Here is a 72,089-nt window from a genome sequence, read left to right as displayed (position 1 = left end):
AGTCATTAGGATTCATCCTCTAGGGACCTTGAACATCTGTAGTTGCCAGATTTCTTGTCACTCAGTGTTTTTGCTTCATTAGCAGGTTATTTTCGTCTGCACCCAGCGAGCAAAGCAGAATTTAACCAGAATTTACTGCGTTGTCTCAAACACACACACGTGACCGCTCTGTATATCAGAAAAAAAAGAGCAAATGAGGTGAATACTATATATCTGCTCACAGAACCTATCCAGGTCTTGCAGTGATCGCACGGCCCATATGCGGTCTATGTACTGTATGTTGTTGAATACACTCATACCTGTGCGACAGATGATTTTCTTTGCCAGTGAACACACTGAATGCATAGAAAGGCTCCCATGAGCTGAAAATAGGTTGGATCACTGTTGCATAGCAATCGGTGGTAGTTGCATAACATTTTTGCATAGATAAGACACGTGGCAGATTTTTAAAGAGCCCAGTGGCATCTCTCAACAGCGTCGGTGTTAGGCTAGACCTGTGACAATGATGGGCTGTGCTCACTCACTTTTCTTCTCCTCTCAGTTCACCAGCTTCATTCTGCACTAATTCCACTGAAAGCTTGGGCTGTCAGACTCCAGTGTGTATCTTGTTCTCTCTCCCCGTAACCTGGCTGGATTGAAGTTACATGCAGTTTTTGTCTCCATGGTGTGTGTGTCTGCGCGTGTGTGTGTGTGTGCAGAGGGTGATTCATGAGTCTGATTGAAATGGACCATCACAACCCCCAGGAGGTGCTTTTAAGCCCCGCGTCTGGCGGGGAAAAGCCACAATCGGAGGGCTGTAGATCATAACCGCGATGATAGTGGTTTTTCTATGATAGCACAGGGGGGACATTGAAAGCCAGTCTATAAAGGCTTCATTCAAACCCCTGGCAAAGACCATTGATAGCCCCCCAAGTGCACCTGCCGCTGCCCTCGGGACCCATGGAGAACCAGAGAGGGAGTCATGGAGAGGGAAAGAGGACAAAATCACTAACAAGGCCAAGAGGGATGTATGGGGGCTTTGCGTCTGGCGCGTGGCAGAACCCATCCTTTGGGTTTTCTTTCCAGTAAATCCATAGAGTGATGTGGACAGTAATTGAAGAACTATGCTAGCACAGAATGCCTGCCCTTATTTGCATGAGGACAATATCTTGAAAGAATCAATGACCTGAAAACAGCACTCCCTGTCCTTCAGAAGCCAGGGCCCATATGCACATGACCAAAAATGTGTTCATATGTGGTCTACACAAACAAATGGCTATTTCACCTCCACTTCTCAAGCGTTTTTTTTCTGAAAGCTCAAACCGATAGAGCAATCCCTACTGCCAAAAGAAGTGCAAAGGATGGAGTGGAATTTGTGTAAAGATAAAAAAACACAAACTTTACCGCGGGGAAACTTGCAGCTGGGGGGGCTTCTGCAGCCAACCTTACAACAAGACACTCACGAATCGTATTCACGCTCAGCTGACCGTAAAATGATAAAAGGGAGAATCCAAACTCCAAAAATATTTTGGCAGCATTAAAACAGCTGCAGCATTTATTCCCATCAATAACTGGACCTGAATGTAAGATCACAATATTTCCAGTAGCTGATGTATCATAGAGTTTGAGAAAATAATAAGGAGGTATAATAAGCGTTAGTTCTTCTAACGAAGCGAAGCGATCCAAAAAATTCTGCTTCATGATTAGTACTAGTCAGCATGTGAAAACAGATTAATGTCATTTGTGGCTGCAGAGGAACTTGGTCTGAGAAAATTATGTAAAACGGTATTTTGCAGTTCAGCTGCCTTTTGCCCTGCACAGACCATGAGTATCAGCCCAAATGCATCTTCTGGTTTCTTTGAAAGTGTAAGCAATTCATGGCAACCTCTCCATTAAATGTCAATACGTACAAATGGAATGTTAGAGTAAAGGTCAGAAGGTCACCAAGAACGTCAGTATTTATCCTACATGTGACAGATGAAACTGATAAAGAAATGGCACCTTCCCAATTTTTTGTTGAATAGTAAATGTCAGGTTTGATGTCCGTCTCTCACAATCAAGAAGAGTAAATGTTTTAAACCACACGATCAGCTCTTTGAGTCTGCTACTATAACAACAACAGCAGCATGTTCACCATCGTTGTTTTTAGCATGTTAGCATTCTGTGATTAGCAGATGAGCCTTAAAGAACAAAAGAAAAGCTTATAGTGCATATACTATAGTTTTGCAGTTATGTCACCACAAAGCAAAGTATTGGACAAAACAACATTTTTGATTTGATGGTGCCTGAAAGAAAGGTTATGGGGACTGTGAATGTTTGAACCAAAGTTTATGGCAATCTATTCAATTGTTGTTGAGACATTCTACTCGAAACCACAGACGTTAATCTCCTGGCTGTGTTAGGGGAGCCTCAAACTCAGTAGGATACATTATATGGGATAACGGTAGTGAAAATAGACCAGACTGCATCGTCACACTTTGACATGTTGCATTCTAACAGGAAGGGTGATTCGGGAAGGGAGTCTTCTTCAGTTGAAAAAAGCTCCAGCAGCACAGTGGCATCCTCAACTAACATTGAACATTATTCATTCCAGCAAACTCTCTGGGGTTTGCCAAAGGGCATTCTGGGGAATGTAGGTCGGTGTAAGTTAAAGTTGAGTGAAAGTACACAGAAAGTAACTCATGACCAAACAAATGAGAAATTAGACGCAATAATATTTAGTATTTAGTTCTTGGGAAATTCAAATCTTGACTTTGGTTTTGAAATGGTCTTTCCATCTGTTGTCCGGTCACATATTTTGTATTACAGTGGAGGAGAGACATCTGTCAGCAGAGGGGATGAACTTGCAAACCTTTATCTTTGGGTTAGTAGCTTTTACCAAAATAATATCAAATTTAAAAACTCACACACTTAAACAAACAGCCCATAAACAATTAGAACGTCAAAATGTTGTCACCTGTCAATAGCCGACGGAGTAACACCATTGGCATTCAAGGTACTCATGAATAACTGACCGAGTACAAAGTGAGGAGCAATAATAGCTCCCTGATGTTTTGTCAGAGGTGCCAGGGTCAAATTAAGATGCAAATTAAAACTTAACTCAACTCAATAAATTGAGTTCACTCACAGCAGTACATCAGCGTGTCTGAACGACATGTACGCTCCAACTTTGTGTGTATTCTTGCCTCTTTGCACTATTACTGAAATTGACTTGTGTTAACCCCCCCGACAATTCATAGACATTCTTAGTTAACAAAAGGAGTTAGAAAGTTGAGTCAGTGATTTATCAGACAAAGATGTTTATTTGACTTTCTAATATGCATTGCAAAGCCATGTGGACACCTAAACATTACACACACACATTTTGACCATGTGATTTCAAAAACATGTGCACTAACATCCTAAGTTCCTCCTCCTCCACAGGAAGAATTCTCCCCATATATTTGGTACCATAATTGGTATGATAAATAACAACTACCACAGGACTAGATGACTACTGACATTGTTGTTTTTATATAGGCTTACAGATGAGTGGATACTGAGGGTGGTGTTTTAAACGCCATGATATAATACATTTTTACTTTGATTCTTGGGGGTGGCAGAGCCAGTTTGTCGGCATGACAATGACCTATAATCACCTTATGAAGTAGTAATGGCAAGCAGTTATTTTTGTTGTTATTATTATTATTATTACACGTCCTGCAGGAACACTGCTTAATATTTTATTAATTATATATTAATTAATATTCAAAGTTTGGCTTCATAGTGGCCATAAATGCTTCACTATGTTTGAAGTATAGTCACTTAATTTATCTTCTAACCTTTTGGTCATTCCTGAGTCAATAGCTCTGGCTTGAGACCATAATAAATAAAACATATTCATACACATTTTCATTTGTATTACTTTATTACTTTACATTTATTATTACAACAGGTAAAATTGGAGCTTGTAAGATATCAGACTGCTGCTGCTGCTGCCGCCTAAAACTAAAATGATGAGGGCTGGGAGAATGAACCAAAGGAGGCTGAAGACCGTTAAACCAACCCACCTAAAAACTGCAAACAAGCTTGGTAGAACTGAGGGGAACTGTAAAGCTTGGTGATATTCTGTTTACACATAGACTGTTTCTCCAGTGTTACTCTAAAATGATTGACTGCTGCAGCAATGAGTGAAGTAAACAGTGTATGCATTAGGTTGGTTTCTGGGTGGAGGACTATTTGCCTGCCTTGTTGTCGGAGAGATAGAAACTTACGGTCAACATGAGAAAAGTCACCAGGAATCTGAGCTAAATGGTTTTGACTTTAACCATTGTCACTTGTTCTTTTCAGTTGAGTTCATTAACTTCATAACGTCTGATGAACCAATCATAAAGTCTGTAATTCTCACTAAGTATTGTGAGAGATCATCTCACAGTGATTGTTATAGTGCTATTCAGAGCTGCTTTTCAGGCCGAGATGAGACAGTGAATTCGGCCCTGATTACTGGTGTGCCTATTAGTTTCCTCTGTAATGGCCGCCCCGAGGATTAGCAGACAGAGTGTCAGGCCGTATTTAACTGTAATAACCCTTCATTTTAGCTCTGTGGCTGAGACTCCTGCTCCCTACAATCTGCATATGGTCTTTATCTATTCCATTATAATGAAAAAGGAAGAGCTAGAGGGCACAGCGCTGTTCAAAGCAGATAAGGACAATGTGTCAGCATCAAATAACGGACAATGTCAAGGATTTGATTTGGATTTAAACCTTGATTCTTTCAGTGGGTATATATCTATCTCTATATCTATCTATCTATCTATCTATCTATCTATCTATCTACCCATCTATCTATAAATCTTTCTCTTTCTATCCATAGAATCAAATGTTTCCATATTGGTGAAGTTTAAGTTTTCCTTGAGTGTAACTCCGTCATGTCTCCTCAGCTTTGCATCAAATTTCCAACAGCTTTGCAGACGCTAGTGGCTCCATCATCCATTCATTAACAAACATAATATTTTTTAAATCATGCTGTAATATTGCTTATTACTATGTGGGGTTGGAACGGTATAACATAATTATTATTATGATTACTGTAGCTCTCTGCACAACAACACAGACACAGGTCGGTTCTTTGACACAGGCGTTTATTGCTTTGGCATGTCTTGCCTCTCTGATGCATCCTTGTCTTAACCACGCAGTCACATCATCACAAACGGGTTTTTTTTTGTATTTATGAATCGTCTTGCCAGACCGTATATGGCCCGGTGGTTCCCAACCCCTGTTTTAAACGGTGGGCTATCATCACACTAGCTTACACTAAGCAGCTTTATGCCACACTATGGCAATTTGAGCTAAATGCTAATATGAGCACGCTCATATACTCACAGCTATTATTGGGCACAGTTTAATAACTTCCTGGAAGGTGTTTGCAACCAGGTTGACCTAAATAATCCCGATGATTAATAGGTGGACACACAGGCACAGTGTAATCACATCACACAGCTGACTTCTCTTGGCGCCCGGGTTCAAAGCTCTCCCCGCCCCTGTGAGCACATGTCCAGTTGGCGGCCCGAACACATCCACCCCCAACCTTCACCCCTGCCTTCGCTGTGTAGACACACTCCACCCATCCCTTCCCATCCTTCGTGCTTGCATTCCCTGGCTCTCGCTCATAAAAGTAAAGTGCTATTCTAGGCGCAAGGTAACAATCAACATGGCCAAGATCGTTAGCTTCAGTTTTCCCCGTGGGCCAGACACAGAAAATAACTTTCCCTTTTCCCTGGCATCTGCAGATACTGGGGTAAATGAAGACATACAGCCCCCAGGTCCAACGGCCTGCTCAAGGTAACCTCTGCTGTCAGCACACATTTACTAATGCCGCCTGTCGGGGGTAGGGGAGGGGGGGCAATGGGAAAAGAGAAAATAATATGCCACTGAGGTAATGCCCCTCATTCGATATATTAATAAATAAATACCTCTGCCCAATCCCATTTCATTTCCATGATAACAAAGGAGAAATCCACCTTGAATTCGTTCATACCATGACAGATTTGTCTGCAGTGGAAAGCCCCAACTCTTCCACAAAGCCAAATCACAGGCCGTGTATTTTTTTCTTTTTTCTTCTTTTATTTGTCTTGTGTCACAGCTTTCCCTGAATTAATGTGGAATGAATTACAGTATTAAAGTATTTCAAATTTTGACTGTGTGTTTGGTCTCATGTCTTTGAGACCCAGACAGGGCTTAGGTAGAAAGTGATGGAAAACTGAAGCGCAGGTGACCTTATATGGCCCCAATCTAATGCCCCTGTCTCCCTGAAACTGGATGAGAAGGTATGGTGAAACAATGGGCTGATGAAATGTCACTCAGGTATGTGTTGGGGTTGTCAATGCAACTGAGATATAACCTAGTTTTACCTATAGAACACGTAAAGACCAAAACATTTTTCTGCACGTTTAACCTTTATCTAATACTCTAAACTGAAACCATCTGAAAACTACAAATTACCAAGAACTTTGAAGTTGTGTTGTGATGTACGACTGGTGGGACACTTGAAGCTCCCCGGTGTATTATAGTGCAAACTGGGAGAAGACGCTAGAGCAGAATGAATGTCGGCAAATCAAGGCAGGACTTCAGTAATTGCCAGAAAATGCAGTTCCTCTGATCTGCTTTAATAGCAGTAAAGAGGACCCCCCCAAATGAATATACAACACATGAATATACAGTGCCCCAACTTTAAGTACACTCAGTTCATTTTTAGTAGACACAAACATTCCTGACCATACATACATAGTAGAGTGAAGATGTATAAAAATGTTCAAAATGTACAGACTGTGCAGAGCGCAACAGGGCTTTAAGGTTACAGCTACAACAGGAAGGGAGGACATATTAGTCAAAAACTGTATGTTATTTTCTTTTATCGCAGAAAATAAATAAATAAATGAATCATTAATTTACAAAATTTGTTTCCTTCTTTGTTCTGGTATGTGTATTCATTTTTTTTTTCTTCCTTTGGCTCCCAACAAAGGCTTTACCAGGAAATGTTAATTTATTTACAAAGTGACAATGCCTGCATTTACTGTCAGCACATGTCCTTGGGGAAAGTTAAAAGAACTTTCAGAGCTAGATTTAAGAACGTAAACCATCACACACAAAGGCAGACGGCTGGAGTTTCTGACTGTAGGTTCTATTTTCGCTGTGCGCTGAGTGTGATTGGACCTCATACGAGTCACTGCAGGGATTTTCCATATATTTCAAAGGCGGTGTCTATACAGACACTTGAATTACTTTTCTTTTCAGCACCATGGACAGCTGCTTTAAGATGGCTCATAAGCAGTATCAGTATATTCAAGCAGGTGATAGCAACTGAGGTACTTTGGTCTTGATCACCAAAAATGATCCTGTCTGACTTTTGTGCAAAGGAATTCCTCAAACATAACTTACACTTTGCTTGCCCGGCCTCCATATAAAGCCTATCACAGTGGGGAATGTGTTTTAATATAGCCCTCTGAGGCCCTTATTTACACAGGACTGAAGCTGCGCAGGATCTCCTCTGATTTGTGATAACAGTAGAAGCTTTGTGATTTTAATCTTTTTGCGAGTCTGCAGTAGTTTTACCAAAATCAAGGATCAAATTGTGTATTGTTTAATAGAAGGAGGGGCCGCTACACTCCAAAGTTTAAGCATGTTTTTTTGTAGCTGAGGCTGTAATTAAATAAAAAACCTGGAGTTGCTCCAATAGTAATTGATTTAAGTGGAATGTGAAATGTATCAGGATTTCCATAAAACTACTCCGAATGCAGAGCGCTCTTTGTATAAAGAGTGGAGTCTGTTCTATAGTGGCCTCAATCCATTAACACAGAACTATATTCTTGACCTGGTTGCTGCAGTAACCTGGTTTTGGGTAAAAGCATGAAAGAACCAGATAACTTGGGCAAATTCATCTTCTGATCATGAGAAACGCGGCTTCTCCCATATTAAATTTGCTACTGTGGCACAGAAACAGTGTTTGCTTTTGCATTTTATTATCTGTCTCACACACTCAGAATATATTACAAGTGCAAGGTCAAAAGAAAGAAAGCAATATACTGGACTTGCCAGATTAATATAACTAAGACATTGGGTTCCAGTCAACTAACCAGAATGCGGACAATAAGCAGATTACTTGTACGTGAAAACAGTTTTTAGGATTTGCCTCCTGTCCTCTTATTGAGATTTTGTCACTAATCTTGAAAGCTTCAAGATCCTTAATACCAAACTGTTCCTGGCATTTTCCTTATAATTACTTTGGTGACAGGGTCAAGCTAAAAGTAGCATGTGAGATAGGCCTACATGTAAGCTTCAGTAGCAGACATGGGACAATCGTCTACTTGCAAATGAAAAGTTGAATTCATTTGCACAAGAATTCATCCGTCCTTAATTCAATACATTCAGGGAATTTTGCAGCTACAGCCTCACTTGGTCGTCTGTTATTTTGTACCTTATGGTTCCCTAGCTTATGTTAGCTCTAGATACATGTTTGCTGTGTAGACTGGACTTATTCTGTTAATTCACTATCTTTAAGACTCTAATGTGCTGTACTACATTTTAAAGTGTAAAAAGTTAAATTGATGAATTTAATCTGAAAGCTTTTTCAGAGGAAGATAACTTGTCATGTAGCGCAGAGTGTAATAACAATGTTATTTGACTTAAGGAGGATAATTGTTTGTTCTTCATTTAGGGGAAAATATACCGTCCAGTGAGTTCAATACTGTCTCCACAGTGTATCAACAAACCTCTCTCCACGTCAGCGGTAGCCATCTTGGTTGACCGTGAAAATGTTTCAGCGGCGCCCCCATTGGGCGCTCCCATGTCAGTCATTGTGTCAGACCTGCCCCCTCATAGATAAAAGGCTGTGATTGGGCTAACCTATTTTTATGATTGGTGGAAATTGATCTCAATGGGGGAGGGGTTAGAACTTCCGTGAATTTGCCCGTGGTAGAGAAAACGGACACAAAGATATGTCGGTGTTAAGCAATACATTTTGGGTTTTCCTTGGGGGTTTCATGTAGGGTTTTTATCTGCCTCATAAACACACGGGAGAGGGAAATGGACAGGGACTGGAGGAAAATGAAAGCTTGAAGTTTCTGGTGAGTTCCTGAGAGCCTGAGCTGAATGCAAACGCTCCCGGTAAACACAGCCCTGCAGGTGCAAACACTCCCAGCAACACTCCCAGCTGGTGCAAGGTTATAGCGAACGTCTTTACATTCAGTAAATTGACTGCACAGACTGCGTCGACTCCACAAACCTGCAGTCAAATTTGCACTAGTATCTGTGACAACATCGTTGAATCGATTGACACAGTAGGATCTTGAAACATGAAGGGAAATTCTGTGTTGCCACTCGTGGCCACAGCAGCAGCTGTTGAGAAACAATGACATGGTCTTACTTTAAGTGAGTGCAGTACGTGGGATGCGAGCGCATCATTGTCACTGCAGATCAGATCCTCATGAAGTCCTTTCTGCTGCTTTTTAGCGTTTAGCCTCCGGACATGTCAGGTTTAATATGACCAACGTGGGCATGGATGGTGCTATTCTCATGCTACTAATGTGCCATATTTGTACATCACACCAGCCCATCACTGTCATGAACTGCTCTACAAAATGAGAGGAAATTCTCACTCCCTCACGTAGCCTATTTTATAACTCTTCTAATTCATTTTCGGAGAGAGTGACTCCATGCATTTTTAAAAAGCCCATACCGGAGATGGAGGCGTTCTACATGTTTTCCAGAGCTGAGGTGACAGTCAGCACAGCAGAGTGAGGCTAAATGGAGGATCACGTGCAACCAACCCCCGCACCCCTAAAACTCATTTCTGTTTTCACTGTGTATTGCTGTCTACCTGTTGCCTGTCTCTCCTCCCATCTTACCCCCTACATTGTCTCCCCTCTTTTATCTTGCTCCTTCTCACCCTCCTCTCTTTCCATCTGACAGCAGTAGGGCTCCTTTGGGAGGTAATTAGGAAAATCTCAACAGAGACACAGACAAGCCACTGAAAACAAGGCTGTCAATACTTTCTACTCTCCCTCCCTGCATTATGATAGCAAAAGGCTGGGAGTCAGGGGGGGAGGAGGATAAGGGAGCGTACGCAGGGACTACCAGGACAGCTTTAGGGAATAATGCTGGGGGGAGAATGCGGCTTTGGTTGACCCAGACTTTTATCCACTCAGGTGCTTGACTCAAGTTCAAATTTCTTGTACATGCTTGTGAAACTCAGAGGCAAAAGGCCTGCTCCGTTCTTGTCTAGCGAATTGGCAGCCCTGCAAAAGTAGCACTGACATAAAAAACTGAGAATGAGGCTACTCAAAGGAGACACACTTATTTTTAAGTAATCTGGGCCAACCACAATGTTGCTTTTCTTCCTTCAAGCAATTGGTTCACGTTGTTGTGGCACAAAACTGCATGAGATTGGTTCCTTGCCTATTGCTCTGCAGGCTAGTAAAAAACAAGGATAAATGAACCCGGTGGTTCCTTTCCGTACAATGAACCTGCCTCCTTCCTCCACCTGCCTTTCATTCTTTTAGAATCTCCCGGTGGCCTCTAATTCTGGTTAAGTCTTTTCACTAAATGTATTTTTCCACTATTCCTTTTACAGCATGACAGTCCTGTTTACTGTTGTTTGCCACATTAATGCTTTCATTATCGGAGAGGATGTTTGTATTGAATTTCCAAATACATTAAAAACAAATGATTTGGAGAAACATAAAAATCTCAAACTAATATTAACAACAGGTAATGTTACCTTGATGGTGTTTTGTCAAAGCAACTCTCCATCACTGGCCTTATCCAGCAACACGGTCATCTTAAGGGACTGACATTTTCAGTGAATTCCTCACATTGTTTGCAAAAATGATACTTACATATATATAAGAGTCTGCAACTATGCCTGGGTATGTGATGAATGCAAAATCCAACATGTTATGCTCACAATGGCAATGCTCACATGCATATTATTATGCGTTGCAGCAGTAATGTTATGCGTGTCAGCAACAAGTCAGGGGATCACCAAAAGGCATTATCTTCAGCATCAGCTGTTAAGATTAAAAACCAAAAATGTCAACCTGCCGGTTGTCTTGGAGGAAAAATAAGAAGTAACTAGGGTTAATGCTTGGAAGTAAATGTCAGTGTGTAACTCCATGACAACCTATCCATCTATCTATTGTTTTGGATACAAATCGAAGACAGAAGGGGATTACCTCCAATCTCACTGACTGAGCTGTTCCGCTTGCAAGGTGCTCACTGTTGCCACTGGTGATGATACAATGAAAATACATAAAACAGGTTTTGATTCAAATATAGCTAAAATGTTGCCTTATTCTTTCTTTTAGCAGAGAGCTGAAAAATATGTTGCACGTCATTGAGGGTGCAACTACTATTTTAGATGGTAGACAATCAGAGGTCTGTTCACTGGTGTAAAATATTATTACAACTGGAGAGCAGTTTGAGATATCAATGAAACATTTAAGGCAGTGTTTAATTTTCTTCCCCTTTGCCTCTTGGTTTTATCCCTCTTACATAAAATGCCTGTTATTCTGCGAGTGTATAATAACACATCTGCACCACTCATTGTTGCCCTGCAGATGCAAAGTGTGTTATTACAGAGCTGAGGGCGTGACAACATTGCTGCAGCTTGGGGTAGTTACAGGAGAATGGTGTACCTACAAGCATTTCATATCATCTTTATTAACTTTTACATGTATCTGGAGTTAATCTTCTCTGCCACTAAGACACTTAAACATCGCTTGACACGTGCAACAGATACTGAGCAGTTCAGAAAATTCTAGGAGCAACTCTGTTATGTGCATCCGTCACATTTAGGTAGTGGAATATGACGAGACTGAATAAATGAGGTAACAGTCTTCTTAACAGAGTTGGAAACTGTAGATCCTACTTTACGTATACGTTGAGTCCATCAGAGATGTATGGTGCATTTGGTAGTGCTGTTTTGCAGGCTGCTTAAGATGGATGGACGGTGACGCTGAAGCATAGTGAGGATGAATGGATGGCTCTTCTGTGGTGTATAGAGAATGGATAGATGGTTAAGCATTAAGGAAAGGGCTGTGAATGGATGACTCACCTTCTCTGTCTTTTGTAGTCATTAGGACAGAGATTGACAGAAGGAGCAAGCATATTTGGATCGCTTCCAAAAGACTGGCACCTACTGCCTTTGGACTCAAACGCGAGTGACGACAACTACTGTATTTTACACCAGGCTTTGTAGCCTGTGGCCATGTGCCAGTCAGCTCTTTGAAAACACTTTTTCTGTTCATTGTTTGGTTTCTGATTAGCACTGGGTTGTTCATAAGAGCGAAAAGCAAACATGGCAGTTTAACAAAGCCATGGAGAAATGCTGTGAAGACGATAAAGATTAAAATGAAGTGCACGAGGGAGCGATTAAGAAAGGGAGAAAAGTCAATAAGAGGAGCAACAGAAAGTAACTCCCTTTTGGTCGTGTTCAGCTTTCAAACTCTGAGTGTGTTAGCTTGATTTGATTTTTAGTGATATCACAATTGCCTGAATATGACTCCTTCAGATGCATCAATAGAGAAATGTTGACAAAGTTATGAAACGGGCTGCCGCCCCTGCGCGACGAGTGGAGCCAGTTGAGGTGGTTTGGACGTTAGATCACGATGCCTTCCTCTGGACATTTGCCAGGCACTTCCAACTGGGAGCAGACCACAGGCTACAGTGGACCCTGAACACGCTGAAGGGATTATACAGTATATCCCATCTGGCCGGGAATACGTCAGAATCCTTCGGAAAAAAGGAATCAGCAGTACCCTGCTTAGCCTGCTGCCAACACTACCAAAATTATGACAAAATAGCCAGAGAATTTTTTTGTAGGGAAAACACTTATTTGCTTTTGTACAGAGAATTGAACCAAAGGATACCAGCAGCCAGCTAACTTAGCTTAGCATAAATACTACAAAATGATGAGAAACATTAAGCCTGGCTTTGACCAAAGAACAAAGCCTGCCTATTAACAACACAAATATTAAAATTGAATTGCATTATTGTGTCAACATATAAAGATTGAAACAATAAATTACATGTTTGAGTTTCATAAGTCATACATGATTTAGATGAGGCTGATTTGTGGCATCATTTTCATGGCTTTGATTTTATTCATGAAAGATTTTGTATATTCAATAATTCTTCAGTTAAATTCATCATAGTGCCATACCAGCCAATATGGGACACAATCATATGACCAGCTCTCAGAATCTTTGAAAATTGTCCGCCATGCCGCATTCGGGGGGCCATCAGAAATCCGACTTAAGACTCACTAGTCAAAGCAAAGCATTGGCCGCACAATTGTAGCTAATATTGAAATGATGTGGAAGAATGGAAAAACACCAGCATGGTCCTTTAATATGTGTGTAAATTCTGCATTCCCTTTCAGTCCAGGGTGGGATCAGAGAGATGTTTGAATGATTTATGGCCAAATGTTCATACATTTGCATTGAGTCACTGTTTGAGGAGATGAGGGCGCCCTGTAGACAAAGTGAGCTCTCTTTAGTGGGATGAAAGCTGTCCTCGGGCCCCCATGTGGATGGGAATGACATCTCTCCAGTGGCACCGACTTACTGCTGCCGCCTCTTACATGTCTTGAATAATACACAGCATTCCGTTTTCCACTTAGAAACTCTTAGAAAGAGCAGGTAGCAGCGGCGTGAAGCAGCAGCTGGGAGTTCTGCTGTAAGTGTTGACACAGCGGGTCAGGGCCGGCTCGATGGCAGTCATCTCATCACCAATCCATAAAGCCTGCAACATTCCTGTTCAATCTGGTGATACAGCACCTCTGGGGTTGGTGGCGGTTGAAAGGGGTGGCAGTGTAAAGGAGGCGAATTCGAAAGGCTCAGATTGTTACAAGCTCAGGGGATGGCGTCGAAGCCGGAGAAATAAATGACTTATGTGTTTTTAACGCCCTTTAAAGAGCAAATCTGGGATAACATTTTTTTTTTTCTGTAGTGTTTATGATCTCTGAGGTGCTAACATCGCCTCTGTGGTTCAAAGCAATGATATCACAATGTGTTTGGTGTGAGTACCGGAGCGTGAGGCTGATACACCTCCGCCGGCAGTCATTTGTATAATATGTGCTGGGGGGCCCGCTTCGCTGGATCCGAGCTGTTGGGGGGGGGAAAGTGCCAAATCATTAAGTTATTTAATAGTTCATTGAGTCTCTACAGTTGGGTGGTAATTAAACAACATTCGATCAATGTGAGGGGGTAGAGGCAGTGGATGACATTAAGTAGATGAGATGGTCTTAACCCCTGCAAACTGCTGGGATCAACTGATTGGCAATTAATTCTCTCACCAGCTGCCTCCGATGAAGCCTGCCGAAATGACTTTGAAAGCTCAAACTTTTCGACGACGCCGGCAACTGAGCTCTCAGCTTTTCAGGTAGAGGCGACGGTGCTGCTCCGTGGGTGTGTGTGCGCGCTCACATCGGGTCTACAGTGAGTTCTGGTCTTGGTCTTTTGTGAGTTGGACTCCCCGCGACAATTGGAAGTATTTATTATACTCGCCAGAGGAGGTTGTGTTTTCACCGGTGTTCATTGGTCTGCTTGCTAGTTAGCAGAATTATACAAAAACTACTAACGACTACTTTTTTCGACTAAAGTAGAAGTTTAACTTGTAGTCATGCTCTTCAAGTTTTTTATGTTCATACTTTTGCGGAGCCAATAAAAGCTACATGTGGTTTACGTTTTTTTATAGTCCAGGGCAAAACAAAGTAATTTGACTTCACACTAATAGTATTTCAGGTGTCAGATGTTTGGTGATATTAGACAGTATGATATTAGGGTATCATCATAACTGGTGACTGTGATGATTGACTATAACAACGAGGGTTAAATCTTGTGTAATGACGAATCGATCAGGTTTGATGCCCAGTCAGTAGGACTATCCACATGTTCATTTCAAAAAGCACAGCGCCACATGGAGCACAAAGTAAACCTAAGCGTAAGATCCAGTCTCACTGTAATGCCGACGCTGTAGGAGAATGTGACAGACATGGAGGATTCTGAGCACAGGCTCTGATCCTCAGCAGGGCAGCTGCAGTATTGATCACAAACAGGGCAGTCCCATGAAAACAGCTGAAAGGTCAGGCCGGCGGGACGCTGTCTGCAAAATATGAAAATCTCCCTCCAACTTATCTGTGATTATAATCACACTGTGCCACCTCGTCTGCTGCCTTCTGGAAAATTAGGATCTGTAATGGGAATATGTCAGATGGAGCAAAAACAATTTCGAAATGGAACACGATGTTGCATGTGGCAGAATGACAGACACGAGTGTGCATCTTGTTTGATTATTTAATGCATAGTCATATTGAACATGTAAAGCTGTGTGAAACATCGGCATCATTGACCATCAAGACGCCTCTAAACTGACATGTGATGTGTAATCTGAGCTCATTTCCCAAAGAAAACTTATTAGCATCAACTTCTGCTTCGCTCCTCCCGCCCACAAAATTCCTTCCATAGTCTTCCACATGCTTCCACTCACACGCAATGTTATAAAATGTCTTGCATCAAAGTGTGCACGTTCAGTTTCGCTTCTCCTCTGCAGCAAACATGACATGAAAGCGTTCGGCTCACAGCCCAAGTGCAACTTCTCTTCGCCTCTCTCCAAAATATTAACAGCAGAAGCAGCTTTGATCTCGTTTAACCCTCACAAGTTGAAACCAGGGTCAAGTGTGTCCTTTTAAGAAAATGACCTGCAAAGTTTGTCGGTGAGGAACGCGGCTTTGCTGATGTTAAAAGCTGATCCGCGCGAGGGTGCATTTCAAATCAGTAAAAATGTATCTTCCGACCGCTCTGAGCGAATGCCTGAAGATTCAGCTTCAATTTATGGATCAATGTGGAGAACAGAGGTAAAACAAGCAGACAGCAGGCAAATCTGCTGTCCTAACCTCTTTCTGCCTAAATCATGAGAGAGGAAATTAGGCAAGAAGAATAGACTCGGTTCAGTATTAACCTTTTCAATATCCGAACATGACTTTCGCTCTTGCCGTCGCTCCCCCCTGTTTGGTCTTCTCCCGAATGGTGGAATTACAAGTCAGCCGCAGAGAAAGAAGTCGTCCTCTATCAGCTGAAGAGAAAAACAAGTTGCAGATGGCGGACAGTGATTCTACCGCAGCTGGAGCTCTGGCAGTCGGCCCCGTTCTTTCCCCCGTGCTCCCCGTATATTGTGAGTCGGACTCCTGACCTGCCGCTCCTGCTGTTCAGAGCCGCTGGGAGAAGGAAATCAAAGTCCTGTGTGGAGAGACAGGAGATAGACGTGTGGGCTGGGGGGAGGCGGATCCTGTCTATCCTGAAGTCAATCTGTGTTCGCTCAAAGCCAGAGAATGAAGTTGTGGTGGGGGAGACGGAGGGAGTGGGGAGGCATATTCAGTGAGAGGAGAGGAGATCACCTCAGGGCACCCCGCCTCTCCCGCTGCTGCTGCTGAACTCTTTTAATAAACATTTAACATTCGCCGGGGAGAAAAATCAATACCCACAGGAGGTGACTTCCCCGTGCTCCCGCGAGTTGTCGCGAACTGCCGACGGTTTGTGTGAGCAGGTAGCAGAGTGCGATTGATACAGGAACTGCCCCCAAATGACAACTACAGATTTATTGCAGAGGGTTCACACGCACGTGCCTTTTATGTGCGAGAGAAAGAATAACTAACCTGTCCCTCAAGTTTACGTGTTATGAAGAAAACACGAGACACTGTACATTCAGGTGACCCGACACATCCCCTGGCAGCCATATTGGATCTCTGGCAACAACAGCTGCTCGTAAGAGCGAAATAAACCTCTGACCGTGACGATTGTGTTGTTAATGTCTCTGCTCCGTTTTGCAGTTTGACTAATGACAGAGCTCGGGGATAGTGATGTCATCACACACTTTGAATTTGATAACCACTGACCTGTCAGGCTTCTAAGACACGACTAGTATGTAGCACTTTGAGATTGCTTTTAGCAATGGAAAGTGCTCTATAAATGAAATGTAGTAGTAGTATTATTATTACTAGTAAATATACACTATATCGCATCCATTCGATGCGCATACATTATCAGAATGCCTACAAGGAAACTCATTTCACGTTTAATTCTATAATTACCTTTTCAAACCCCCTAGCTTGAGTAATTTCACTTATCTCAATAGTCAGAGGATGAGTATTGAACTGGGATACTGGAGATATTTGTATGGAATCCAGATGAACCTAAAGTAATAGTGTTTTAATGACCCCCTGACTTTTCCTTGGCTTCCACATCAGGCCAAAATGTCTATGTCATATGCAAGTACTGTCACATGGGCCTGGAGTGTTTCGCTTTTGCTAACCCTCTAATGATCTTCCTCTTTCACGACCTTCAGGACAAACCTTACATGTTTTTCCTTTCCTTCCTAATAGACACATTGTTATTAATGTGTTTGTTCCTATTATTTACTGTTTTCAACCCGGAACCATCTAGGGGTCACTACCTGGATTTTTAGACTGAACTTTCACCGCTAACATGTCTGACACTGATTGTGTCATGACAGTATGTTGCCTGTACATCTGTGAACATAAAGACTTCTATTTTTGAGGTATGTTTGATACATATAAGTCAAGTGGATCTTTTTTATGTTCTTGTCTGTGCTCTTTTGGTATTTTGGTGACTCAGCATGAACGTGACTGATCCTGACTGAGGTGGGACAACAGACGCAGTAGGGGTGTGCATCAGGAAAGATCAGGTAGTTCTGAGTCAAGCTACAGCTCTTCTTCAGTATAGAAAATAAGGATTTAGCTTTCTGCAGGATATGATGTGGAAACAGCCTGAGTGGTGAACAAAACAAGGTGTTAGGGTTTTTGCTTTTTCATTTCAGTGTGAATGAAATGTAGCATATTTTGCTTTTGGTAGAAAATAAAGATATTATCTGCCCTGTATTCTCTGCCCAGACTCAATGTCACATGGATGATCATTTCATGTCCCCTTCGCATCAAGTGGTCCAGACCCTTTTAAACATCATATATAGTATATGCCAAAGACATGTTTATTATCTGAGAATATCCAGTCAGTACCGTGCCTAATTGTTGACGGTCACTCTTAGCCGTCTCGTTACGACCACCTCTAAACCTCAGCGGATGCTCGGAAGATGTACAACGTTTTCAACGTCAGTGGGAACATTATTAGATGAGCTGTTTAGACCTCTTGTAAGTGGACGTTAAGAGCAGTGTCAAAGTAAAGACGCATTCACAGATCAACCTCAGGCTAAACATATAGCTCATAACTGGCTGAGGTAGCTGATCACAAGCAGTATGTCCGCACACTGTTCACATTTCAGGTGTGCCTCTCCTTTTGTGAGTGCCAGGATTACCAACTCCTGAATCCCCTTAGGTCGTCAGTGGAGCAGTATATGAACCTCCCACAACCTGTCCTCTCCCCTTTTTTAAAATTCTTTTTAATCTGTTTGGTTGACTGGTGCTGTTGCCGGGCTCGTTATATTTGTGTTTTTAGCGGCACTGGTAGGAGTCCTCTGTTGCCTCCATATTCTCCTGTTTTATGGTCAGACAGGGAGCTCAGTTTTGTTTTCATTTCACTTCAGTAGACGAGTTGAGTATCATTTTGAGTTGGTGTTGGGGTTTTGTTTGTTATTTTGGCCTTATATTCGGTCCTCCACCTGTGAGCAAATGTAGTTCTTCTGCCGTGTTAGAAGATTATCCCCCCAACATTTTCTAATTTGTCCAGCCTAATTAATTTAATTTCTCTGTTTCACTATAGCTTCATGTTTTTGTTCCACATTCCCTGACGCAGACCGACCACCTGTCAAACAGTAACTTTGAGTTCACTCGAAAACATCCAAAGGAACAGGGTCAACCGTGTCCCTTCCCTTAGCTTAGCAGTGAGCTGAGTGAAACAAGTTCACACAGTTTCAAAGTGAAGGCGGCGCTCAGCCGCTTGCTGGATCGGTCTTTAGAGAGAACTCAAAGTCAGAAACTTTTAGTATCATTTAGTACGAGCTCCCAATGGTAAATGAAGACACTTCTGAATAAAAAAACATGGCAACATGTGGCTGGACATAATGGTCATATGTATGTCTGTGTATCGTATTTATATATTCTTGCTGTGAGACAGTTTAATGCAGTTCAACAACAAAAATCAAATCAAAACCAAACTGAATTGAAACTAAGGCAAGAAAACGTCTGCACACGTAATGTGTTGTGTATCTCACGTCGGCTTGAATATGAAACCGAGATATGATGTTTATATGAACACAACATTTAATCATGATACTCCTGGGTACTATTTATACACTGGGTTTATTTCTGACACTAAACATTAAAAGATTGCACTGATTGATACATTTATTGATCCCTTCATTGATTTTTTCTACCAACATGTGACTTGAGGCATTTCTTCGGCAGCGTTGGCCACATTCTCAGCCAAGACCAGAGACACCTTCAAATAAGATGCTCTGGCAAGCAGGAGGCCCGGGCAGCTGCTGGGACGTGTTCTGTGTCAGCTACTATTACCAGCTGTAAACACACACACACACACACACACACACACACTTGCTCAATCAAATGGAAGTTACTAAATTTTGGTTGTATTTACTGTAAGATCCTTCCTGCAAAAAAAAACCCAAAACAACATTCATAGTCATTTTTCTCACTGTCTCTTGCTTAGCATTTGTGTTTTTGCACATTTCTTTGTGTGTTTGTATATTTCTTTGTTGTCTTTTGTGTGTGTGTGTGAGAGGGAAAATGCCACAAAGATAGAATACCCCAACTCCACAGCGCAAGTAGTGTGTGATAAAGCTATTCTATCAGCCAGCGAGTCGGCGGTTATTGCATCCGTTCCGCCTCTGTGAGCTCTCTCCTTAAACTCAGCAAAGATGCTCTTGGAAAAAGCTCATTTGCAAGGAATTGAACCGGTCTTTGGAACACAGAGGGGCCTGGCCCAACGAGGATAAAAAAACCACAAAAACCTGAATCCATTTCACTTCAGCTGGGAAACCTGTGCATTTACTGTCTCACTGTATCATATACAGGTAATGTTTTAGAGGCGGCCGCAAAGACAAAGATGCAGTGAGCTCATGAATGTTTAATCGTCATTTTTTCAACGTGCCGTCAAAACAAGCATTTATATTCCTGGAGTTGATATCCAGTGCGGACGTGTGGAGGCTGATCTATGTTTAGCCATGCAAATGTGGGGATTAAAACTTCAGGCTAGGCTGCAGAGAAGTGATCGCTGCTAAATTAGTCATTGCTTGAGAAATGCATTCACATGCATTCACATGCGTGCACACACACTCACCAGTTTGCTCAAACTTAGACCTTTTTTTCCATTGCTGTTCTCTGACAGAATGCAATGTCAACTCACGTCAGCAAAGTGTTTGATGTCAAGAATAAACTGAATCCTCTCACTTGCCACGTTTCGATGACAAGTCTCCCAGCATTCTGAGTGATGGGACAAAACACCGTCATCCTGGAGACGTCGCCCATCCACTTCAGCATCAATCAGCCGAAGGCACAAAAATTGCCCCAAAAAGGCCCATTTGGGTCTATTCATTGATGTGTTTCCCTCAAAGGTGAGTCATTTGTTCCACCCCCAGACACTCACTAATTGGATTGTAAATCTTTGGTGACGATTAATCATACGACCTGCTTCAGAGGTGCTAATGAGGAGCTATTTTAGCTGGATGACATCCCCCCCAATCACCCCTGGCAACTCCAAGCTCTGGATTAGAACCTGTTTTGGAGTCTTTCTTCCAGTTGCAAGGGAAATTAGATTGTCAATTTTTTTTGTGCTTTCCTGTGGCGGCCTCTGGTCAAAGGTTTGCTGGTGAAAGGGTCCTGCAAGTCCAAATCTGTGCTGGCTCCCTCCCTCTCTTTCTCTGGGGTTGCTCTCACCCTTTGGCATCTCATAGCTCCTCTGTGACAGACATTAAGTTATACCGAAAATATTTTGCCATTTTCAGGCTCAATGATGCATTACTAGGGGTTCTAAGGATGAGTGTGACTTTACTGCATGGCATTTGACCATAAGCACTGTCTAATAATTTGATTTTCCTTGTCCATTTTTTTTTAAAGCTCATTATCAGAGTTATAAAATATGTTATTGGTCTCAGCTGGAGGATGAACTCCATCAAACCTGGCAGGCAATCTGGAGGTTATAACTGACAGTCAATCTTCCCCTATAATTTTTCTACACTTGCTAGTGGAATATCAGTTTGACTGAATTTGAGCTTGCGGAAATATTGCTTGCAAATTCCTCCTCCTTGAGGGAAATGCACAAATCCTCTGTTGAGTATGTTGTATGCTGATGCTGTATTTGCCAACCTGGGTACCTGTGTGCTTCATCACAACTCCAAAAGACAAGTTGAGGAAGTTCCATTTGGGCCACACGCTGAGACACTCCTTTCTACATTCTGTCTGCATGTCCTCTGTATGGAGTTCAAAATTTGGATATGCCTGTTGATTTTATATGAGATTCTTGCTTGAATGTCTCCTCTGTGAAGGATACAGCATTCTGATGCTAAAAGAAGAATATTCTGAATCTCGAGGCAGACCGAGCACTCCTCGTCCTTATTTGTTCTTCGCAATTTCAAACAGACCTATAGCAAGCATTTCTTTCCACCTGCAACAACACAGAGACAAACAAACTTCTACACCTTTCACTTCTTACTAGAGTTCTCTTATAATTCTGCAATCGATAAAGCACCAGTTTGGACCAAAGGTTAGTGAGACCTGTAGCAAGTCCCCTCCTTTTAGTAGCAGTGCCATTGTTGAATAGTTGATACTCCAAGAGGACCAAGCACATGCAAGTAAGTTTATCATGCAGATACACTTTGAACCCCTGAATGATGCACTGCTAAAGAAGGACAGTCACACTAGGATGTGGGATTAGATTTGCAGGATGGCAGAAATCCTCCTCTGGCTCTCCATTGCTTTAGATGAAGGTAAGGCTGATACTCTTGTGAGGACATTTTTCCACCACACGGGGGAACAGCCTCTTTCCTTCAAGAAGCAGCAAGGTCTATTTGGTTCAAATTTGGAGAGGCACTAACACTTGTGTTTCCTAGACCTGGATAGAGACAACCAATCACCTTAATCATGGCTGTACAATTTCATGAGAAACAGAACTTGGAGAAAGATAGATAGTTAGTTTTCTTATCCCTGCCTCCACTTGTCTTAGCTGGTCCACTCCTTGCAAGATGACCGAGGCGCTAACCAACTTTCGAGTCTGATGTCTGGGCTTGGTGGTGAGTCTTTGAAAGGTGCAGGTCTGCAGCAGGGATTAATCTCACCACGCTGGAGTATCTCCCTGGCAGCTGTTGGCATTTTCCGTCCACCCCATTGATCGGGCCCGTCTGTGCAGGCAGGGCTGGATAATTCCGTTTAATGTATGAGGAGCGAAGGGGGCTCTGGGCTTGTCACAGGCAGTGCGGTCCGATCCAACCGACCTCATGCTAATGCGGCCTGGCAGGCCTCCCTGAGGACAGAGCCGGGCTTTAGGGAGCACAGAGGAGGACTCATTCTGCCTGTGCCGGTTCATCAAATGCGAGAGGAGAACTTTATCTCCAGGTGATCCCCAAAACACCCAGACAGCATGAGAAAGAAGGCAAGAGCGAAACAGAGAGACAACGAAAACCCAGAGACGAGAGAGAGGAGAAACGAGAAATTGGAAAAATATGCTTCTGATCAGTAGATGGCTGTTTTGGGAAAATTAATAACATCTTGACAATTGTATCAGCAGTGTGTGGGTTAGGAGCTGTCCCCGTCCATGTCTGTTTGTCTGTTTCAGACACCACTGAATGTTTTTTGCTAAAACTTGGGAAAATAGTTCCCCCCTGTTTCTACCATTCCAATGCATTTATCATAAAGGTCAGCATATGGATACATTCCAAATTCAGGGGTGGCTGATTTGACCACCAAGATGCAAATGACTGTTGGTGTGACCACAGTTTCTGTTTGCAGCTATAATTGTATTTATATTCATATCAATCTACACATTTTTGAATTAGTTCACATTTTCTCTACAAGCTCTTCAAACTCAGCTCCTGTGTGTAAATGTATTATACATGTGAAACTTGAAACATAAAAGCTCAGATTTTTGTTGTACAAGTCCTCACATTAAGTCTACAAGCTCCTGCATTTTCAAAACATATTTAACTTCACAGATTTTCCAGTCGGCCTGCAAAACTATTGTGAAGGGAATACTAAACACGGAGGGGTTGTGCTCACAAAGCTTTAATCAATGCTATTATGAATGGTTGACTGCTCTGGATAGGAAGAAAAGCTAGCTGAGGAGACATTGCACACTTTAATCAGCAAGAAAAATAGCTATCGCAGCACTTATGGCTCCCACTACAAATATGTCAATGCTCATTTTGAACAGTTTTACCCAGACGGACCATGGTGCCAGACTTATTTTTTCAGTTATCAAGGTAATAGTGCTTTGGAGCTAATATCTAGATCATAATGACCATAATAATATTGGCAATAACATCACATTATACAAAGTGTTTGGCATTTTTCTAAATTATCTTCCACTGTCAGTGACGGCTAGCTGATCAGAATTAGACCCATGAAGGGGTGGTCCTATAGCCAATTACAGATACGGTCCGATTAGATCAATCAGTACGGATAATGTGCTTTGTCACATTGCACCGCATACACCTCTGGTAGAGAACAATGGCATTTAATCATAATTATATTATTAGTAATAACCTAGACCTTTATTCAAAACATACTGTTTTGAACTGTACTGAACTTTGACCTTTTGTACTTGCTGTAGCTGCATCGTGTGTGCGCTCGTTTTCATCTTTACCTCCAAATTAGCCGGTTTTGATAATCTGTATCAGCCACACTCTCTGCTTGTTAACGACTTTCCAGTAGTGATTTCACTCTGTTGGTGCAGAACAGCTCCTTGATCCAGTATCGCACATAGTAAATGTCATCAGATGTTCCTTCTCCCTCTAGTGCTGGTCTCATGTGTTATCTGTAAAAAATAGTAATGCATCATATTTACCAAGACAGACAAGACAGCAAAAAATGTTTTGATTGAACTTTGGTTTACCTTGCCAATGTCTGGTATCCTTTTTTAGTACCACATTGCCTACATGACCAGACAAAGAATGTTTCACTTTGACATTATAAACAAACAGATTGAACCCAAAAACACAAGACACACCATGCGATTTGATCACGCCGGCGTGATTGTAGACTCCAGAGGGATAAGCTTTTTAAAGCTGCTAGTTCCGACAAACACATACAGAGCGTGGATTCATATTCAAATCTTTTATTTTGTGCTGTTTGCCCTGGTCACTGCCCTCCCCCTGGACTCCATCCAACAAACTCCCTAAAGCACAAGCCCATGTTGTTTTACATTTTATTAATAGCAACATCAGAGTACTAAATGTACAGAGGACGAATCCAATGAGAATCGCATTTACAGTGCTTGCAAATACAGAGCTTAGTAGTACAAGAGTAACCAAATCAAAGTCACCTGGAAATCGAAACGTTTACCAATAACTACAAAAGGAAGAGATGTGGTTCATAAGACACAAAATAAAAGTTATACAACATTTAGCCGTCACAGAGACAGACTGGAGTCCTTTTTGTGGAGGTGTGTATATATGTGTGTGCATGTGAGAGTGTGTGTGTGTGTGTGTGTGTCTGTATATACTATAGTCATAGGTCTTATACAAAAGTTAACAGAGGTACTCAGTGATATATTAAACACAAATATAAAAAGTTTAAGAGTCACAAAGTACAAACTCTTCATTTTTATGGCGACAACACAACTCGAGTCAGATTCCTTCAAGGTAGGTATGAATTGTGATTGTAAGTCGGCTTTAATGTACAAACAAAACACAGTGTTTGCATGTGAAAAGCCCCTTCACAAAAAATTTAACGTCAATGTATGATATTTATTGGTTTCTTTGTTGGTTTATTTTGGACCCCTCCGCTCATTCTAATGTTGATCAACTTTTAAAGAACAACCAGCCGTGGATCGATACTTCCCCATTATCCCAAATTCCCGAGCAGCGTCACTCATATCTTTGTCCTGGAGGCCTCGCACGGCATCAGAGGTCGTCATATGCAAATCAAATGCCGCTCCGGCAGATTTGGGTCACACAGCGAGTCAGAGGGATTATGGGAGCACTGAAATGCTGCCAACCAAGTGTTGTTTTTCCTTTTTCAAGTCGTTTGACTGTATTGATGAGCACTGACAGCGACAGTGCCTTAGCTCTTGTGAATAGAAAAGTAAAAACATGACCCGAGAGGAGAGTCAAAGCCCTCCGCTTTGGATACAGTAAGCGCACAGTATGTGATTTTTTTTCTTTTCTGAAAAGATGAGGACAAGCAGAGTGAAGAGCTACAGTTTTCTGATGGCAAAAAAATGGATTCAGTGAGATACATATCAGTCGTTGAAGATAAACTTTGTCCTTTCCTCTGAGTTTAACCTTTCATTGTCACATCCAATACTTTGTTCTTCCTGCCGAGTCATACCTCGCTGTTTCATCAACCTGCAGTAGACTTAACAAAAAATAATGATATCACCACTATGTTAGCATAGGTGCCAGCTGCGAAACATGTTTCTAGGTTAATCAGGCGCCCGAAAGCCATGATTAAACAGGTTCGACACAACGATTCCTCTCCCCTCGTGTGATTGCTTCCAGTTATGTGTATGTGGGGGACGGACGACGACACAAACCTTTGCCTTGGAGATGTTCAGCCAGCATCTAATTCAAACAACACATATGTCAATAAGTTTCACTCTATATGTCTGACATGCAAGCAGGAATCACGGCCCCTGCAAACGAGTGTGCAGCGCAAATCCCTCATCTTGACAGGAAAAGCCTCGCTGATTGATAGCTTGTTTGTGCCGAAGGGTGCACAGGTTTAGTGGGTTGCTGGAGAGACAGAAATGGCAGCCGAAAAAATATTCATTTGTTGTGAAAAAAGGCATATCGAGTCTTTGGTGTCTGTTTAAGACTTCCCTGCAAGCGCCCGGTTCCTCTTGCCTTCTCCTGCACTGCTCTCAGATAATGTTTCCTGAATCAAATCTGACCAGCCAAGTGGAACCATTTCCCTCCCTCTTAGCCATGATACACCACACTCATCAACTATCCTGAAATATAAACTGAAAAGGCAAGAAAGCAGTAAGGCATTTCCTTACATATCAGTTAGATTTCAGACAGAGGTAAAAGGAAGAAGGTTGATGTATGCCGATGTCTCCAAATATGTTCCATGGCTGCAAGTTACGTTTCCTTGTCTGAACGTCCATCAGGAACGCGAGGGTGAATTAGGAGCTGCTAGCTAAAGGCATGTCCACCTTCATGAGAAATGCTAACAATGCAAACTAGGCGAACTTAAGTAAAACTTTCGGAAACTTTCCCCTACAGTATGAAACAGAATGAAAGTTAAAAAATGTGATTTTGTAGGTTTCAAAGAGTCAATCACTCCCACACAGCTCAGTATAAAACCTCAACGATTTCAATAGGGTCACATTGACCTTTTACAATTATTGTGTTAAGTGTTATTAGTGCAGCAACCACCCAGGTAAGGTACCTGTGGTTACCCTCGATGAAACACTACAGAAATTAGCATGGTCACAAATGTCCGATAGCACAAATATCTGGAAGTTAGGGGTGTACTTGGAAAGCAGGATCATTCTGGTTTAGTGCAACTTGGGTCTTGTTCTGACGCTTTCAGTAACGCTAAAATCATACTAACCTAGTTAATTGCTGAGATCTTGGAACGCGGCAACATCAGTAAAAGGGAAGTCTGACAAGGCAGGGGGAAAAAAGGAGCAGAGAGAGTGAGGGCAAACAGTAAAATCATTACACAAAGTATCTGTTGTGTACAACCCTGCATCCAGTTTAAACTTGCTGTGGCTATGTGCACAAAGTTGTGCGCTTGTGTTTTACCCTGTCTGACGTCATTGGAGCCATGTACCTATACGTCTTTGTGGCTGCATGCTTACAATTACAATAATTATTCTTATGTTCTGTTTACCGTTCACCATCTCGCTTAAGCACGTTGGCATGACAGTCGGGGGCTCTAGTTATAATGAGTGAGATATTTCACTCGGCAACAAAGTGGCCAACAGAACATCTGACTACTGCTACTAGCATGGGCGAGAAAAAGGCCAATGTTGAAGTAAACCAGAATTATTCTTGAAATCCTTTGATGAGTGAAAAAAAAAATGTGAATACCTTCACTCCAATGTTTTAAATACGTCAATTTAGCATTTGCGTTTAAAAGGAAAATTTAGACAAGGAGCACTTCATACACCACCCTCCTTCCACACTTCTCTCTGTAGACGTCTTGCTCTGATTACCTCATATGCTGATAAATGCTAATGTGAGTCTTCACAGTCATTACAGTAAAGTATGAATGAAATATCATACATTTTCTGGGGCAGTTGTAGCAAAAATGAGATGGTTGACAAATTAATGCGACCAAGTATTGATCAAGTTTCGTAGGTTTCTTGGCAGCTACTGGATTCTCACTGTTTTGTTGTTTTTTTTAAGTAGTAATGTGATGGAGCACTGTCCATTAGAATCAATGTGGAAATGATGTTTAAGAACAGCGAGTCATTGGTTTCCCAGCCAACCATTAATACAGCAGAGCCCAAGATATGATCACAACACCACTGAGCACTGTTCCTTTCACACATACCACCTGGAAATCACCCTCCAGACTCTATTGCAGTGTCTACTGAAGTATTATACTGGTTAGCTAAAGATATAATACAGGTACTGCTTGAAAGTGCAGGTAGGAAGCTTGGCACAAGGTTAGTTTTGTGTTTTGAAAGAAATACCGTAGTTACACATGTAAACAAAGACACTATCCCCGACCTAGCTGAAACCCTCCCAAAAAATGGGACAGGTCTTGAAAAATAGAACACACCCGTACACAAATAGAAGCAAATATATAGAAAATACATTTACACGTGTATAATATACAGTAAGTTTTTGTAACCCTCTGACTAGTGAGATAACACTCTTCATTCAGAAAAATATATGTTATGTCAAAGAAGCAGCTCCGTAGCCTGGCGCACACGAGAGGCTGAACTGGTATGGGTCATTCATGGGAGTGGTTTTCATGTTGTGAACGGGCAAACGCGAGAGCTTTGCACCACAGTGTTTATCCCAGACCATTTTAGTGCCTCCTGAATGGCTCACATTTATAGACGCTGATCTCACTGGAACAGCATGTTTTATTTAATCCTTCGAGAAGGTGAGAACCAGCCTAAAAGTAACAACCCCATCTGGGCCAAATTCCTGGAGCTCCACGTCGACACACAACAAATCCCATCTTTTGTAATCTGTACATATTGCTGTCTGCAGCCAAAAAACATTTACAATTACATAATTGTATTTGTGCTTTGTACAAACTCACAGCACAACAAAAGGTAGATTCAGAGGCGGCTTCCTCAAAAGCTTCGTAGCACAAAGGTAATCCTTCTTTCAGAGATTGAGGTGGATAATAAAATTACTGGCGCTAGAAAGCTCTCAGGAGAGCTTTACTGTCCTTACTGACCACGGAGTTCACTCACCTTGACTTGAGAGATAGTTTAAACCAATTTGGCAGCAGCGGACTGACACAATCTCCTCACTTCCACAATGCACTGAGTGTTTACAGCTTTTGAAAAAAAAAAATTAAGCTTTCTCATAAGTATGTTTCGAATTTTTGAACTGCGTCATTCCGCACAAATAATCTATTTGTGCCCTGGCTGTGATAGCTCTGATATGCTATAAATATTGTCCTCAAGTATTGAGTGGATCTGGCTCTGAAGATAGCTAACTAACCTTTGACCTCACATTCGGTGAGGGAATTCCTTCCTGCCTATGTGCGCCATTCAAAACACTCGATGCCGTTCACTTTAAATCCAGATTAGACCCTGTCTTTTTGCAGCACCTCTCTCACAGCTTCCTGAAAAGCTGGGGATAATTTCATGCTCCGTCTTCAACAAATTGGTCCATGTTCTTCTTGACTTTCTAACTATAAATCAGACTTGAAGGTTTCAAAAATAATTTGTCTAAAGTGAACCAATCTGGGAGTTGGGAGGGGATATTAATATACTATCTGAGGAGGGATTAGTTTTTTTCAATCTCTTTCCTATTTATGCAAATTATCACATGAATGTGGAGCTCAAATTGAATCTATTCCACCCTTTTTTTAGCGTTGGAGCTCAGATATGAATCGTAAAAAGTCATTAGAATTCATCCCAAACAGCTGCTGGGGCTAAGACCGACATAGAGGGTGCAGAAGAGCTCGACAGACCTGAGGCAGTATGTGTGTCCTGTCCAGCTCCATGCATGTCTGTAGTGGTCGTCCTTGCTCCTTCGGTACATGAATTTGTTGCATTGGGATTCGTTGAAGCAATGAGCGTGCACTACAGAAACCTTGTGTGTGTTTTTCTATGAACCCCAAATCAGTAAACGATGAGCAGTTGGAGCAGGCGTCGGTTGGGCCTGCACCAGGTGTATTCAGATGGATTCTTTGTTATAATCTAAGCTGAGGGAGGGGGAGTGGGTGTTATCTAATTAACAGTGGTGAATCCCAAGTGCTTCAGACCTCCACTGTTAGGGCTGTGGCAGACTGTACTGTGTAAAAAAATAGACATAATAATTTTGTTCCTAAAATGGGACCTGTAGAAACAATGTTTTAAAATCAACAGTTCAATAAAGCGTATACCGTTTCTTTTTTCTTCTTCTTCCATCTTCTCTCTTCTCTCCAAGAAATATAATAGTGCTTCATATAAATATCTTTTACACATTTCTTTAAACTATTTTAAAACATATTCAAATACACTTTGTAGCATTTTTTTTTTTTTACTTTCACATTTCTTGAAAAAAATGAGCAAACAAACAAAAAGAAAAAACAATGCAGTTGGAGTCAATACAGGGTTAATATAGCGCTCTTTGTTTTGTCCATCAGTTGTTGTTGAAGTGTCTTTCCATCCAGGTTGTGGCACATAGTGGCATTATTGGCACATTGTTCATAAATACAGTTCATCCTCCACCCACAGCAGCTCCGTGTGTTCCTTTTCCAAATGTCCAATGTTTTTCCTCCAGACGCCTGTGTCTGACCACAGTCCTGTCCCGCACCTCCCGTAGATAGACCTACATGTAATCTATTATCTAAATGACTGTACGTTCCTGGAAATAATGGAGTGGCAGCGCTGTGGCTGCTCTGCTTGTCATCTCTAGAAAAATAAATATCTTCACCAGTGTCCAAAGAGTGATCACACTACTTTACAAAAGACGCTGTTTTTGTGTGTTCCTTGTTTCCAGCTGGATCCTGCGGAGACGCAGAGAACACAAAACACAATTATCCCTCATTGTGGGGCTCAGCTCGAAAGAAAAACAATCACTGCAACACAGACAGGATTTTCAAAGCTAACCTACTTTCTACTGATTTGAGGGGGGGGGGGGGGTGTACTGGTATCTAGATCTGGCCTGAAAAACATGCAACCCAGTGTCTTTTTTAAACCAGATGAAAGGGCGAGGCGGTATTGACAATGTGTGGTGTTAGGGTCTGCTGCAGCACACACTGCAGCCTTAGAAACACATCAGGTCTGGTGAGATAATAAGGGATCTTGTGTCTTTTAAGACGACAGCACTGGGAGCATGCCGTGGAAGGCTGTGCTGACTGAGACTAATGTGTGCCCAGACAACGGAGAGACGCTGTCCTCCCAGTACTCTACCTGCAGGCAATCTATTCCTTTTAAAATCTGGGTCAATAGCAGACGTTGCGCCTCCCTCCGGGCTTCCAGCAACACTGTGGGGCATGTGCTTAACTTTCACGCTTTGAATTTCAAATGCCGGCCGTTCTGGCATACATTAGCCATGCATAAAAATCTGTCACAAGTCAAGTGAAACCGCTCCTTTACTCCTTAAAATGGCCAAATCAATACGCTCTTGGTAGGACAGTGGCAAAATACATATGAATCTAAAATGTTTCAGACATGAGGAGTGAAATCATTAACTGTGAGCATGTAGTTTAAAAACACTTATATACACGTAATTAGTCTCTTATCTTAACTATGGCCCTCTGATACTGCACTGAAGCGGCCTTGTCAACCCTTTTTCATCAGCGCCCAGAAGATGGAAAGGGGCACAATGAAGTCACCAATGACAAAACATATGCCAAGTTCCCTTCTTTTCCCAAAGTGGGGCAGCATCACCACAGGGATCGAGGTGGCTACCGCTCAGATGATGATTTGCAAGTGGACAAAGTGGCACAGTACCCACCAGAGCGTGATTTCAGGGAGCCTCCTCCACCCACAAGAAAACGAACAAGGCCTCCGGCTCGTCAACATGAGATCTCAAACCATTTCTCGGACACAAAGGCCACAGGAATCAGCTGTCGTTCGGTGGGGGAGGGCCTGTAGGGTTGACATGCAAGAAGTTAGAGCATGAAGTAGACTAAGTTTGATGGACATGATGCGCTTTGATCATATGAAATTGTCTTTTCTTTTCTTTTTTCAACAGACCTTAGGCCTAATAAACTCCCTAGTTAGCCTTTAGTGGCACAGTCAACATTGTACCACTGGTCACAGAGAAACACAGACGGAGGTAATCACATACCGAGGGCCCCACTTCTTTTAGGAGTTCCTTCAATCCTCCCTCAACTTTGTGCAAAGACATCCAGACAGTATTTAACAGCTATTTATTGCCATGATCACAATGACTGTGTTAAAGGGTTTGGATACACAGAGTAAGTGTGATCATGCTGCGTGCTGGCCCCGCAGCTTAGATGACTGTTACTGTTATCCACTCAGACAGTAAACACTTTTATTTATTTATTAATGATTGTCACCACAATAATTAAAATGACAGTTTAACCCCATGATAGGCCAACTCATTATGTAAAACTCACCTGCCTTGTCAGCTGTAATGACTAAGCGTGAATTGTCCTCATCCTCAGACAGAATAAGTCAAACTCTTGAGGGCAGGGGGGTGTTGAAGTTAAGTTTGAAAAAAATAAGATAAAAAAATAAATAAAATAATAATAAAAAAAAAAAAAATAAAAATAATAAAAAAAAAAAATATATATATATATATATATATATATATATATATATATATATATATATATATATATACATACAGTATATTTACTGGCTCTACATGACATTTGCAAAGCCGTCAGTAAGTAGACAGAAAATGGCACTGTAGAGACCTCACATCTCATTGGCCTACATCTATAAACTGGCCCATTACACAACAACCAACATAAGGGATAAATTTCGATTTTTGTGTGCAGCTTGAGCTGCCCTTAAGACTCTAATAAATTGATAATAGCAGTTACGATAACGACTGTTGTGGACACCAACGGGCTGAAGGGCTTTTAAAGTTTGGATTTTGGTGTGAATGCACAAACATTCCTGGGGCCGGCGTACCTGTTTCCGTTGTACGCAGTCTTGTAGACAGGCGTCTGCTGGATCATCTCGTCAGTGTAGATGGGCACGGCAGTCCGGACGCACTCATGCGAGCACTGCAGGCTGTCATTGTAGGCAGTGAATATGTCCACCTTGCTGGGCACCCGGGCCGGGGTGAAGTCTGTCAGATTTTGGCAGCTTTCTTCCTGCTGGTGGATCTTGCGCTGATGGCTATTGTGGCGACCATTTCCCGACTGTGCACAGCTACAAAAACACGCACCAAAGACAAGAAAACAAACATAAAATCATACCTTGTGCCTCCGGTCGTCTTTGGGGAGTTGTGACAAGACAGCAAAGTGCGATAAAGTTATAATGTCTTCGTGGGTCAAAAGTAAAGGAATCTTTCCTACCAGTTTTTAAGGACGAGTGTTGTGATCAAGGCTGCGATAACCATAATGAGAGACACAGTGATTGTGATTATCTGGTGGACCGCCAAACCTGCACAAAGACACAAATAGACACAAGAGCAGAGAATTACAATCATTTTGTGGAGGAAATGTTTCCCCTCCTGTTGTTCACAGCAGCAAGCCCGGCACTTCACTCCTCTTTATATTCTCTGAACTGTACAAACCCACCTCACTCCGCAGAGTATCAAGGGCAGCTCACTTTAAAAAGCAGCGAGGATGACAACCCAGAACGGTTTTGCTCTTCAGTAAGTATTGATGACATTGTCATCCACCGCCAATCATCATTTTAGTGTGATATGGATTATTCCATTACAGTACAGCCAAAAGTAATGGATGACTAAGTTCATGTCCAAGTTTTCTCTAAGTACTTAAGTTACTATTCTAACGTCATTAAAAGAAGGGAATGAGCTGAAATCAACACTGTATATCATTATGTTTTGAATATATTACATATTTTTCTATTTATATATTTATACATTAGTTCATTCAGACCAAACGTGAAGCTAATATTCACGTCCACTTACTCGCGAAAGTTTGGCAGCAAATATTAGCCCATTCTCTTTCCGACGTTGACGTCGATAACGTCTCAACGGTAAATGGCTTTCGCTCCAGTTCAAATAGTCAAGCAAATGGCATGAATTTCACGTCTACTTGTGTATTTGCATCGACTTTATGTAATCTCATATGGCCGACCTTCACAGTTGGCTACCCCAAATCTCTTTTTTCTTAAGCTGGATAAATCCTCCATCAACAGCCCCTCACACTGAGAGCAGGTCTGCTTTTTAAAGCCTTTTGTCACCTCAATTGTTTATACTATCGCTGTCGATTTTTTCTTTGATTTTTTCTATTGAAATGTTAAATGACAGCAGATAATTCACATAAAATGTTTGATTTAAAGATGACCCTGATAGGTAGTTTGACTGCTTTGAAAATGGGGAATGTAAAGGCAGGACAGAGGAATTAATTAAAGAAAATCAGGACAATATCAGATTGAAGATCTTATGTTAATCAAACTTATATGTAACCAAACTATAATGCATAGTTGTACACAAAAGAAATGCAACAACGCTCCGAGCACAGGTCACATCTCGTTTTCAAAATGTGCCAATCACAGCATTTTCTGCCTTTGCATTACCTTGTGTCAGACATTTGCGTTGATATAGTACATTTCAAAATGTATCAACTTGATTTTGAACTGATTCAAACGGATATGGTGCACAGAACATGTGACAGATCTTGAGACCCTACTATGAAAAAATGAATACTGATTTAGGCTACAGCTAAAGCTGCATTAATTGAGTGTATTAAACTTCTTGGACCACCATGGCTAATTTGTTAGAAAACAGCTGTGAATATTGCACTGAATGACTACGTCAAACACTCACTCTCTTTTTGGCTCTGTTTTGATTTCCGCCAAACCCCTATGACAACTGTCTGTCTCTGTAGCTGATAAATGATCCACTACGTTCACCTGCTAGCTGCTCATTGAGTCTTTCCTCTGTTTGCTGCTTGACGTCCAATCGGTTTTCTGACTTTCTTTCTGGAAATAAGTGGCGATTGTGGGTAAGAAAACCAAAAAATAACGCGCTAAAGTGAGCTGAGCTGAGTGTGGCTTTAAATAGCTGTAGATGCCCCATTACATCCTGGGAAGGCTTATTTATTTACTTCAGTACTTCAGTGGTAATGCAATATTCTGCCTCTAAACCAAGTATCTGAACCACAGTAAACAATCAACAGCTCCAGTCAGAACATCTCCACAGGTCAGACTTTGTGAAGCACATACCCACCAACTGTTAACATTCACTGTTGAAGATCAGCTTGCTCTTAGAAAAATTATTATTGGAACATAATCAGGAGTGAGGCTCCCCGGAGAAATGACGACCGCATCCTCTGTATTTCATAAACACTGAGAATAATCTCTTGGAAGGTTTGGTGCACTTCACCGATTTGCCGTTCAATTCAGAGATTAGAAACCCACCCAACTCGGCACAATCACAGTCAAACCAGTGCAATTAAATGGATATAACCAAAATGTAGCGCTCCTTTGTGAAAATCTTCCAGGTATCTGGTTTGAATCCTTGTTTTGTTCAGATTCCGTGACAGTACAAAGCCATACAATTATGAGCGTTCATTGAATGCAGCCGTTTGCTTGAGCTCGGCATCTTAACCAGTTTACAGATATGAATGTGGACCAAATGTTCTCTGCCTGCGCCTTTTGTCCTCTATGACTCAAGTGCAAAAGCATTGTTCTTATCTAAACTCTTAAGACTCCCCCTGTGTGCTGATCTCTCACTTTTGCCAGAGAGGGGTAATCCACAAACAAAACTGTGCCGTACACGTCGAAAGTGAGGATTAGTGCAAATCTATTCCACTGTACTGAATGGTTAGTGCGCTGCGTATGTGTGGGCGAGTGATAGAGCGCGAGAGCGACTCCGACACAATGACACACTGCAGCAGGTGACATGCTGCAGCAGGGTGGAGGGACAAAAAAACCTAAAAAGAAAAGCCTTCGTGATGAAAATGCCCACGTGGGCCTTATACATCTCACCTCTCCATCAGCCCGCTGCCTAACTGCTGATCCAAGCCAATTTGTCCTCTGGAATGCTTAAAAGAAAGTGCCGCTCCGTCATTTTGGAAAGGCACACGGTCTCTCCTCTGGCTTCCTGCTGCCTGGACAGCCTCCTCTTGGATAATAAACTTCTTTGGGCAGGGCCTCGCTAAAGGCATGCCGGGTCAGCCTGGGATTAATGATACTGTATCTCAGGGAAGCCTTACCTCCCACACACATTTACTTCTCCGACAACTCATTTGCATTTCCCTCCTATCCCCTCCTATCCTCCCGTCTCCCTCTCTGCCCGTCTCGTGGCCGACATCAAAGCTCTTAAGTTGAAAGTGTTCAGTTAGAAGTTAACATCTGTCCAAGTTCAGGCATAATAGAGCTCGCCCCTGACCTTGATCAATAGCTGAAGTCTCTGCTGAGAATCGTTTCATTTTACACTACTGTCAAAGGCAAAGGGGGCAATTCGCAGTCAGTGGGATTTTTAAAAAAATCCAAAGCTGCTCTTTGTCCTCAAACACCACAAATGATTGAATCACATGACGAGGCTGCATTAGGTTGTGTTCTGTCCGACCCGCTTTGAGACGCTGTTCTGCCCAGGCAAAGGAGACAAGTGGAAATTAATGGAATGACAAACTGTCATTACGTGTTTGGAGACTGCAATGGCAGTCTGCAATTTCACACTAGAGGAATCCAACTGGCTCCTCTGGTGAGCATGAGCATGCTGTGTGTACGTTGCTGATGCCATGTTAAAAAACTGTGTTCGGTGAATTTAAGTGGAAAATAGCTCATTCGAATTTACTTCAGGCTGCCATTTGGACAAAAAGTATGCATAAATTCCAAGTGCAGCTCTTTAATGAAGCAACTGGGCCCAAGTACACGAGGTCCTGTAACACAAACACCAGCATTAAGTCCATTAGAACCTCATTTTCAGGGCAGAGCATTTAAGGGTGAAGGGCTAATAGAGCAGATAATGGCATGGGTGACAAATCGGAGTGCAGAGGCCAGTTCTATTTTCATCCACAGCTACCAGTTGGAGGGAGGGGAAATTTTGGCCTGTCCATCTAAAACTCATTGTGTCCTGGCAGCTATGTTGGAAAATCACCTTTGCGAGTCACCTTGCTTTAGAGATACCCGGTTACGTTTTGTTTGGTCAAATCCCTGCCAAACAAAAGGAAGCTGAGAGGTAGGGAGGTAGATAGATAGATAGATAGAGAGAGAGAGAGAGAGAGAGAGGGACAGAAAAAAAAGGAAGTGACAGAAAGGGATTAGGAGAGGAGGGACACCTAATTTGTGACCTCTCTGGCAGCAGGATTAGAGACCACATCAGTGCGCCCAGCAGGGAATAAATTAGATTTTTCACCTTCTCAGTCGTGACAGTTTGATGTCAAAGAAAAGCAAAGCAGATGGATAAAATCTCCCCTACCTAGCTACGCGTGATAAAATATTCCCAATTCAGACATAAACACTCACCGTGAGTTAATAAATGTGTCTGGCAGGTAATGCTTGGTTTGTAACAACTTAAAAACTGCTTAGTATGTTTTTTTACCATCATCATCTCGGTAATTTTCAGAAAGAACGCATGGAAAACATGTACTATTCATCTGTGGTAATATGTTTTCATAAACAGCAGGCAAGTGCTTTCAGTGAAAAAGCTCTGATGACGCTCCAGGATGCAACCTGTTAGAACAGCAGGCCAAAAGGTTAGCGGGTGGCTAGTGATGAGAGTGACGAATTAAGCATGAACGGCTGGACGTGTCAAAGGCGGACATTTAGCAAAGACGTTTGCCATTGAAGTTTACGGGGTGATAAAAATGTCAACATTGTATTTACAGCTCGTTCCACTGGCGGCAAGTGGTAAAGTAGTCTTAATGCTGCCCTGAGCTCAAACCTGAAACCTTCATAGCTACCGTCAGAGAAATGTGGATCATATTTACAGCGCAACACTCTCCGTGAGCTGTCAAGTGGTAATTAGAGTTGTGTCTATGGAACAAGATACACTGTTGCTGTGTTTATCTCTCTAACTGCTTCATTCGCTTTGTCCTTCAGTGGTTAAAATGGTCCTGTCAAAAATGCAGCCATGTTTTCCTCGTGTATGACTTTGGTTGAAGAAAAGGAATGCCGTGGTTGCAGGTGTTATTTTCGAATGTTGTTCATGTGGAATCATCAAGCCTCCAACATGCCGAACTCCGAAGTCGACCAGAGTCCATGTCAGGAGCTTTTGCGGGTTGTACTCACTGGCCTGATAGATCAGCAAAAGCTAGTGCTCTAATTTCCATTTCAAAAAACGCTGCCCATAAACCAGCAATATGTGAATTTCATTTCACTATAGTGATGAAGAGCATTTTGAACACTTTCAATTAGGGACATCGGTCCCTTTTTTCACATTAGACATTCCGACTTGTTAAAATGAACGATGGCTGTTGTATTCGAGTGTCCCAGTAAGACATTACAGTGCGATAGTGAGGCAGCATGCACAATACCAGGACCCTGAAGCCATCTTTCATTTTATTATTTACACCTATGCTTTGTGTACTGTGACATGTCTAGATTACTATTGCTCAGGGTGCGCCAATGTATTTTCTTACCCCGCCTGAATACGTACTGACTGCGTGAATAAACACCCTCGTAATAAAACAGACAACGTGACAGGCAGCATCCTGCAGTTTAAAAGGAATGAACCCTTTGCACCTATAAAAATAAAATCCACTCGAGGCCTACATTTTAATACATATTTCCAATCAAGTGCAGGCAGTTTGTGCTCTGAAAAATGCCCACAGTAACAATACCATGACCAGTGATGAGGAAAAGACAGTGACGCATTTTCATGCGTGTATGAGTTATTGTCATGTAACATGAGTTATTGTCAGCGGCAAGAGTCATTAGTAGTTTCTGTGTGTGTGTGTGTGTGTGTGTGTGTGTGTGTTTGTACGGAAGACCGTCTGTAGTGGGAAGCCATATCACACATCCGTTGCACACAGCCATTTAGGGCTAATGGCATCTACACCCACTCAGCGTTGGCTTAAAAGCCCCTGAAAAAATGTGCAGAAGGCCCCTCATTAGTGAAACAGAGTTACAGCACACAAAGGTTGAGCCATCTCACTACCACACACCACAAAGCACATTGTTACAGGCATATTCAATGCACGCTCATACGTCGCCTGACCCGTACGAGAGCATCTCCCCCACACCCAGACACCTGAGCAGGCCAGGTGGAGGGAAGACTTCCATCAAAGCCTGCTGATAGGCTGGAATTGCCAATTAACGCTGGTGTCAGAGTGTCAATCTGCGCTGATTTCCACTGAGTAACCAAGCAATCTGAAACACTTATTGAAGGGGAGCTTGCTGAGAGAGGGCGAGCGAAGAGCAGGACATAGAGAGAGAGAGAGAAAGAGAGGAGGGGAAACTTGAAGAGGGGGAGATCAGAAACAATTACTCCACATGCCTTTTCTCTCAATGTCAAAGGCATCACTGTATAATTCAGCCAGGCTGTGTGGCAAAAAGAGGGAACTGCTTCAATCTTCGGTTGTTTTCACATCAGCACTTTTTGAATCGGTTGAACTGGTTAAATTGGGCTCTGGTTCGCTTCCCGCCTGGAGCGATTCAGTTTCATTCAGGTGTGAACACAGTTATCACACACGGGTATGGACCAACACCGCCGCACCAAGACCCTTGAGAGGAAGGTGGTCACATCCATACTAAACAAATACAATACAATCTCCGTCCATACCTAGACACCTAAAAAAATCGTATATGACGTGATCATTCATGTACACTGAGCATGTGCGTGCCGGTGCAAACAGGAAGCAGACTGTCTACTCTGCAGCTTGTTACTTAGTTGCAGACACAACACAACGGACGAGAAACAACAGTGGTGACAATTAAGAGCAGGGATTTCATTCTCGTTCTCACACTTCTTCTCACGTTGCTCACACCAGTAAACACACATGATCCTGCGCGAATAACGCACGCGAGAATTTGCTTGGAGCACATAAATTGTGGCAGCCTGCAACGTGGTCGCGGCAGGCCCCATGTTAACTCGCACTAGCCCAGAACACAAGAGCCTCTTCCTGTGTCGAGTTTCTTGCCCCAGACATCCCTAAACAACGAGTGAAGTGAACGTTCTCCGGTGGTTTGAATGGACGCTTTTTGGTTTAGTTTTTCTCTTTGTCAAAAGAAACCAAACCAAGGGGAAAAAGCTCCAACTTTACCACCTCATTAAATCTGTACCAAATTCAGACAAAGTGGGATGTGCTTGTCCTGTGTCCCTGTCTGAGTTAGGACCAGCGGGGAACACACAGTAGCTTATCCAGGTGGGTGTAAGATGGCATCGCTACTGAGGCGGCTTCAATCATCCCTCATGAAATCTGTTCACTGTCACGTCGGTGAGAGGAAGTATGACTCTTCAGCAGACAAAAGCTTAGTCAAATTTTTTAGCAGGCGAACGGGCTCCGAAAACATTGTCTCCATGATACGTCATCCTCTGCCTTCCCTGCGGAGTCATTTGTCAACAAAAACGAAAATCTCTTGAACAGCAGAAGTTAATGAATAGTTTGAAAAAGGGGGGGGGGGGGGGTCGTATTAAAATTCAGCCCCATCGATTCTGACTGACGGAACAATCTCCTTGTATCCAAAATAGTGTCTCAGTCAACATCTGCACTCCCCTCCCTTAGGCAGATGTGTCAAGCCATGAAGAAAGAGCTGAGCAGCGGACAAACAGAAAGTGTAACAGCATCTGCTCAGTCTGGCCCCTTCATCTGCTCTTGGCTGGGATTTCTGTAAATCAGGGAAAGGGGGTTTGACTCTGCACGCCTGTCACCAGGCATCAGCATTTAAGCCCAGATTTAACGCTCGAGAAAAGGAGATTCCTTTTTACCCCCTTTATTGAGAGTCAATACGGAGAGTAATGGCAAATTTATTGGATCGCCATGGTAACCGTTGGGAAAAGTGGTTTCTCTCTGTCTCTGTGTGTGTCCCTTACTGTTGAAGAGGCTGTATCATACGCCTCCACAGGTCTACCGCAGGTCAAAACGATGCATTTCAATGTTCACTTCTTTAAAAATAGATTCGTGAGACACTTAACATACATTTTACATGTGCTCACTCTGCTCTACGGCGGATGTCGACTTACTTATTTACTCCATTCATTTAACCCTCCACTCCCTTCACAAACTGCAAGCTGCGTCACCATTCGCTGTCAGACGGATCTATTTTTTTTTTTTTTTAAATACCTGCTGGCTTCTACGCTGGATGTCAACTTTTATCCCAAACATCCGACACGGTGTCTGCTTCAGGAAGCCACATGACGCATTTTGAGGCCTCACTGCGTCTTTCAGAAACACTCTGCACCTTTTGCTTACTCCGAACAAACCTGCAACATTTGACCCTGTGATTCACGGGCCGTCTCACAAGAGCCAAATTAGCAGTTGAGGCTTTACTGACTGCAGTTTTAATCATCTCATATCCTTAATGGAGCTGACAGCTCCATCTGTGTGGAGTGGATGGGGGGTCACAGTTACCAGCAGCACAATCACCGGGAACAATCAGTGAGCATCTGGAGGCATCACAGCTATAACCCCCCCTCCTCCTCCTCCTCCTCCTCAGGCTCCTGTATGATGGCCAGAGCTTTTGTGAGAGCGGCATCGACAGAAGTCATCCAGTATCTAGAAAACCTCGTATCTAACCGGACTCAGACACGCACAGGATCAATTCTTATGTTGCACAGTACAATGGTGGCTCCAAACACAGGACACTACACATTAAAGTTGAAAAACTTTTTGGCTTAAACTTGTGCATGTGCTGTTAAACCGATTGCACAGTGTAATGACGATAGAAAAATGGCACCGCTTACTTCGGATCCCTATCAGTCTTGCTTTCACCATGTAATTCTCTTGGCCACAAATAATGACGATTAATGACATGATGACAAAGGAACTGCGTCACCTATTGCGTAGCCAAAACAACGAAGTGAATAGCATTCTCCAGGTATCAATCAACAGCGATGGATATAGCAGACTCACCATCTGGTATCTAAAAAGTGGTGTTGACATCTTTCTCAGGAGCTCTGAGGAAAAGCACCTGCGGACTTTTCGCCTACTATTAACCCCTTTATGCTGCGAAGGGAGTTGGATTTTCCACGCTACCCGAAAGCGCTTTTCATTTTGTTTTCCTGCAGTATCGCTGCGAGCAGTGAGTGGGAGGTAAGACACATAGCCCACAGTCAACACGTGCAACACAGACAAGCTGTGAATTTCTCTGTGTCACTATGCAGCTGGTTTCCAACCAAACCGAAGTGGTGGGCAAAATGTCACAGTACAAGAAAAACAAAATACAACAAGCCAAGAGCTGGACCAAGCCAAAGGCAGCCACGAGAACACAGTATGAGGTCAATGGCTCATTTCTGCACCTCACAATTATTTAACGAGACAATCTTTCCATCTTCATTGGGTCATTTTGATATTTACTGATTTGTTCGTTATTGATCCCAATCTGGGAAATTCCGTAATTTAAATAAAGGAACTCAAAATGATAAAAATCTGACTGTTGTTCCAAAGTGTGCATGTGTGTGTGTGTGTGTGTGTAATGTGCAGAGACAACATCTTGCTTAATGTGAGGGGACATTTCATTTTAGGAGGCAGGAAACTTTTCCAGTGTGCTCTGAAGCTTGCATTTCCACGTCTCTTTTCTATCTTCATGGGGAAACTGGCGCAACAGGCTGTCAAAGATGCATCGTGACTTCGCATATTCACAATCATTCTGGATCACAGTGAAGCTGGAACCTTGAAGATTCAGAAAACCGTTTGCTTCTCTCTTCTGTGTGAGAAGAAAGACATGTTTGAATCATTTCCTATCCTCCTCTCTTCCTCTTTCCGCCGCTTCCTCCAAACAAACATCCACTTGCATCCTAGTTTGACAGCACACACACACACACACACGCACACACACACACAAACGCGTGCACACACACACACACACACACACACACACACAAGATGATTACAGTCATGATACACACATGCCATATGGGGCTGAGACAGAGTACACTAATGGCCTGCATTTGTTTCGGGTGCCTACAGTATTCATGAGTCATAGTCAATTAATTTACACTGCCCATTTATTGCATGGGGTGAATGCACATACTCTAATCTCCTAGATAATGAGAGGATGACAAGCACTGAAAGATATATTTTCGGACCTGGCTGAAGCATTGATGCAAACATAATGCGTATTCTTTTCAAAAACACATATATTTTAATATGCAGAGGGTACATATTCAGGGCCCAGTGGATGGCCCCCTCCTCACAGGATAAGCAGATATAGACAAAAAGGTGAAGGACAGATGAAACAAACAGCCAAATATTTTATTAGCTAATAACTGAATTAGTAATCCATCAGATCCAAAAACAGTTTGTTGTCATTTGCTGATCCAACTGATTGCAAAATGTCAGCACATTAATTTGGGCTTTGGTAACTTGACAAGCACTCTTCATTATTTTTTTGGCCATTTTAGAGTCAAAACTGTTTTTTCCCCCCCAATTAACTAAAGCCACAATAACAAACAATAATAAATCATGGTCACGGCTCTATATTTAATAAAGCCGTTTTTTGAGCCAACTGTCATTTCTACATCAGCGCTTTGAGGCTACAATTAGCTGGGAGTGCTGCGAGTGTCAGTGTGGCTGGGTTCATTCATCCCTGGATGACAGAAACGGAGAGAACAGTTTAAAGGCAGACAGTCGCATACTGATTACGTGGAATTAATCAAATGGTGAGGAGTAACAAAAGCAGTGGATCCGTCTTTTAGTTGGGTAACATAATAAATTGTGTAAAGCTTAAAAACAGTTCTGCTAAAAGTCCCCCAGGTCGCACTGGACACAGATAACTTAGGTTTCATGGAGTATGATTTGCACCTTTCTCTGCTTGTATGTGAATGCTCAAATTGGTACGTGTCAGCACTGCCATGAAAGTAAGTAGAACTTACGTCATTCACCTGAAATAGGTTAATGTGTCACAGCAAGTGCCTGGAGGCCGACAACAGGCAACATTGGGAAAGAAGGGCCACATGCCTTTGCCGCTAAAGTAGCTGGGTGCCAAATGCACAGAATGAATACGTCAACGTACTGCAGATTCAGGACTGTACGTCTGTGTATGCACAAAAGCAAACATACGTAATGCAGACGCAGTCTTTGCACGTTTATGCATTTTTCAGTGTAATACATCTCAATTATCCTCACATTGTGTGCATGAGCGCAAACCTGGTGGTCTGGCATAAATGTAAAAGAAAGAAGAAAACTGAGCCAAAGGTGGCACCTTTGTGTAAACTTTTTATGCTTACTTCCTTTCAATGAGCAGAATTTTAATTGTAGTGGCCAAATGAGTTGACATCCAAATGTGCAACTCTGTTTGGAACAAACATGCTAAACTGATGTCCTGATGAAAGATAGGTACTAAATATGTCTCTTTGATCCTATTTACACAAAAGTTATACTGGGTGTATCAGAAAGACAATTCGTTATTAAAAAAAGAACTGCAAATATAACCAACAAGCATTCAAGAGGGACTGAAAGTCTATTGCTCAAACCCTGAAGTAGCTGTGTTCCCAGATCTCAGCACTTTCTTGAGCGCAATGCTTCCCTAGCCCTAACCCTCAAGTGAGAGACTTGAAACTTCTAAACGTTAAATAACAATTCCTTTAAAAAAACTGTTGACGTGCAGCCACAGTTAAGGAACATTAAACACCTTAAGTCTTTGTACAGTAATGGTATAAACCAACAATATGGTACATGTCACCGTTTTAATTGATGTTACAGCATGAAGTATTGGCAAATTGCTGACATTTTCGCAGGCTGTAGCTAACGCTTTACTACCAGAATCCACTTATTCTTCGTCACTCTGAAAACAGTACTTGCAACAGCCATTTACAGCGGCGAGGAATAAGTGATTTCCAGGAAAAGAAAATTGCAGTATTTTCTGGGTGAAACTACTCTAGAAACGTGGTATCGGATTGGTTCATACATCGGCACTCTCTGATGCCTGACCTGGCATTTTCAGCAGTACCGGAGGCATTTCCGATACTGGTGTGTATATCGGAACATCTCCAACAACTACAACAACTAAAAATGAAATGAAGATGTCATTTTTGAGATCAACTGAATTATGCGAGCTCTGAACATTACTTTGATAAAGATTATCACTTCAAGGCGCTTGCAGTTGTTTTTCCTAATCTAAGTTTGAAGTAATCAGACTAAGACTGAATGTACAGTGCTCTATGAACACGCTCAAAGACAAAGCAGGAGAGCTGAGAGTGAGAGGCAGAGACAAGGTGAAGCACCTCCTCTTAAGGAATAGCCTCATTTCATCAGCAATCCAATGCTGTGCCGTTATCGGGTAATTATATCTTGCCTTGGGGTCAGTGTGAGGCAGACATGAATTAATATGTTGTCAGGGGGCAAAGGAAAGTTTGAAAAGCTTTGATTCAGTTCATCTGCCCTGACGGGACACAGTCTGCTTCGGGATACAACAATGTGCATCCAGTGGGAGGGGGAATCGGACTCCATTTCCCCTCATCAGTTTTCAGTTCAGAGTAGTGACTGAATTCCCCCAGGATACAATGTCAAGTGATCATTTTGACTCGCAGGTGGTCTCCAAATTAATAACACATAATGAAGAGATCACAACAACACTGACAAGACAATTACACACTGCCATTTCGTTTCACAATCAATATGTTCACGTCAGTCACCATTATACATACCTATAATAATAATAATGCGGCTAATAATAATATATTTAATAAAATGATAAAGTTTTGTTTTTTTAAAGGAACTGAGATGATACAGTAATATCAGCAATCAGATCCTTGTACAGAATGATTGTGCTCCTAGTCCAGGACCTAGTGCTGCTTATATTTTAATAGGGGTATTATGGTATTACACTTTTATTAATGGGAATAATTTATATAATTACTATTCATTTCCCAGTTAAATTGTATGCATGTAAGAACACCAAACACAATCTCTCCCAGCATGATTAAATCATCCAGAGTAATATGATTCAGAAGTTCCGAAAACAGCACAAATTAAATTTCTAAAATAGATATTTTGTCCTGAACTACTTCACTTTCTCACATTCCTCTGTGCTTTAAGATATTTTACACTATAATTGAATAGGAGGTAGCCAAGGACTTTTGATCACCCGAACTGTTCGCTGCCTAATTTTATGACATTTATATTAATGCACCAAGTGGGAAAGCCTCAATTAGCATAGCACTTGTCCAGACGTTGTTAAACATGACTTATGTTTTATGGCTACCTGTATGGTCCATTTAAAAAGCCACGTCCCTCATGGACTTAATGAAATGGTAAATCTAATATGCCTGGCTCGGAGCTTTGAGTGTCTGCAGCACAGAGGGACTGTTCATAAAAATCACATATGCCCACATACAGTATTTCAGGCCACAGTATGCTCAAGGATATTCTCCCTGAACCAGATGAAAGTTTCCCAAGTTGCAAAGTCATATTAATGAGAAGATCACTCCTCTAGATCATTAGTCAATCACTCTAGTGAAAATGTGAAAATAATTAGAGGAAACACATAGGCAAAACATTCCCCCCCCCCCCATTTGATTTAATCTTAGCAATTTATCCCTATGTGGAAATGGTGTGCATTTTGCCACCTACATGACACATATGTTGCCTGATGTGTCTTCTGCCTGCCAGCATAAATGATAAAATGATAAAAAGTGGTCCCACACCAGCCTCCTACATATGAACACAAACCAACAGTGTTTGTTGGAACACACCACCAAGCAACAGGTACCGCTACTGGCAATCAAACCGTGGGTCTCTGTCATGGTGTGGGCGGATGAGAATTCCGCCTTTATGTGACTTTTAAAGTGATATTATCTCGTTCAGTTGATGTGTTTTTGGGGGTTGGTTTTGTTTTTTTGGTAAAATAGAACATTTCTAATCGTGTCCATTTGTTATGAGCTTGACAAAGTGTGTGTGCATTACTCTGCGGGCCCATATGGGCCGTTGGCATACATAGATGTCAGGTGCATTTCTGAATTAGTTACACATCTTATATATATTTATTTACAAGTGTTGGTATAGCCTTAGATTATAGCCTTAGATCTAATATTATATAATATAAAATTAGATATTAACAATGAAATTCACACTGAATGAACAGCTGTACGCCTGTTTTCTGTCTTACCTGTTGTGTCCCCATATGGCTTTGGTGGTTTGACAGTCTCCGAACTGATAGGGGCCTTGGTGGTGCTTGGCCTCTTGGACTCTGTTGTGGTAACTACAGTGAACGTCCTTTGGGGGGGCCTGGTTGTCGTGCTAGTGGTTGTGGCCACTGTGGTAGATGAGGCCCTGGCGAACAGCGTTACATTCGGCTCTGGTTTGTCATCACCATCTATGCTATCTGTACCTGTGGGTCCCCAGTCGATAAATCCGGCCACCGTGGTAGTCCGGCCCTCCTGAGACTTGTCAAAGCTGTCCCATTTGAGCTGCCTTCTGGCTCTAAGTAACAACCTCACTGTTTCTCGTCTGCTCCCACTGGATAAAGCTGCTGGAACGTCTGCTATAACAGCCAAAGGACCACCCGTCTTCATTTGAGAGTATCTCAACTGGCATTCCTTACACACTGCTTTTCCTTTATGTACCGGCTTCCGATGCTGGTGACCCTTGACTTTTGGCGCTATCCCTGCCCTGTGGTCTTTGGGTGGAGGGATAGGGTTGAAGAGCCGGTGGGCCAGCGGGCTAACTGTTCTCCAGTGTAGCTTATTGGGTGTGTCCCAGAGGGGCTGCAAGCGAGGCCGTGAGCGTGGCACCGATTTGGGCGTCAGTTTGATCCCCAGACCCTGACTGAGGGGGCTGCACACTGAGAAGTCCAGGGTGAGGTGGGTCATGGCCAACAGGATCCACACCCGGTGCCCCACACAGCTGCCTGGCCTCAAAGCAGATGGACTGCAGAGAAAGGAGAGAGAGTAAATGTGGGGAAACTGTTTTAGATTCAAACACAGTGAGGTACATGTTCAAACCATACAAATCAGGTTCCCTCCGTCTCCCACCTTCAAGTTAATGGCCTATTGTACAGATTCACATCTGTATTCACCGTCCATTTGCACTCTTGGCAAAGTTCTTCTCCACAGCTTCTCAAACTCCTTCTTAATTAAGCTTCGATAATAATTATCTTTGCAGAGTGCCTTTTGAGTTAAAGTACAAAGGTCAGACACAAAGTAAATGTTGTAAAACATGTGCAAGATTATGGATTTACACTCTTTGCTCTCAGCTGTCAAAAGCAGTGAGGACTTATCCTTGATGTAACAGATTCATATCAATTCAGGGATGATTGCGCTGACACACAAGGTCAGACCTGGTTTAGCTGATCATCATATTCTGCATTATCTCCCGCAGACACAAAGTCATCTGATTCCCAAAGGGCAATTTGATTATGCAGTGCAATGATCAGGAAGGTAACACGCTAAGCCAGAAGAAGACACAGCATGACAAGTTTTTGGAAGAAAATTTCACCTACACGTCTATGGCGTAAATTCATTCAATACCATTGTTTCCCAAAATGTCCTTTGCTACTGTAGGAGCCTCACATCTGCCCATCCACAAGATGGCACATTGATAGATAGGCTTGCTGTTCAGGCCAGGACCCTGCAGTAGACAGATTTTACAGACAACCTTCAGGGACAAAGCTACACATTGATTCCTGAGGAAGAAAGCTCATTATGGGCTATCTTTCATCTCTGCCGTCCTTGGCCAATTTAAGCCCACACCGAGGACTCATTCTTGAAGCATCACAGAGGTGATGATAAATGGAAAAGTGTGAATGGGTTCATCGACTGACAGAGGCAACACCAAGATGTCTGTCGATCTTATAATCACCAAGTTATGTTTTTACAAGTATCTTAAATATCAAATAGCTAAAGTGTATTGACAGTTGACAAGACAAACTGTACTTTTGTTGGTAATGTCTGTACTTTATGGTCACTCAAGTAATAAGTCACATTCAAATCTATATGAATGTTCAGGATATGACCCATAGACTTAGACTACACTATTCCAAGTGAATTTACTCTAAGTAATCTGATGAATTATAATGACTCTGCTACGGATTTTACATAATCTAGTTAACTGGGATGTCATCTTTAATTTAAATGTTGATCTATCTTTTAAATAGGCCATGCTGTGCACATCCAAATCAAAAACAAACCTATGATTTAAGTTTTAAAGTCCAAATAAAGATAAAAGGTATGGCTGTTTGTAGAGTTCATAAAATGCAACTGGCTGACAGTAATGTTTGCTTGTGACTTTAGTGAAGTAGCAACGTATCTACGGATTCGTGAGTTGAATTTGAATTAATCCAACAGCACTACAAGACTAACAGCACTTTAGACTCTACAATTGAGGTGATATTCATTAACCCACTTTGTAGACACTTCAACTGGTTATGAACTATGTTTTTATTATTCCCCCCACATTTATTTTTAGTTGTTTGCAACAGCAAAACCACTAACTGAGAAATAATTTAGGGATGGCATGTTAATTGAGCCATTAATAGTGACTAATGTGGTCATGAAAGAGCAGTGACAAGGTCAGTTCATTATTGGCAGTTAAAAATATGGGTTACAATTTGTCTTGTGAGTGTGAGGGCCCTGTTAGGCCACTTCCCCTATCAGCACACCCGAGGTAATTCCATTTTAACTCCTCTGACATATTAATGCTGATAAGAAAAGTTTGTTACTCATCATGAATAATATGATCTGAAGAGGGACGAAAAACAACAGACAATGTTCATCACCATGTTTGTTAAGCCCCTTGCTTTTGACATTGATTGATGTCTGATCAAGTCAAGTCCAACATTTTTAGAGAGTTTTTAGTGTATTTTCTCACGAGTCAAAAAATGAAAATTACTATTAGGTGTAACACTGTACACATCCCTTGAAGACATCATAGGAAACGTTTCGGTGCCAAGGAATTCCAAATTAAAAACTAAAACTTCACTTTTTGCCCAGTAAGCAGCAATATAAACTGTTTTATGGTAGTTTTTACTGCTGCGCCAACTTATTCTTTAGTGTCACAATCAGGAGCAAAGCTCTCAAGTGGCTTTACCATTAAAAGATGAGGAATGTGTCCAAAACCATTACAGCTGTTGGCCAGCACAGAGCCAGTTTGTAAATAGAACAGCCCCTGGTTCGCTCTTCAGGCCAAACATCATTGTTTTATAAATCTTTACCGACGAAACTGGTCTTCACTATGTATACTCTGCTGAATAAGATCCCCCATTCCTCTGTGAACAAACTGTTCACTAATTTAGTTTAAAACTTATTGCTCACCTTGCACTGGTAGCATTTACACATTGAGATTAACTCATATTCTGCCAGAAGTAAAACCCAATAAGTCAAACCAAGAGAGGGGTAAATGAGCCTTTACTGTCCACCTGTTAAGTGCATTGTGGAAAGCTGAGTGGTGGGTTTGATTTAGAGGAGAAGAACATCGCACATCACAGTCCCCAACATGCCTGTTGATTGCTATTTCCAATGACCATCAAGTGGCAATTCATAGCATCTAAATTAACAACACATTTAATTATCGGTGTAAAAAGTATATCTAATGTAATTACTTTGTTAATAGTGTAATTTGAGTTTACAGACCTAAACCTATACTGTGGATGCAAAAGTTTGGAAAGAAACTACATATTCAGTTTTATTGAAACAACCACCCTCCTATGATTTTAATAATTCTAAACTAATCTTACATTCTTGAAATTGATAAACCTGCTGTGGATAAAATAGACGGAGATATCAGCTTTAGACCAATGGCTGTATATAATGATGGACGATATGACAGCTCCAGAATAATGAACAAAAAAAAAAAATCTTGGTAACCCCCTGTTGCCTGGCTGCAGTATAGATCGATGGGAAATGTGTACATATATAAGCAGAATACATATTTTCCTAAAGCTGTTTCCTGTCATTTTAGGTTGATCTTAAGGTAGTTGTGATGTACAGTATATTCAAGTGGTCATTTTTTTAACAAGTTTGGTTTTAACTAGTTATTTATGATAAAAACGGTGTACAACGTCATCAATCCACTTCAAATTTGGCTTCAAGTGGTGTCACCAGCTCAAGATGGCAACACTCATTTCGGGCATATTTTGCCTTAATTTTTATGCAGTGGGAGGAGCATTATTACAGGAACAGTATGTCATTGGTAACGTGGTAAAATGTGTTCTGCATAGTTTTAACCACCCAGTAGCAAATAAACAGCAATAACAGAAATCCCAAATTTAACCTAGTTTCACATTTCCAGCTGCTCTCCGCCATGTTGTGCCAATCCCCAGTCCAATGTTTTAAATCTTGGCTACACAGCGCTCCCTCGCCTGCATGTCGCTTGCTGTCAGTCCAGATTTCCATACGTCTGGTGCCAGTAACATAGACGGCAGTTATTATCTGTAAGTCTGTTAAAATAAGAAGCTCAACCCTAATCATTTTCTCTTTAGTCATTTAATCAATTATCCATTCTTTTTTTTCAAAATAGTGATATATATCTATAAATCATTAATTGCCAATTATTATTACTTTTATTTAATTTTTTTATTAAATCCAGCCATCACACGGCATAGCAAAACACGTTTTTCTCTTGTATTGTCCAGTCTGCATAGTAACATACTCTCTAAGTCATGGTGGTTACATGTTCGAAATCCTAACCCTATCCCAAACACTCAGAGTAGTGACATAATTCCAGCTCCAACAGCTCATGCTTCGGATAAAATGAACTGCAAATAATATTTTCCAAGATGTGCAGTTTCATAATTTAAGAATTACTCTCTAATACCCGTTGACATCCCACATAATGAAAGTATAACTTGGAAATATACGGCACAGATGGCAGATAAGGTGCAGCATTCACAGCACAGTAGATTGCTTTCTGGTGGGAATGTGAGTCTGGTGTCCTATTTTATGAGCACATGCCGCATCATACCTTCATTTATAACTTCAGAATATAGTTAAGCCCTAATAATATGGCAGGAAATCCCTTTAGTGGAGATTTTGACATCTCCTGATTCTGAACTGGATCCCCCCCCCCCACACATACACACACACACACACACACACACACACATTTATACCATCACAAAGCATTGTGATTGTGCATTCAGTCCCTGCGAAGCATCCAGGCTGATGGTTATTCATGGAAGAACCATATTTAGCTGAAAAACTGGTATGTTGTGGTTGGGGGAATATTCCTGTGCATGTTTAATGGAGACCTGAGGGGAGTTAAAGTTGAGTCTAAGCTCTATATGCGTTATATGGGCAGTATGCAGTGGTCAGACTGGCTACATTCAAGTCCTGGATCTCAGTATGCCAAGCCCATTCTAGAGCCTGACGTGCAGGGAATGAAATTACTTTGTGAAGTTGCGGAGCGAACCGTTAATTTGCGCGTCTGTTGGCCTGCAGGACCCAGGTTTGAAGGTCAGCTGACGACTAGCTGGAGTGATGTGTTTGACCATCAGTTGACAGCCAGCAGATGAAAGACACTGTATGTCTGTAAACTCCAGCAATGTAGAGTTTCAACAGAAACACAGTGATGTAACAGTATATGTAAGATGTGATATTTCGGAGCAATATATTTGGATTATGCTTCTCAGTCCAAATACGAAAAAAGCGCTGGAGGAGGGTTCACCAAGCTTGACTTCTCTCTCTCTCTCTTCCTCAGTGCCAGTTTAAGCTGTACTATATTCAGTAAATCTACTTCCGACTTATTCTGCCGCTTCCTACAAATGCCACTGTCAGGGGGGTTAGGATTAGTCCTTGACAGGCACTCCAAGTTAAACACATGAACTTCACGGTTGAGAAGCGCAGACTGCTGCACATAATTAGGGTTTCCCGTTTTATGAAAATATCATTGGCATATGACTCAAGCTTTGATTTATACAGCTAAATTGCATTTTAGAGTTATAGTCGAAGATAAATAAACAACATTCTGCAAATATGCTTAAAACATGCCTATGGCCAAAAAAGCAGCTGCAGATTTGCACACGAAAATAAAAACTTTGAAAGTTTATATAAGATTTATAGCGCAATTACAGCACAGTGTCCGTCACGCTAACGCTGCGGTGGAGCAGACATTTTTCAGATTTCCTGTCACTTTCCTCTTCAAATCCTGTGCTGCTGGGCAAACAGGGCAAAAAATTGCTAAGTAATCCATTGCACACAGTACTCAATACCATTTACTGTACTTGCCCTCAAATTGGAGGACTCATATAACCAACATGAAGCCATTAAAAGACCGAAATGAAAAGTAGCTTCTTGTGATAATCTCGAATTAAACGCTTGAGCAAAGGGTGATAGAGGTTACTGGGAAAAAAGGCCATTCATTCACACAGACTCGTATGCCGTGAAGATTGTGCCTCTCTGCATTAGAGAGATGTTGTCGACACCTCACTTCTCAGATTGTTGACAGGTGGGGTGCTCTACTGTGGTTCGCACTGTTGTAGTTCATCTGTTTTCCAACGTCATGATATGTGAATTCAGCCAGACCAGTAGCTGAGTGTTCTTCTTCCCAGACCCACAATGACTAAGGCACTCTAGATGAAATAATCAGCCCCCACCCATAACCCTCTGCTATGCTATATTGCTCAGTGACGGCAAAGGCGGTCTATAATGTGCAGTTGGAGGATTGCTGTGTCGGCACAAAGTGACCTCGCTGTTATGAATATCACATGATGACCAGGACTCATTCACCATCTTACTCACTGAGTCAACACTGGTTTCTGTATGCAGTGTCACTTCGCACTTAACACAGTAAAACGGTATTCTCTTTGTATCATCTCAGTCACTGTATGACTCATATCATGTGTATACATGAAGTCAGCAGTGATCTGAGGAAAAGCTGGCTAACCTTTATATGTGGAAATGCTAATTAATAAAGAATCAGACATGTCAATCATTCTCTATAGATCTATTGTATATGGAGGAGCGTGCATGGACATAAACACAGACTGAATAAGAAGCACCATTGTAGCATTGCTGGTACTAATGAATAATTTATGCTATGCTGAATACTTTATATGGTACGGCTGCAATTAACAATTATTTTCCTCATAGATTAATCTGCTGCTGCTGATATTTCCTGGAATAGTCCTTTGGTCTAAAAAGTAATGTCTTCTGATTGTTTTTCTTTTATCCGTCCATCCAACCAACTGTCCAAAAACCAAAGATAATCACTTCACTAAGGCGAGACAAATAAAACCAACAAAATTGGAATATTTTGGTTGAAAAATGAGTCGCTGATTATCTTTCTGACAAATTATAATTCATTCACTCACGATCTGAGTTTTGATACTTTCTTATATTGAGAGAAAAATGGAGGCAGCACTGAAAAACACATGGATTAGCCTTTGAGCCATATCTCAAAGTCTCCGTCAACTAATGAAACTGGCTCAGTTAATATCACTTGACCAGTCAATATGGTTTTTTTTGGACCATAAACCCTGTCTCCATTCATAGATGGTGATTGGTGTCAGATGTGCATGGCCTATTCTTTCACTGACTATACTATATTGTGACCAGTTTTGGACTGGTGTTCAGAGTCACATACATCCCAGTTTTTGATTTTCTCCATTATTTAATCCATAATTTTTGGTAGTGGGATGGACAGACTCGTAATCACAACTGCTAAGTCTAACTTGCTTCACGTTTATTGAACATTAAGTCTAAGTCGGCTCGAAAGTAATTGACACCATGTCAAAGTCATCGTCGGTGTGGCTTCATCTTATTGTAAGGCATGACCAAAAAAAACTGCACACAGCAGTTTGCATATCTACCTGCTCCACTAAACTACCAACAATGCATATCATCTAAAATCGGTAGGCTAACTCGGCTGCAGTAGGATACTGAGCGTTACATTTTTGTGAGGCGTTTAGTGTGAACATCTCTGAATTGCCATATTTCTGTCTGATTTACTGATTGGGTTAAAAATTGTCACTGCAAACACTAGTTTTTTTATAATTCATTCACTTTTCGCTTGCAACATGTCAAGCATCTTGAAAAAGATCAGCAACGCCCAGTGCCTGATGATTCTGCTCTTCCCCCAGAAAAGATGAAAGTGGTTGAATGCTGCGTAGGCTATTATGCACAGCAATTCTGCAATCCATGTGCCAATGGGGCATAGATAAGCAAAGAAACAAAGGGCAAGATATAGTATGTGCGTGTGAACGAGGTCAACTTTAAAGGCTCTTCTGAAGCATTAAAAAGCTTCAGAGGAGCCTCAATGTCTTAGTAATCATAAGATGTCATGCTTAACAAAAAGTGGCACAGCAGTTACGAATACATTAAAGCAGCACTAAACATGGGAATAACAAAAAGGGCTAAATTTAGAGCCAAATTCCATTCTTCTAGTCTGTAGATTATTGCCTTGAGAGTACAAGCGGCTGATGAAGGATTATCTGACTCCTTGAACTCCTCCGCATCATGTTAGACCCAGTAGGACAAAACTATTATCTCTGCAACTAATCAGATATTGCACCTTATAATTGTCTTCTGCACTGTATCCCTGGCCCACTTCTTGTGTCATCATCACACTGTGATCACTTGTGCGAAGTAGGCCTTAATTAGAACTTCTCGGGAGCTTTGCAGAAGTGAAGCCTCAGCAGATGGGCTTCCCACCTGAGGGAGGTGAATAAGGCATGCCTTCCTCAATCCCCACGCCCTGCGTCCCCGGGCTGCCACACACAGACATTGTATCAGCATGGATCTCGACAGCGCTGCCACGGAGTACACATGATTTTCCAGCCAACACAGCCATTGAGAGGTGCCTTGCTCAAGGTGACTCCACCTCTGCTGAAAAGCTGCGTGTGATGGCAGACGCTATCTGCCAGGCAGGATTTAGGCTGAATCAGTGTTTGGCTCTTCCCCCCCCCCCCCCCCCCCCACTAACCTCTCGGTGGGGTTTTCCCTGCCCTGGAAGAGGTGCTGCGATTCAGCCTCATGTTAACAATTTGAGAGCACAAAAAGACTGACCAGCGTTTTTTATTCAGGGTCGCACTAGCAATTGATGGCGCACTTACACGTTGAACCGCGGTATCCACGTCTCACCCACACACTTCTAAAAACGGCACTTGGTAAAAATAAATAAATAAATAAAGATCCATTGGGGAAAAGATTCGCCAACTATAGTTCATGAACTCTCGAGCTGCGGTGGGTGGAATTCTCTGGTGGGTCCAAACAGCAAGAGGTTAAAACAAGCAGATCACATCGGAACAACAAACTTGTTTTTACTTTAAACACCAGCTTTCTGGAGTCTCAATAATAAATTGCATGGAAGAATTTGTGATATAATGTTATTGCCTGTATTTTTTTAAAGTTGCTGTTTTTTAATTGCAATCAGTTTTATGGTTTTTAAGATACTGAGTTTTGGCAAAGAAAGTCTGAAACATTTCGAGGTACTCTTTAGCCGTAGGGAATACTATAACCTTATTCATTTTTCAAACTGACACGAGGACGCAAACAGACACACGCATTAAATACTATTCCATTACTTCATTTGAGCACAAGAGGGGTGTTTGTGAGTCAGGTAATGTGTCCTGCAACATAAACACAATGTCACTATGTTGCGAATGCACAAACGGTAATGAGCCAACAAATCTAGTCACGGCTGCAGATCACATCCACAGGTACAGCCAGGGGACAGGGATACACTGAGAGTGTGTGTGTGTGTGTGTGTGTGTGTGTGTGTGTGTGTGTGTGTGTGTGTGTGCTTGTGTGTGTGTGTGTGTGCGTGCTGGGGTGATACTGAAGTTGTACTGTACTGTTTAGTTGCAGCAGTCAGTCCACAACGACAAGTTGCCAGTGGTCGTGTTGAATATTTTCTTTGAGGCAAGAGGAGCTTTTCCTTTATGTGATTTTTCATGAAAAACCCGCTCGAGAACGAACCATAAAGGAATTCTCCACCTACCCGTGATTCATGCTTCTGTGTTGGGCTGTTGTATCATAACCACTTTTCAGAAGCTGAAGCCTCTAGGCTTAACCAAACACTTGAACTGAGCCAAACAGACCCTACTGCCGGTTTCAGCACAGTGAGGATTACCTAATCAGCGGCTCCAGTGTGTACACAATGGCTCCGCTTACAGTGTAGATCGTTTAAAGGTTTTAATTCAGGTTTCAATGGGGCTAACTGTGAACCCCCAGTTTCATGCGAATTCGTGCTCCCTCAATGAACAATTGTGGTTTATTTTAATAGAGCCGGGCATGAGAAAAATTACCAATATGATCCCATGCCACGATGGGAAAGGTGCTGAATAACTGAATTAATATTTCTTATTTATCAAGCTTCTTTTCACATATACAGTGGATATACGGTGTCTGGCATGGACACGCTACTCTGGTATCCAGTGCCTGTGCGGATCATTGTATGAGATGTTATTTATAGCCCGGTTGTCTGTAAAGCATGACTGTCATTGCCTACTAGCCACGTTGCTAGACTGAACAACTTAAATGGATTATCGGTTGAAAATACACGAAAGACATTGGTTCACTGGTGAGAGCTCACAACAATGTGTTTCCATTCAGTCCACCTTCCCTGATTCGGCCAGCCCTGAGCACAGCCGGTTCACACTGGGGAGAAGACTCTTTATATAGAGATGGGGGTGGGGGGAGGTATGGAGCATGCATTTGCATTTGCATTACCTTAAGAGAGCGACAGAGATGGAGAAAGAAAAGAGAGAACAGGGAAGAAGCTGTGTGTAGTCGTACCCCTCTGGGGCGTAAGAACTCTCTGATAACATCCAGGCCACAGAACAAGGACACTTCTCCTTTCAGATGACTCACTGTGAGGGCAGTGCATACAGGAGTGCAGATTGGACCCCACTGGCAAAGCAAGCTGCATTTAGCAGCTTCATCATATACTGTGTGTGTGTGTGTGTGTGTGTGTGTGTGTGTGTGTGTGTGAACACACATTTTCTTCTTCCGATTTTCTCACTATGCCACTTAGGAAACAATCTTGTAGCTGTAACAATTGATGGAAGTTGAGTTACTTGAATGAGCCTCTCCTGAGTAGATCAAATCATGTGTCATCTGAACACAAGCTTCAATGAAGGAGAGATGGAACTCAATGAAATCTGACCCTTTTGTACGAGCCAATATTGATTCTCGGTGGCCGACGCCAATTTTAGTGAGTAAAAAGTAAAAAAAAGAAAAAAAAGTAAAAAAGGATTCATAAGATGTTATCCAACCTTTATGAGAAGGAAATGAAGAAGAAACAACCAACCAAATATATAGAACTTGAATTGAGACGATAAACATGGTTTTTTCTGAGTTCTTTATCTGACCCAGAAATTCAGCAGAATCTTAAATAGTTCTTCGTTTTTACATGAAATAACTTTGTTGTGTTTCAAATGTTTTTGAAAGGCGACACTTTCTGAATATTTCATGGTTGAGATGAAAAGATTTCCGATGTGGTCTCAGACCCCACTGCAGAATACATGTGTGGTAAAGGGCAACTAAACTGGAAAAAAAGAAAAAGAAATTCTCTTTCTAGACAAAAAATTTAAATGAAAGAACTGCACTGTTGACAGACATGCTCCAGTGCAGGATTTTATTAAAATGTTTGACATTTGGCCTGCTTATTTTGAAACTTGAACCTTTCTATATAATCAAACAGTGGGTTTTACAAATCAATAGATACAAAAAACAAATCTTAAAAAACATCATATTCTTATGAATCCTTAAGGACAGCAAATTCTATAAAACGAGAACAAGTTACAGTATCATCATGTGATTTCACATTTCAAAAGTTTAATCAGTAAAGGATTTTCAACCTCACATGTTATTGCTGATACCACAAAATAATACCCATGTCTCAGTGACCTCTCTGTGTCTACAGGAGGAAACCCGCACGTCTTCTGCTCTGCAGATCACTGCTTGCTCAGCTGAGACTGAGGGATATACAGTACATCAATGACATCATGCGCCGTCACGCTGTGGTAACTGACCCAAGCTTTCATTGGCAGAGCAGGGTTCACGATGTATTTGCATCACAGTCAAATCACAAGTGCTTGAAGTCTTAGTGAGCTTAAAATGCTGTCCAAAGTCCAAAGACCAAACTGACCTCTAAAAAACAAGCTGATCCACAGCCCTGACGCACAGTAAATACTTGCTTCACTCTCACTTTTTGGCAACGCCTTTAATATACTGGTAATTGCCTTGCTTTTCTTATAGAAACCATGAATTCACATCTCATGGAAATTACTCTGACCCCTCACGGATTAGTGTGGGAAAACTGTTTTTATTTATTTATTTTTGGCCTCTGCTGCAGCATATTGAGAAAATGAGGGCATGATAACGGTCCTTCTCTGTCCTTCCCAGTTCCATTAATTCCAGCATGTAGCTTTAAGAGGGTTTGACCCAGAATAATCACAGTTTTCTGGTCAGGAGGTCGGCAGAGATGTGCTGTAAAGCCGAGACAGACTCTCAAGTAGTAGTGCTCTAAACAACTGAACTAAACTACTGCTCTTTTTTGTAGAAGTGAAGCACTACGACCAACGCTACTATCACCAATAATCAGCCTAGCCGGTATGTTTTGATGATATGGGGTTAAAGTGATACTTAAGTTTACAAAAGAGGAACATATTGTCATTCAGTCAGGAAGCGGTTCTGTTGAATGAGTATAGGATTTTTTCTTCATGAAATTCACATTTGCAGCACATTTCTTGTCAATATCTTCTTCAAATACTGTTTCGGTGGATCGAGTTCTCCCTGTTGAATGAGCAGAAAAGAGAGCATGTCGAATGTTGTTCGTACAATGACAACATTCGACAAGAGATTTTCTTTGCGAACCCTTCGCTTCTTTAGAGTTTGGAGGAGGGACTGACATATTCACTGGTCAGGAATCACAAAGAAACTGAGTTGAAACCAAAGGTTGTCGCAATGGTCTCACCCGAGTGGGGTTTGGATGCAACTGCGAATCCCTTCCCCAAAGCCTTCGCCGTGAGCCAAATGTCAACCCCTGGAGGAAAACCTAGCAGCGCCACCATACAGAGACAAACAACCTTTTCACTCTCTCGTTCACACCTATGGTCAATTTAGGGTGTCCAATTACCCTAACCCCGGTCTGCATGTCTTTGGACTGTGGGAGGAAGACGGCGTACTCGGAGAGAACCCACGCAGACACGGGGAGAACATGCAAACTCAGAAAGGCCTTGGTTGGTTGGTTGCTGCTAACCACTGCGCCGCCATGAAAGGCTCATGTTGACCAATATTATCGGCCAAATGATGGATCGGTCAGGCTCCAATTTTTGCATTGCTCTATTGTTACTTTTACTTATGTAAAGGATCTAAAAAATTCAAACTCAGATTAATTTATCCATTATTAACATCCAACCATTTCTGCATGCTATTGTTAGAGTCTGTGCCTATTCGGTGCACCCTCTGTTCGCCGCTGTCAGTATATAACAAAGTGGCTCTGGACACGGTGACTGACTTGAAGCATAATAAGTCTGTAGTGGCCTCGACTAAGATTGATGGGATACTGGCTAAGAGAGTTTCAACCTCTGAATAGCCAGGGAATGAGTTTGAGAACAATAACAATAGCACAGCCTCTAAAGCCGAAACACTGAAAACGGAGAATTAGTTTATTGCAACGGTCAGATTGTCAGGTTTTTACTTAGGACGTCATAAAGACAGAGATTGCGGTCACTTGAACTGAGCAGGCATCAGAGAAACAGGTTTACAATGATAATGGATATTATCATGAATATGATACAAACTAGATTTAAACAGCACCAGAGGAGCTAAATACTGCATTAAATCCAACCAATATACTCTATATGATTGTTTTCACTGTGTACTGTGCACTGTACATTGGAGACTATGTGGAATTGAGCATCACCAGGTTGTTCATTGTATGGAAATACACGGGTGGCCTTGTAATGCATGAGACAATTCATTTATCACATACTGAATTTGCTCATGTATGAGCACTGCCACTTTCTCGTCTCTGTGTACACGTGTGGGGTAAAGCAGATGATGGTGCTGGGGACTTTGGCTACGTTTAGATTACAGAGCCAAAGTGAAGCTCTTATGTTGCACGATCCGTGCACAGTGCAAAAACTCTCAAAGGGAGCGAAGGATTGTGGAGAAGTTCAACAAGCTGCAGTGCAGAGACACATTCGCTCAAACACATTAGTCTGCTCCTCTTAATCCACCTGTCTCTCGTGCGCTCCTTCTCCTTTCCCATCAACTCACTTGGGACGGCAAACTAATACAACCACGGGGAGAGACAAATGAAAAGAAAGCTCTGCGTTGTTTGTAGCACATCCATTCCTTTAAACACTATTCATGTGCTGCCAGTTTATTAAAAAAATAAAATACCATTCCATGTCTGCGTGCGTTACATGTCTCTGTTTTACTCGTAGGACTTTCGAGTGTGAAGTATTGCCAAAATGCTGAGATTTTCACCAGCTCTGGCTAACACTACCCGAAACGACTCTTTGTCGCTCTAAAAACAGTTCTTGCCAGTGGAAGTACAAGCGCCACTGCTGTTTTGGAGCAGCGCAGAAGAAGAGAGTTCTGGGAAAAGATTTAGTTTTATCTGGGTTAAACTACTTTAAAGACTTGGTATCGGATAGGTAAAAAGATCTACCCACTCGCTGATGGCACCCGGCATTTTCAGTTACTTTTGGTCTTCTCTACTACCGTCCAGTGTATTATATAACCTCGGAGCCTCTTGAGAGATAATCCTAAATTGACTGGAATCATGTCCGGCTCACTTTGGTAACATCGAGGTAAGGGAGTGTACTCATGCATCGAGTTTGAAAGAAACACCAAACTGTCATTTAAGGAAACAAGCAGCCACCACAAAGGCAGAACTCCTCAGAGGAATGTGATATTCATATGAAGAATATGCCAGTGCTGCCTTTCCAGTTCAATAAACTCAATAAACTGTTAATGATAAAGCAAATTGGAAATGTCAGAAAGTATACAAAATGCTGAAAGCAATTCTCCGCAACCTTGATGAATGGTGCTGCATATTGGATATTTATGAATCATGAGGCTACATGGCCAGTCCCTTTATTCCATTTAAAACTCATTTTAACTGCCACCTGGCCCACAGTCCTGCACACAATGGAGTCTGTTACGACACCGAAAGCAAACTTTAGTGCGATGTTGAAGCAGCGCTTCACATTCTGCTCGACTCAAAGTGAATTATTCTCTAAAGGAAATCAAGGCCTAATTCATCACAACTGTCTGCAGGCCTTAATGTTTGTTAATAAGTTTGAGGGGGAAAAAAAGACTGCCTCTCTTATGGAATATGAACGTTTCTCACAGTGCACCACGCAAAGCATTTGGACTTCTACAGAGACGTCAGCACCTCTCTTATCCACGATAACTCTCACAGACAGTATCATATTGTGGCAGAAAAAAGGGCCATTAGCAAAATGCCCTTTTGTTATTTTAATCCAGTTCTCCTTATTTTTTCCTTTGCTTGGCACTTTATTCGTCAGACCTCTCCTCGCAGGGCTCCTACGGCCTTCTTAAATTCTGAGGGAAGATCACGGGGGTGACAGATTGTGGAGGTTAAGGTCCTGAAGTCTGAACACTATACCGTACTGATTTTTGTTCCACAGATGATGAACATCATGTTTCGTGTGTCTGTTCTTCAGAAGCGTGTGTTACTTTGGCAGCACTTTATATGGTATAGTATATGGTTAATATTATACCTATATTAATAAATCCAGACACAAAAGCAACAATACGTTGGTCCATCTCTCAATGTTGGCCATCGGCCTCAGGCATATTTGCGCATGCCTAAATCAGATTGTTGCAAATCAGCATAAAATACGAATTCAGTGATTTCCTATAACGACTTGGCACTATATTTTCTAGAAAACATTAAGCAAACAGAACTGGGACTGTGTTCTGGTTTGGATTAATATACATTTTACTCAAAATAAGTCCAGTCCCTATTTAATTGCATGAAGTCAATCCCTAATGATGGGGTTCAATAGCGTTTATATATATATAAAAACTCTAAGTCAGAATCCTTTCAAATCCATCAGCTTTACATTTGCCAGTTGTGGAAGTGGCTGCGATTCTCGCGGAGAAGCGAAGCGGGCGTTTGTCGTCCGTCCACTAAAAGGAGGAGCTGCGTTACCTCCGAGTCTCTATTTGCAGCCTGTTGAATATGCAATCGTGTCTTTGTTGGAAACTGGAGGGGGCTGTGTGCTCAGGCTCACAGACAAAGAGACGGAGCAAATACAACCCAGCATGAACACACACACACACACACACACTCACGACATGCATGCGGCTCTGTGGTGGCAAGCTCTATTGCCAAGATACACAGGAACCCAAATCACTTATTCCCACCATGGTGTGTTTCTAATTTGTTGATTACGGTCGCTAAATCCTCCTAGATCCTTCTGCAGCTAAGTGCCATGCCACAAATATCAACTGACTGTGATAAGCATGAGGACTGGCCAGGTGTTCACAATCCCTGCTCTCACTGGGTACCAACAAAACACGAGGACGTGTCGCTCGGCTACTTGAGACAATATCCCTTTTTGCAATTACACATTACTTAATTCAACTCTGATTTTGAGTTCGACACATGGACATTCTGCAATAAGGATTTTATGACACATTATTTGTGTGTGTGTGTGTGTGTGTGTGTGTGTGTGTGTGTGTGTGTGTGTGTGTGTTTGCAAGTGTAACCTCAATTAGAAAATGAACTATACGCCTAATACAAACAAACTCTAGGGCGGTTTGCAGATATGAACTCCAGAAAAAGTCCAGAAAATTGCAGCTCATTTCCTGAAGTTAGCCGTTCACATATGACGAACGCCGCGGGAGACTGTTCGAGTCGTTCTCACCGACATTTACGGAACATTCTGTGGCGACTGGGTGGAGCAGCCCGAGGCAGGACAAGGCGATAATTCCGCTGTGGAAAGCGGTGTTTTTCTTTTTTTATAGTCATCAGGCTCCCACTCCCTTGCTTTGAATTGTTTTCAGGAGCTTCACAACTGTATGCTAACTCGGACATTTTCCAGATATTTGACGACGGGGCCTGGCAGGGAAAGTTCCGGCCAATGTCCGCAGCAACATTTGTGGACATTTACGTTCTCACATACAGTACAGCACCCTCCGGAGAGCAGCATTAGTGACTTCCAGGGGTCAAAAAATATTGGTGAGTGGATGGGGGTGGTGTATGTGTGAGGGCTGATAATAATCTTTTTTAGATACATATTCTTGCAGTGCAAGTATTCCACTGGAAAGGTGCAATACATTTTTACCTCTAAACATTTTTTCATCTTAAATCACAATGCACTGTTTGGAATTATCTCCTATCATTGGTTGTGTTTTGTTTTGTTTAGTCCCCCCCCCCTCACAGAAAATCAGCTGCATGTGATTGTGTTGTTGAGGAAAACCGGCTCTGAGGTGTAGGAGTTTAGCCCTCGTCAGAAGATATCCAGCATTAGGGAGATAAATACCACGGTTGGCTCTGCAAAGAGTTCCACAGAGTTATGGATTGCCTCCGTGGCGCAGGCCTCTGGGAGGCAAATATGCTGTGAAATCTTCTGAACGTTTGGGTGGTGTGCAAAACACACACACACACACACACACACACACACACACACACACAGACACACACGCACACACACAGATAGACTCCAACCATGCCTGTGAGGCTGGGTTGCAGTCGCTGCTACCACGTTTGTAGTGTAAGTCACATGGTTGAGGCCGGAACATAATTCATCGAGGACAACAAACAAAAGAGTAAAAGGGTGGAGTGTGTATATGTACTGTATATGTGTGGTGTGAGGGTCCGAGATGCAACAGCCAGGGGGGCTGCATCCTCCCATTAATGACTTCCGCTGCACAACGTGTGCACGACCCAGATGCTCAGAAAGATGCGCTGGGTTGAGAGGAGCAATGGGAATGTGGTGAAAGGAATCAGAGCAAACGGGACAATGGTCCAATCAACCCAGGCCCTCACTGTCGAAATGCTTTATTTCCCCTCGTGTCGCAATCCCCACCAATTACCCGTTTCTCTTTTCCTTCATTTCAGAAGTATTTTAGGAGAATGCGTCCTGCTGAGAGACGGCCCGCGCCGCACGCCATCGCCTGGAGGATGCCAGTCAGTGGAAAGGGCCATGACGGATAAATCTGATCCTTTGAAGACGGCAGTATTGATCCAGCAAAAGCTCACTACACGAATCAAGTATGGGCTCTGTGCTGTTAGTTCCTTCACGCTGTGGGATGGATGCGCTCCAACACAAGCGCACACGTCCTCCTGTTGTCCAGAACGGACATGCTCGTCGTTAAACCCTATCAGGCTAACGGGCTGCTGGAACTGTGGTGGGAACTTGGACTTGGAATTTCATGTGATCTGAATGTGGGTATTTGGGTTTAGGAAGGGAGCAGTGTCCTTATTAGCTCATGTAACAGACGCAAAAGTATCTCAGTACATTTCTTTCAAAAGCAGGATGAGTTTTTAATACAGTCCTCTCGTTTAAAGCATCCTCCACGCAGTTATGTGTATTGGTAGGGAAATGAACTGCAGCAGTTAGGATGCACCGCTCCTCCCCACCGACTGCTATGCCATCAAACAGGCGAGTCTTTTACTGTTCAGCCCTGTCTGTAACGACAGCTACTTTCTCTCTTCCTCTCATCTTTTTCTTCCCAGAACGGTCAGAGCATCCACTGTCTTGTTTTGTCTCTTGCGCTGTTTCACAGGGACAACCTGTTCTGGTCCTTCTGGATTTAACAGACTGCTGAGCACAGGGTGTTGAGGACATGCATGCGCACACGCGCACACACACACACACACACACACACACGCACACACACACACACACTGATACGTCTGTGTCTCCGGAGGGTACGATCTCAGAGAGGCAACACAGCCTATTTCTCTGCAAATTAGGTTAATCGCACTCCAGAGAGGCCCAGTTAATAACCCTCATCGAGGCTATTAAAATGGCACCTAAATCACTGGAATATCTGAATATCTGATGGCCCTTTGCACAGCGCTGCCACCACTGGGGTCCTCGGCAGAGCGAGCTTTGAGGAGGGCGACCGGACATGCACACCCTGAGCAGCTCTAGACGGATGATGTCGTGCGAGAGCAGTTGTTTCTCACCGCGGAACACGCCTCAGTGTAGAGTCTAAAATATATGGATCTCGGTTTCGTTAAGCCAGTGGAGCTTTTTTTTCAGGACAGACCATTAATCAGTTTTCTTTTGAGCACGGGGGATAATACGCAGAATGCTAAGATCGTGATCACCAGGAATATCAATATGAGGGTGTAAGTCCCAAGCTCAGGATTCATCAAAGATCCCCTCGACCTGGTCGTGGCAGAATAGTCTAAAGCCGCTTCCAGACCTGCACTGAAGTCTGGACAGTTTCCTGAAATTTTCCAGAGGGTCTCTGTATGACAGTGCAAATGTTGCTCCGGACGTTTGCAGGAACTTTTCCTGCCAGCCCCACGAGTGGAGTTTTCCAGGGGAATGTCCAAGTGAGCCCATGTGAGAATACAGCAGGAAAATCTCTGGAGAATTTCGAAACGAGTGAGTGGCCGTTGTTGATGACTGTAAACGGAAACACGGCTCCCCGCAGCAGAGTTATCATCATCGTGTCCTGCCTCCTGCCGTTCTACGCAAACAACACTTTCTGTAAATGTTCCTGTCGGTGGGAACGCGTCAGACTTGGGAACAATCGCGTGCTGCGTTCGTCATCGGTGAAAGTCAAACTCTGTCCCCGCGCCCAATTTTCCAGACACATTCCAGAGTCCATGTCTGAAAACGGCCGAAGATTCCTGCTGAACTAACAGTCTAGTGTCCTGACGTGCGCCAGTAGCCCCATCCCCACTTGTTACGGTAATTCATCCGGGCCAGAAAAAGCTAGACACATTAAGGAACAGGCCACCTGCCCTTAACAGCCCTTTAGTAAGCAAGTGGGAGCTGACAAATGAAGCCCATCTGAAAGGCAACTGGTGTCTCTGCCAGTGCAGCATTGCAGCTGCAGTGCGCCGAGGCCCGACAGCATCTCCTTCCGTGTCCCCGGCGGAATGAGAGCTCACCATGGGCAACATAAAACCGCGTCACCTCCATGAAAGATTGAGCCGAGGCCGGGAGAGACGAATCCCTGCTGGCTAACGCTCAAGTGATGACACTCTCTGGTTCAAGCTTGTTAGAAGTTTGGCACCATTACAGGTGCTCGCGTCTCGGATCAAAACCGAAATGTGTCCTCATTGGGATGCACATTGCACTCACGAAACTAGAGGGGCCCTTTGCTCTGACTAAACTAAATGTCACATTTCATTGGCGATGCAGCATGTGCTGTTTTCCTCCCATTTGCAGGACATGCTGGTGTAGAGCGTCTCACTGCAAGGTACAGTTTTTTTCATTCGCAACCAGGGTAATAGCTTGGCCAGTTCATGCCACAGGGACTACTGAACCACACACACTATTCAAGATTGTGACTTAGAGTTTAGTCTTTTTACCCAACGTGCTCCAACTGTTTTCGACAAGCAGCGGTGTTCTAGTGATGAAGGATACCACAGATTTTCTCTCCGATAGTCTTACCAGGAAAAACCCACTGGTGGTATTGTCAATACCAATATGAAAAAAAGATGAATGTGTTCATAAAGTTCAAAGTTGCCCATTTATAATTATAGCTAATATTTAGACTACTCTTTCTTATTCTTTAACCAGAAATAATTCTCAGAGGCAACAGATACAGTCAAACCGATATATATATATATATCAATTACCTGTGCACAGCCTGGCACCTTCAGTATAAGTACAGCTCTCTACACAAACACAGAAAGAAGATGTCCTCCAGACCAAGTAACATGTTGAATGACACTTCAGCATCTGAATCTGGCTCCCTTGAATTCTCGCTTTTTTTTCATTTTTTTACACAAAACATTCAACATTCACATTGCTGTTTTCAGGGCAGACATAGATCCACACAAGTCTGTGTTTGCACACGGCCATCATCTGCAGTCAGTGCAAGTGCGTATGGTGCATTTATAGAGCCAGAGTTAGCATTACTATGAGAGGAGGAAGTGGAAGTAGTTTCTACCACCCGGCGGGTAAATAGATCCTGTTCATAGTGTAGTAGCTTTCTACCGTGGTGACAAAAACTACACAGTGTAGAGTGAAAATATTGAACTTTTAATATGCAAATCGTTTCTCCAAATGACATGTTTGCGACCAGAAGTATCGATATCGGAGTATTGATCCGCACAGCACCACTGTATTCCCCAATCACGTCTGAACTAACTTAAACAGCTTGCTTATCCTGTGTGCGTTATAATTGGTGCCGAAGTCACAATTCGATATTTCAGTCAACTATATATACTCGCATCCGAGATTTTGCCAAGTGATTTATGAAGCCAGTGTGCTTTTTAACTTTTGATCGACATTGTTTAAATTAAACAATTCATTGATTGTGCAAAGTTAATTGCAGCCCTAGAGTATAAGGCAGGCCAGCATAGCAAAAGTAGTAGACACATCACATTATGATAAAATCACATCCAAAAACAAAGACATTGATTTCCAGTAATGCATGTTTCACTGTTCAACATTATTCTGTTGGATTCTTCGTTATAATTTGCTTATAATTGTTGACTTATCTTATACGATTTTGTGAAATGATGAGGCAAGATATGATCATATCATCATCATCATCATTATACTGTTTTACATTGCACTCTACATTTAAAGTCAATGAAAAACCACACAAGGCATCTTAGTGAGACAGCCCAGAATACATGGAGAATAACAACAGTGGCCATCTTCAAAATCCTGGGATTAAAACTCTTTAGTCATCTATTCATCGATGCCTCTCTCCTGTGTTGCTAAAGTCAGGGCTGTTGCACTTACGCCCACATGTGCAGGAGCTGGAGGTGGTCTGTTCTTTGTCTGTTCCAGCATTATCTTTCTCTGCACATGTTCACTCCCCATGTCTTCTGTTTCTTTTGTTTTTGTTCAACTCAACCCAAAGTGAGGAGCACAAATCCCCCCCCCCCCACCCCAAGTGTTTCCATCAATGTCTGGTAATAATTTATATAACAAACAATACGAGCTTGAAGCCTGCGAAGGCAAACAGGAATCTGGAACACGGTGAATGACAGCAAATAAGACTCGGCTTCGCTCCACAGCAGCTGCTGCTGTCCATCGCACGTACATTTCACGTCATGTCACAGGGTGACGTGGACATTTCCGAAGGTAGAAAATTTGTTTCTGTGTGAGGTACAGCACCTAAGTGCATTTTATTTGAACCTTCTTTTTTACAACTGCCCCTTTCTCCGGCGTGCACTGCCATTACCCGGCGGGCTCAGCCCAAAGATGTACAGTGTGTGTGTGTGTGTGTGTGTGTGTGTGTGTGTGTGTGTGTGTGTGTGTGTGTGTGTGTGTGTGTGTGTGTGTATGGTGTGTCATGTATAATAAACATACAGCCTCAAATGGGCAGGAAAGAGAGCTATCGGTGGGAGTGAGATCCAGCAGGTGGCCAATGAATCTCACCGCTGGCAGGTTTGGTCTCATTACACAGCGTGTCATTTCCTCCCTCGAAACCTATTTCAACGCCAAATGAACTCGCTCAATTGTTTGTTTGTTTTTTTACTTTTGTTTCCAGACTTCCTGAAAGACAGGAGAGTGGTCTCCATACTGCTTCAGTTTAGGGATATATATATATATATATAATTATTTCTTTTTTTTAATTAGAAAAATTAGGAAATTCTCCTTCGTTTGGTTGTGTGCCTGTCTCGTTGTTGCGTGCGAGCGGGAGGGGCAGGGGAGTGAGAGTGGATTTTGTTGAATGGGGTGAAGCCTTCTCGTCCAGCCTCACGATGCCCACCCTCGCCTCTATCTTGGGTGAACACTGCTCAGTGCATACACCCACTGCTTCCATTATTTATGGCGGAGGGAGCTAGACTTATGTATAATTTATGAATGGATCATTTGTATGGGAGTTTATTCTTTCTAATCTGTAATTTCACTCTAATTAATCGCCAGTGTCTCTGAGAGCTGTGGCGTGTGTGTGTTGTCTATGTGTTGTGTGTGTGTGTGTGTGTGTGTTGTGTGTGTGTGTGTGTGTGTGTGTGTGTGTGTTATGTATGTGTTGTGTGTGTGTGTGTGTGTGTGTGTGTGTTGTGTCTGAGTGCGCGCGCGTATTGATGCTCCGTACCTTTGGCGACCCCCAGCGTACAGGATGCGAATTTTTTCTCCCTTCAAACATGATCAATATGTCCATAAAACGCCTCCGTATTAAAATCCCTCAGTGTCAACACTATAACAGAAAACACTCAGTGTATTTTAAGAACTCTGCTACACCTTGACATGTTTTTTTGGGGGGGTTGGGGGTTGTTATTGTTGTTTTATGTGTGTGACAGAGGGACCCGCTGGGACATGGAACAGTCCCCAGCTCCCGCAGACTCTCAGAACTTGCAGTGGCGTAGATTTAAAAAACAAAACTGAGACAACGTGCTGTCGAACGGCGGCGTCGAAGGAGAAAAGACTGAAATTTCGATTTCACAAATGTTCGGTCCCCCCGAGGCATGTGCAGAGTAAAAAGCCCAGTACAACATGAAAGTACAAAGAAAAGAGGGCAATGTGTGCGTCTTACCTGCGCGCAACGCTCCGTTTTATCCACATGTTGGTTTTTTTCTTCTTTTTCTCCTCTCGACCGCCGAATCCGACTCAGTCTTCCAGGCAGCCTGCCATCGACGCGGGCTCCCACCAAAGTCGACAATAGCTGATTGGACACCACGGACACTCAAGTGACGGACCTTACTCCGGCTGTCGGCAGCGCGGACATCGCCCGGGCCATATTCCTCCGACGTTGCGCACGATCACATTCCGCCGAACGCCGCCGCCGCCGCCGCCAAGATCCCGCCGAAGACGCCGGAGCAAGAGTCAGCTTTCTCTGAAGTTGCCTGTCAACTGCGCTGCAGGTCAGGTCGAATCTCCCTCGTCGGCAGTTGAGGGGAGCGGGAGAGAGGCGGAGAGAGACGGGGCACAGGCGCACAGGTGAGCGGAAACCTCAAGAGGCGGACCTCGAACTTCGCCTTCGCGCGTTCCTCTCACGTCTCCGCCGTCCTTCCTTCGGCCACAGCGACGAGGCTGGAAGATGCGGAGAACCCCCAAAACTGAAATGAAGAGGAACAAGGCGTGTGGTTTGGCATCCTCTGGCTGAAAGGACCGCGCACCTTCTCCTACATCACTGGAAGGCGGCAGAGTTATCGCCCCCCCCCAAAAAAAAAAATAAACGAAGAAGAAGAAAAAAAGAAATTGGGGGCTGGCAGATGAAGAAGATCCGTTCCTCTGGAGCACGGAGGGGACAACTCACCGATGGCAGGGGGTCTTCATTATCTACTCACATTCCCTGGAGGTGTTTGGAGAGATTTGCGGGAGGGGGCGGGGGGCTAGATCAAGTAAAAGAATGGAGAGACAGAGAGGGGGGGGGGGGGAGGGAGGGGGAAATGAGGTGCAACTTAAAAAAAAAAAGAAGAGGACGAGGGAGATGCGACGGAGGAGAATCCTGGAGGCTGACAGTGGCTCCAGAGGAGTTGTGAGAAGGAGGGAGAAGGGAAGAGAGGCTGCTCCGTCTCCCCCTGCCGCTCCTCTTCTCTCTCCCTGACGGAGCGACCTGCCCGCTGAGCCCCACGCGGCCGTGACGTCACCCGCAGGGCCGCAACACGCCGCGTGCACGAGTGTGTGGCGTCGCGCGGCTGCGCGCTCAGGAGCGTCCCGCCGGGGTCGGAGCGGGGGCCCCCCGGGGGGCCGCACACCTCGGAGCTGTGCAGCGGCGCAGGGTGTTTACTGCAAAGAAAACAAAAAAAAAAAAAAAACAGCTGGTGACAAAAACATGTATAACAGGCAGCATCATGTCAGACAGTCACATCAGCTGGAAACGAGGGGCCCACTGAGTTCCAAAATGTCTTTTCTTTTTATAGTCATCGGAAGCATCCGAGGTTACTGGTCCGCACCCAAGGTCCAATTTGGATTCATTAAAACCTATGATAACCATGCATTTGCAGGATATCACCCCTCCTCCTCCTCCTCCTCCTCCTAAACATTTAAAAACATCTTAGGCTAATTATTATCGTAGTAATAATCATTATAAATGATGTTGGCAGATAACAGCAGAGGCATTAGCAATGGCTCACAGAGCAAGCCAGGAGAAGGAGGCATTTCAAATTGGTTGACAAAAGAACTGGAAACGTGCACGACAAGAATCAAATGAAAGTATTAAAGGGAACCACATCTATTAAAGACACAGTTATTTTAATTATCTTGGGTAATTAAATGGCTTTATAAATTAGTCCGATAAATGTGGTTTCCATTAAAGACAAGTATCCTCACTACATACTAATATTTTGTGCATTGCTCACTTGTGAGTGACTGCACAGAAAGAGAGCAGCTATTTATTTATATATTTCACGTGTAGACATTAAAGCATCAAATGTTTCCCTATTTGGTGTGACAAAAGTGTATTTCCGTTTCAGAGCATTTCCATATTTTTTCACCTCCTATAAAATGTTTTTAGAGAGAGAGAGACAGTGAATTCATAGCCGAGTTCACGGAGTATTTATAGATGAATGTGCAGTGATGTCAGAACTCAGGCAAACGTAGACATCAGGATCCATCTCATCACCCTGAGCTTCAGAG

At 42.6% G+C, this 72,089-nt stretch overlaps 1 protein-coding gene across 1 annotated transcript; it reads right to left on the bottom strand.

Annotated features, from left to right (window-relative positions):
* Positions 1–24,250: 24,250 nt before the first annotated feature.
* On the bottom strand, positions 24,251–71,099 carry ajap1 (adherens junctions associated protein 1). Its single transcript, XM_035645814.2, has 6 exons — positions 70,045–71,099; positions 46,605–47,365; positions 32,777–32,864; positions 32,388–32,630; positions 31,237–31,370; positions 24,251–30,283 (listed from the first exon to the last, which is right to left on the bottom strand). The coding sequence occupies exons 1-5, from the start codon at positions 70,071–70,073 to the stop codon at positions 31,298–31,300; spliced, it is 1,194 nt and encodes a 397-aa protein (XP_035501707.1). The 5' UTR covers positions 70,074–71,099; the 3' UTR covers positions 24,251–30,283; positions 31,237–31,297.
* Between the last annotated feature and the right edge of the window lie 990 nt (positions 71,100–72,089).

This window comes from Scophthalmus maximus, chromosome 3 (genome assembly GCF_022379125.1).
Source record: "Scophthalmus maximus strain ysfricsl-2021 chromosome 3, ASM2237912v1, whole genome shotgun sequence".
Lineage (NCBI taxonomy): Eukaryota > Metazoa > Chordata > Actinopteri > Pleuronectiformes > Scophthalmidae > Scophthalmus > Scophthalmus maximus.
The sequence above is the reverse complement of the archived record's forward strand: the minus strand, read 5'-3'. Positions and strand labels throughout refer to the sequence as shown.

Coding starts and splice junctions, on each gene's coding strand:
- ajap1 (XM_035645814.2), bottom strand. CDS start 70,073: ATGTGGATAAAACGGAGCGTTGCGCGCAG. Junction 47,366..70,044: donor AAACGGAGCGTTGCGCGCAG/GTAAGACGCACA, acceptor CTTTCTCTGCAG/TCCATCTGCTTTGAGGCCAG. Junction 31,371..32,387: donor ACTGCGTACAACGGAAACAG/GTACGCCGGCCC, acceptor TCAACCCTACAG/GCCCTCCCCCACCGAACGAC.